The sequence below is a fragment of the Pecten maximus genome, chromosome 16 (genome assembly GCF_902652985.1).
Source record: "Pecten maximus chromosome 16, xPecMax1.1, whole genome shotgun sequence".
Lineage (NCBI taxonomy): Eukaryota > Metazoa > Mollusca > Bivalvia > Pectinida > Pectinidae > Pecten > Pecten maximus.
Genome location: NC_047030.1, coordinates 14,823,889 through 14,895,977, shown reverse-complemented (window position 1 = coordinate 14,895,977; position 72,089 = coordinate 14,823,889). Strand labels below are relative to the sequence as shown.

The window sequence follows — 72,089 nt, the reverse complement described above, 5'->3', positions numbered from 1 at the left end:
GATGCGACTAGGGCCCGTAAAAAATACACCGAAGCCGAAATAGTGAGAGTGATCGATAACATCTTTTATTGTTTGTTGAGTTTGGTGACCAGATCTCCCAACAGACTATTGGCATACCCATGTCGGCCAACTTGTATTGGTGTGCTTATCAGAACTGATATACCTCTGCAATGATGTGTCATCTTTAACAAAATCTTAATTGTATGGTGGCTGATTTCTGCCATATCGTTGTTTCGTTCTGGCGCCCCACCAGAACTTTTCGCTCCCGATAAATAACGCAAACGTGAGGTCGCTAATCAGCGGGGCGAGTTAATTCGCCTCGCTAATCATCGTCTTTTCGCCCCGCCAAAACGATGAGCGCCCCGCTAAACAGCGTCTATCGTTATGGCGCCCCGCTAATCATCGTCTTTTCGCCCCGCCAAAACGATGAGCGCCCCGCTAAACAGCGTCTATCGTTATGGCGCCCCGCTAATCATCGTCTTTTCGCCCCGCCATAACGATGAGCGCCCCGCTAAACAGCGTCTATCGTTATGGCGCCCCGCTAATTATCGTCTTTTCGCCCCGCCATAACCATGAGCGCACCGCTAAACAGCGCCCTTTCTTCCCGCCTTAACGCTATTTATCGTTATGGCGCCCCGCTAATTATCGTCTTTTCGCCCCGCCATAACGATGAGCGCCCCGCTAAACAGCGTCTATCGTTATGGCGCCCCGCTAATTATCGTCTTTTCGTCCTGCCATAGCGATGAGCGCACCGCTAAACAGCGTCTATCGTTATGGCGCCCCGCTAATTATCGTCGTTTCGTCCCGCCATAACGCCGTTTATCGTTACGGTATCGACTACTGACGGGACAGTTAACAACACAAGGTTAAGACAGATGCAGGCTGGTGATGAAGACCATTGGAAATTAGTTGTGTGGTCGACGCCATATCAAATTTGGAAATATATATATCTCCATGTTCGATTTGAAGTCTGTCGTGTTTGCTGTTTTTTTAAAATGCCTATTCAGTACTGGTTCCTAGATTTGTAAGACGCTTACTCGTCCGAGCACGTGGTCTAATCTCCTGCTTCTTTTGCAGATCTAGATTTTTTTGTTATCTGTTTTGAGTTAGAATTATGGTTTCGTTTTGATGGCGGTATTCCCTGTTGTTCAGTTTGGGCCCTTATACAATTCACTTTCACGTAACATATGGATTATGATATTTGTAAAAACGTTCAAATGACGTATTTCTGGTTCACGAAATCATAGTATTCGAGTAACATGTTCCTGGGATGACGCCAGAGATATATTTAATTTCGGCTAGTCTAGATTATTTTAGCAAGGGGTCAAATTGTTTAACACATTCCGAAATGAATTCTTTAATTCCGATGGACCCAAAAGATTATGATACTTGATTTGCACGTCATGGGGCGAAGGTCATTAATAATTACGAAAAGAAAATCTCTCCTTCTCAATCGTATGTCACCAAAAGCAGCAATAACACGTTATCGATGCCACAGGCACAGGGGCTCGGTTTCGGGATTCTGAGTAATTTAACATATGACATCAGTTAACAATCACAACACTACAAATTAAGTGTTGATATACATCCTAAAACCTTATGTCACCCCGATTTTTATAAGGTTTTAGAATGTATATGAACACTCAATTTATAGTGCTGTGGTTGTTAACTGATGTCATATGTTACTCAGAATCCCGAACCCTGTGATCGATGCAGGCCCATCGTACCTCTTGTATTCGCCTTACCGGGCTGCTTTCTTCTATTGCTGTTAACTAGAAACTGAGTATAATACCAACAGCGCAGTATAACTTCCATTTGGTTATATACAACATTATGAATTATGGGAAGTGCATATCATTATCACTGAAACGGTCGGATTATAAACCGATCCTGTCCGACTCTGCCCAATCCTGTAAATCGTCTTATTCGTACTATCAATGCTATAAGCGACGGAGCAGGTAAGCTGATCGTAAGTTTAAGTTGTGTTACATGTGTACATGTACCTATTTAGGCCTAGGCTCAAGTAGACGTCGTTTTCAATCTAGTGGCGTTGTCTACATTACATATTGCGTTGTTTGAAGTACTAGATTTTCTTTCTTCATTATGTATTTTAATGAACTCCGTTGGAAATCACTGAGAAATGGGAGAGATCTACTTTCTCTTTGTTAGTTAAGCTACTTCAGCTAGCTAAAGGTCTCTGGCTATTTTATGGTTCTGAAGTTTCTCGTCGTTTAATCCTCTAACATTGTTGGAGTAGCTAACCAACTAGCCAGAGTTTCCTCTGGTCCTGACACCACGCGTGGTCTCGGGGCCAGAGGAAACTCGGGCTACTAACCTGTACATATAGCAACTGTAGTTCTAATATCTGGTCGGCTGTGTGATCAAACCGGAGTGGGCGGTTCTCCCATAGCTTGTCTAGACTGTTTTTGAACTGGTTTGTTGATCTGGCAGAGATGGGAAGCTCAGGCTCACAGCTAGACCACACAGTAATGCAGTTCCCTTTTAGCCTGAGTTTCCTCTGGCCCCGACACCATGTCTGATGTAGGCTACACCAGACTGACACATGGTGTCAGGGCCTGAGGAAACTCGGGCTAAGTTCCCTTCATGATTCAATTGGTCGGTACCTGTGTAACAGGAGAGGGGAAAATGCAGCGACCAGACTGGACTCGAACCCGGGACCTCCAAACTCAAGATTGACACTCTAACCATTTGAGCTTCCTGGCCGCCGGCGTTCAGCCCAGTCTCCTTCAACTCCGCCTGTATATATCTACAGTGGAATGCAGTGTACATAATGTGCTGTGTATGTTACTTTACTGCAATCTGTAATTCAGACTCGGAGAATTCCATTTAGCCCTGGTAGGGAGTGAGAGGTCAATATCTAATTGAGCCCAAGCAAGGACAAGAAGATAGTTTTCATAACCCCACCAATTGCATGTTGATTTTCCCATGGGATTTCCTCCAACATGTGTCCTAAGCTCTACAGAGCTTATGATGATTGTTGACCTTGTAAACAATGGTATAAATAAAGGTTATTTTAATATTTCTTTTTTTTTTTACTGTCAGGTAGACTATATTTACATTAACATGTCAATCTGTCCCAATGAAATGGTCAGGTGCAGCTTAGTTGGAACAAAAGATCATGATGTATGTAGATAATTGTAAAATTATATAGATCCATTGTCCGACAACACAAGCATAATGATTATTTTCAGCACTTAAAACTTCTAAACTGTTGTGTCCATGATCGTCTTTTGGTAAATGTAAGCCAATCTTTTTTTGAAAAATTTATATATCAATAAAACAAACAAATATCCAAAGGAGAACACTTAAAGCCTCTCTATAATTTTATGCAAAAATTGTAAATAAAAAATCGTTATCAAGCTAGACTTCCTAATTCCTGATGGGTTGATCTTCATTTGATTTCCTTCAGTTCTGTTGAGTAAAAGCAACAATTCATAAATATAGTACTCTGTCTGTATGCAATAAACATCTAAAAAAAGAACATGAGCAAGCCCTGGCACGCCAATTTACATTATGATTTGATCAACAGAAAATCATGTGTTTGTTTATCAAAACAGAGAAGTTTCCCTATTATTCATGGTGACTTTTCACGTTTAACTCATCTTAAATTTTGTCTTACAGACTCACATTGACTCTGTAAGTTGTAGATGATGTGATTTTGCGAACTCTTTTTCTCTGCCTTCACGGCTACAGCCAGTAATTTTGATTGCAAGTCAATCATTCTTCAAAACAAATCAGTTTGCACATGCGTGCACAACATATTTTCTGTAGAGAGTGGAGCACCACATTAGAGATTCCTGGTGATCAATTGGTAGTTTCCCGTTTTTAATTGCAATTATGAAAAACTACGGTATTAATTCTCACATTGTATCATTATTAGGGTATATATTCTATAATTCAGCATTTTTCTGTAATTTTGTCATAATTTATATGTTACCAGAGAGGCTTTAAAGCTTCACTTACAATTATGTACATTGACATAATGTTCTGATACATAGGGATATGGGACATAGTTCAAACCCCATCACTGTATGTTTATTTATAGTGCTATGTAAAGTGCTGGTAGCCTGTCAACTGGTACATGAATACTGTCAGCAGGTGCCAGCTGACTTATCCTTTTTGTTAATGAACATTGCGACATTGAAGTTGAAGTTTTGTATAAATTTATAGTTAGTTTTATCATCAAAGTATAAAATCAGTGTAAATGTTATCTTGATCAGGTCATTAATGTCTCGGTCACATTTGTACTACAGCTAGGATAAGGCAGCTGTAGATGGATCCCTGTAATCTACAGTTGGTGGTCGCATTCGATTTGCGTTGGGTTCAAGGTCACCTTACAGCTTGTACCCCTAGGGGTCGCTGTAGAATGATAGTGCACTATGATCACTATGTTCACTACAGCATTAGACACGCTGTAGTAATGCCATGGAGCAGATCCACAGCAAATGTGCATTGGCTTTATAGCGATAGAGTCACTAGTCTTGCCACAAAGTTGCCATATTCCGTAAGTCTGATGTTTGATTGGAAATCTTTTTCTCAGGAGGTAACATTGTATGAGTGTTTTATATTGCATTAAAATGTCAAACTGATTTTGAATCCCAAAGTATCATAATGATATTGTGATAATGACAGTATGCTCTCTACTGTTTCATGTCTACAGAATCATGAGTACTGCCAGACCATTCAGGATTTGGAGTTATGACAGGAGTGTGAAGAAGGGAATCATTGCTTCCTCCTTGAATGACCTTGTTCAGAAAGGTAAACTATATAAAAGTTTTGTGTTTCCTGAAGCTTCCTTAACCCTTTGGAAAACAGTGCATTCTTGGACAGCATTTGGAATTAATGGAATTAGTTTTGTATACTTTTATATAAACTGTGGTGTAAAATGTTTTGAAGTCCTTTAAATGATACTATTGAGTGATTAAATTTATTACCTGAGCAGGTAGGGCGAAGGTGGGTATCTCACCTGAGGAGTCTGTGCGGGTAGTACTAGAGGAAGATGGTACAGAGATTGATGATGATGATTACTTCCTGTTCCTCCCACATAACACAACACTGATGCTCCTTACCAGGGATCAACGCTGGGCAGTGGAAGGCAAAGGTAAAGGGTTTCTAGTCATTAGGGGCCAGACATGGTTGATGAGCATGCAAAGATTAATACAGTCATGCTACTTGATGAACTCAGATCCTGTTAAGACCTAAATAATCAGGTATCAAATCCTCTACACATTATACTGAGCCAGCCCAGCCTATAGGACTCTCACAACTAAATCGGCCAATCAGCTAAATCAGCCAATCAGCTGGTGTTTCAGCTGAACCAAGTCCCTGAGGAAAATGTGTTTCTTAGGTTTGTAGCTGTTTTCCTGAGTAAATAACATATGAAATGGGTACTTTCTATATACAAGAATAAAGAGTAGGGTCTTGAGATTTGGAAAATCAAAAATATACACTCCTACTGAAAACAGAATGACATAGGATTTGAGGTGTTAAAAAATTTGGGAATTCCCCAGCTTCGAACAGTTTAAAGTAACGTCATTAAGCTTTATACACATGCCAATTAAGGGGACTGTGCACTATTGCTCCAATGTGCTGACTTGGCATTTATAATGGCTTCCATTCTCTCTGTCATAATAAACATCCCAGTAAATAATCTCAATACCACCCCCATGACCAGGTTCCCTTTGTTGGGGATCTGAATACTCCAACAATGTTAGAGGTTTTACATGGCGAGATACTTTTGACAGGCGCCGTGTAACAGTCGGCAAAATAATATCCGATAGAAAAAGAGCCGACCAGCGGCCTCTTATGTTATAGGAGTATGGATCTGAACAACTGTCCTTGTATTATTTTTTTTTTTATGACAGAGGGTCGATCAGGACAAGATGAGCCAGATTTTATGTCCAGTAATGAGGGACAACAAATATCTGAAAGGACAAGGGAGCTGATCACTGGTCTTCAAAGGGACATAACTCGTCTTATAGCCTTCTCCAATGATGACTTACAGGTGTGTATAGTCTTGTTCTTGAATTCCAATCTTACAAATAGTGATGGGACAATTATTTTTACTTTTTGTCATTAATTGCCAGAATAGTTAAAAACAATTTACATCATTATTTTGTATACTCTTTAGACTGAAGTTGAATCTCAAACACAGGAAAGAATTGATATACTGATGATTGCTTGTGAGAAATTACAATGGATTTTATACAATCAGTTAATGGCTTATATCTGTTCAGTGTCTCATAACTTCCTTATATTTAATATGTTTTCTAGGTTGTGATTGACCTCAATATCCCATCATCATCCTCAAGTCAAACCTGTCCTTAAGGCTTCCTCTATAACCAAACCCTCTCTATTAATGCCACCTGCCTATAAAGGCCAGTTTTCTCTTCTCACTCGGTGGCCTTTATAAGCAGGTTTGATTGCATTTAATGAAACAAATTATATTTTTTGTCACATAATCAACCTGTTGTCTAGTGAATTCAACCCTGTATTATTTTGCCAATGTCACTATTGCAGTATATTAGAGGGTTTTTCATTGGCTGTGCTGGTCAGAAATCATTTGTGATGTCGTAATAATTATGGACAATGACGTTAAGTCATGAATTGAAATTTGCACAGCACATTGTTGCCTCCATTTGATTTTGTCCTCCACATTTTAACTGTAAAACTTCAAAATGTCAGTTTTTGAGTTATACGATAAAAATTACATATAAAACTTCTTAAAACTTATTTCATAAAAATCAATAAAAATTAAAACTCATTTAAGATTTGGTATACAATGTATATTGATTATTCTCATTGGCCTTGATGGGGACCAGTAGGTGTAAACACTAGAGGAAACCACAGTATCCGGCCGAGAAATATATTTGGGCAGGGGACTCTCACATCTTTTAGTGTCCCATTGGGGTTTCGAACCCTGACTGAATAGTTGAAAGGCCAGTTCAATATTCAATATGTCATTGCACACTCCAGCTACTAGTGTAAGAATAGACACAAGTTTTACATCTACGATTTGTAATGTATTTACTAGGGTGTCATTGACCTCAGCGTCCCAGCTTTAGCCAGTCTTCTCCATGACACAGAAAGTTTCGCGGAGGCAGTACAGGAGGCGTGCCAGCGCCACCTAGATGAGAGAATGCAGACATCTGAGGCAATGGACCTGCTGCGGTTATATCACACGTCCAGACAAAACAGTAATCTCATTATCGGGGAGGAATCCTCGTCAAAGCGACAAAAATCTGCAAACACTTGATCAGATGATCAGAGCTAGAATTATATAGTGCCTTCTTAATTTAAAAGTGCAATTTCTTTGTGTTTTTGTTTGTGTGTTTAGAACTGTAATACAATGTATTCCATTTTAACTGTGGAACAGTTGTCATATTCGTATGATTCACAATAAGTATCTATTATGTATTATAACAAGCATTCTTAGGCAGCATTCATGATCACCCTATATGTAGTCACTATTGTGATTGTAAGAATGTCAGGGGGATATTATATACGCTTACTTATGACCGGTGTGGTAACACTCTTGGTCAACTGTAGTTTGTGTGTTTATTTGCTGGGTTTATTGCTCCGTGAACAGCAGGGGTCATTTTAAGGCGTGGTCTCTTTGTAGTAGTTGGTGACAACCTCACTGAACAACATGCAGCCCAGAGAAAGAAGAGTAAAGTGTCTTGCCAGTGGACACAACCACTACAGCACAAAGTGGCCTGTATCTCTTCTTACCGAGTAACACAAACTGACATGGGTAGGGACCGTCAAACCATGCACCTTGAATCTTCACTCGAGATAATGTGGCTCGCGCTCTAACTGACTGAGCTATCGTGTGATGGAGGAGCACTCATGTTCAACTTTGTGGCAGCACTCGTTATCACCTGTGACAGCACTCGTTATCACCTGTGACAACACTTGCTATCACCTGTGACAACACTTGTGATCACCTGTGACAACACTTGCTATCACCTGTGACAACACTTGCTATCACCTGTGACAACACTCGCGATCACCTGTGACAACACTTGTGATCACCTGTGACAACACTCGCGATCACCTGTGACAACACTTGTGATCACCTGTGACAACACTCGTTATCACCTGTGACAACACTCGTGATCACCTGTGACAACACTCGTTATCACCTGTGACAACACTCGTTATCACCTGTGACAACACTCGTTATCACCTGTGACAACACTCGCGATCACCTGTGACAACACTCGCGATCACCTGTGACAACACTCGTTATCACCTGTGACAACACTTGTTATCACCTGTGACAACACTCGTTATCACCTGTGACAACATTTGTGATCACCTGACAACACTCGCGATCACCTGTGACAACACTCGCGATCACCTGTGACAACACTCGTTATCACCTGTGACAACACTTGTTATCACCTGTGACAACACTCATGATCACCTGTGACAACACTTGTTATCACCTGTGACAACACTCATGATCACCTGTGACAACATTTGTGATCACCTGTGACGGCACTCGTTATCACCTGTGACAACACTCGCGATCACCTGTGACAACACTCGTGATCACCTGTGACGGCACTCGCGATCACCTGTGACAACACTCATGATCACCTGTGACAACACTCGTTATCACCTGTGACAACACTCGTTATCACCTGTGACGACACTCGTGATCACCTGTGACAACACTCGTTATCACCTGTGACAACACTCGTTATCACCTGTGACAACACTCGTTATCACCTGTGACAGCACTCGTTATCACCTGTGACAACACTCACGATCACCTGTGACAGCACTCGTTATCACCTGTGACAGCACTTGTTATCACCTGTGACAGCACTCCTGATCACCTGTGACATCACTCTCGATCACCTGTGACAGCACTCGAGATCACCTGTGACAACACTCACGATCACCTGTGACAACACTCGTTATCACCTGTGACAACACTCGTTATCACCTGTGACAACACTCGTTATCACCTGTGACAACACTCGTTATCACTTGTGACAACACGTTATCACCTGTGACAACACTCGCGATCCTCTGTGACAACACTTATCACCTGTGACAACACTCGTGATCACCTGTGACAACACTCACGATCACCTGTGACAACACTCGTTATCACCTGTGACAACACTCGCGATCACCTGTGACAGCACTCACGATCACCTGTGACAGCACTCGTTATCACCTGTGACAGCACTCGTTATCACCTGTGACAACACTCGTGATCACCTGTGACAGCACTCGTTATCACCTGTGTCAACACTCGCGATCACCTGTGACAACACTCGTTATCACCTGTGACAGCACTCGTGATCACCTGTGACAGCACTCGTGATCACCTGTGACAACACTCGCGATCACCTGTGACAGCACTCGTGATCACCTGTGACAACACTCGCAATCACCTGTGACAGCACTCGTGATCACCTGTGACAGCACTCATTATCACCTGTGACAACACTCGTGATCACCTGTGACAGCACTCACGATCACCTGTGACAACACTCGTTATCACCTGTGACAACACTCATTATCACCTGTGACAGCACTCGTGATCACCTGTGACAACACTCGTGATCACCTGTGACAGCACTCACGATCACCTTTGACAACACTCATTATCAACTGTGACAACACTCGCGATCACCTGTGACAGCACTCGTGATCACCTGTGACAACACTCGCGATCACCTGTGACAGCACTCGTGATCATCTGTGACAACACTCGCAATCACCTGTGACAGCACTCGTGATCACCTGTGACAGCACTCATTATCACCTGTGACAACACTCGTGATCACCTGTGACAGCACTCACGATCACCTGTGACAACACTCGTTATCACCTGTGACAACACTCATTATCACCTGTGACAGCACTCGTGATCACCTGTGACAACACTCGTGATCACCTGTGACAGCACTCACGATCACCTTTGACAACACTCATTATCAACTGTGACAGCACTCGTGATCACCTGTGACAACACTCGCGATCACCTGTGACAGCACTCGTTATCACCTGTGACAACACTCGTGATCACCTGTGACAGCAATCCTTTCACACTGCTGTGATATGAAGAAATACATTCCTGATGATGGTTTCATAATATTTCTGTTTGTTATGTATCAGTTTTTTTTTTTGTGAAAACTATTTTCTAGGTTTTCTCAAGAGTTTTAGAATAAGTGAAATGAACAATGACTGAATGAATGTAACTGATGGTACAGACTTTTGGATATAACAGATTTTACTTCAAATAAGATCACTTTAGAAGATATATCAAAGATATCTGAAAAACAATACAGAAAATATCTTTTGTACAGGAATCTCATATCAGCTGTTTGTGGAACTAAGAAATATACAATAAGGAATTATCTGCTGTGGGCTTAACAGAAAAATGCATTTACAGTAGGACTCCATGTTTATCATACAGGGACCAGCAATACAATAAAACACATTTCTCTTGTGCCTAACATCAGCACTCATGCATGATGTCACAAACTTCTTTATTTCTGGATGCCTCCCATGGGATATGTATTTTAATGGGGTAGCCCTAAGAGTTATTTTTAGAATTATAATTACATTCCATTGAGTACATGCTAACCCGATAGTTTTTCTGTACAGACAATTTTGACAGTTTGTTTTCTGTACAGACAATTTTGACAGTTTGTTTTCTGTACAGACAATTTTGACAGTTTGTGTGTATCACAGTCGTTCTGATGTACCTGTGTTGTGCCATATTCATTTGTAACCTACATGTATAACATTGCATATTTTTAAAATGTCGTGTCATATCTACATATCAATTTCAAAGATGATTAGATATATTTATGCAAATAAATTGTTGATTTACTAGTAGCAGAAATGAAATTCAAGAAATCTATTGTGATGTTAGCTTGAATGTAGTTATTACAGAAATATCAACATGGAAGCCTCCTGTTCGGTCGATGTATTTTTTTGGAATAGCATACTAAAAACTTAATGTGACTGTAAGACCTATTCAGGGATAAACTGTTTTATGCTAACTCCGTCTGTCCTTTTGTATGTCCGTCACTGCAATATATAGTCTTTAAGGGACCGTGGAACCAAATGATTTCCTATAGAAGATAGTGTTAACGTTTACCACTGTCCTGCTTTAATGGAGTTTTCAACTCTGGTCCACTAATTAATAATTTTGAAGAATGACATCTCACACCTGTAAATTAAATATTTAAAAATTCTACTAATTTGAACTTTTTCTATATGGGGGCCACCATCTTGTATTGAAATCAGCACCAAAAGTTTACCTATTTTATATGGGGGCCACCATCTTGTATTGAAATCAGCACCAAAGGTTCACCTAAATTTACAACAAATTACACACTTAATGAACTCCCCCAGACAAAAACAGACTGGAACAAAATTTTATTTTATTTTATATATTTTACATCTACATATATTGCCCAGCCCACACATAAAATTTTGGAAATTTATCTCACCTGGATACCCAATCAGTAGGCCCCGACACATTCACCTTCCTATTAAATCTTCTGCCCAAACGGGGAAAACCCACAATCTATTTTTTATTTGGTTCTGTGGTCCCTTAAGGACATTTTTTTAGGTCAGATGCAACTTTCATCAGTTTTGAGAATTCTTTGGTAATTTGTTGTCTTTGTTTTTAGTGTATCTGTCCTTCCTATTCTAGGCTTTTATATTTTATAATAAATCACCAGACAAAAGAGTTGTGTATTTTGTTATCATTACCTTGAGGAAAAGTCAACAAGACAATGAAGGCTGTACTCGAAGGCACCACATCACAGGAGGAATATGTCGCCTCTGGAGTGCCTCAAGAGACAGTACTAAGGCCACTTCTCTTCCTCTGCCATATAAATCACTTACAAGACTCTTGTTAAATCACAAGTACAACTTTTTGCTGATGACTGCCTTTTGTATCGCCAAGTCAAAACATTCAATGATCACATCCTCCAAAAAGACCTCCAGAATCTTGAAAGGTGGGAAGATGCATGGGAAATGAAATTTAATGCTAAAAAATAATACAACGCACCATTAGAGAAAAAAAGTCTTCAAAATTTTACAGCTTAAATAACCATATTTTGGATGAGGTACAAAACAACCCATAGCCAGGACTCTTGATATCAAATAACCTTAAAAAGAGTGTTCACATTAGTGACATCACACAGATATATCACTTGTTTGATCAATTATATACTATGGGACCCCTATCTAATATCGGACACAGAACAAGAGGCCCAGGGGCCTTAATGGTCACCTGAGTTATATGTGTACACTGATAAATGATGTTTCGGTATTAAACAAACATTAAACACATCTCAGCCCTGTGACCTTAAAAGTATAGGTCAAGGTCATTCATTTGAAAAAACACTTTGTAGCCCTTTAGCCCAATATCATGACTCTGGGCTTCTTGATTACTGAGAAGAAGTTGTTTAAAGATTTTAACACATTTGACCCCTTTGACCTTGAAAGCAGGTCAAGGTAATTCATTTGAACAACTTGGCAGACTTAATCCCAGCATGCTACTGGCCCAATATCATGACTCTTGGTCTCTTGTTTATTGATGAGATGTCAAAATTTAGATTGTTTATGAAAACATGACAATGGACAAAAGGCGATTGCAATATGTCACTTGAGACTTTAGTTTTAATGTATAAAATATTTTGTTGATTAATACCAGCTCTACTGTCACATCAGATAATCCAACACATGGGGAGAACAGGGACCAACATCAAGTGTTACGAGAACTATGACACATCAACAACCTTAAACAGAATCATTGTCAACAACTCAAAGCTACTAACTATCCCAAAATACAAACAAGAATCATACAAGAACTCATACTTCGTCAAAACATTGCTTGAGTAGAACCAACTGTATGACAGGGTTGTATGCACAGAAAGCAAAGAACCCTTCTAAAAACGCAACATCCAAGATTTTCCTCCTGTCATATGGCATTATTGGTACCTATGACGTAACCAATGTAAATGAATGTAAACCTGACTTGTCTGACACATTATTTGTCCCACATCTGACTTGTCCGACACCTGACTTGTCTGACACCCGACTTGTCCGACACCTGACTTATCAGATACCCGACTTGTCCGACACCCGACTTGTTCGACACCTGACTTGTCTGACACCCGACTTGTCCGACACCTGACTTGTTCGACACCTGACTTGTCTGACACCCGACTTGTCCGACACCTGACTTGTCTGACACATGACTTGCCCGACACATGACTTATCAGATACCTGACTTGTCTGACACCTGACTTGTCCGACACCCGACTTGTCCGACACCTGACTTGTCTGACACCTGACTTGCCCGACACCTGACTTATCAGATACCTGACTTGTCTGACACCTGACTTGTCTGACACATGACTTGTCCGACACCTGACTTATCAGACACCTGACTTGTCTGACACATGACTTGCCCGACACCTGACTTATCAGATACCTGACTTGTCAGATACCGGGCCTGTAAACCTGTGATCTCATGACTGGTAATTAAATTAAATGACATAATTTCATACGATTTTTACGTTGGAAAAAACAGGTTTCAATGTGGTACAGTTTGCTATTCTGAAGAATCTGCGATCAAAAACTGTCCTGTGGTGTTGTGTTTGTGTCCTTGATCATGACATGTTACCCCAGTTGTCCTGGGCAAGACAAGATCATTCTTCCATTTCCTATCATAACTGTAAAGTCATACAAATGTAATCAAAATGTCAGATAAGAGGTGGAATGGAAAAAACGCCCATCCCTTGGACTGCCGGCCAAATTACAGTGTTATCAGCGTGAATATGCATGTTGACAATTTGACAGCTGACTTTACATTCTTGTCCCATCGCCAAGTTGTGAACTGTCATCAAGACTCGGTCATTTGTGCTCTTTACTTGACAAAGGAAATGAGACGGTTTGATAGCAATCATCTTTTCAAGGTATAAGTACCCAAAGTATTAAGTAATCAACACATTTCAGTTTTACATCATTTATTATGATGTACACAAAGCAAAATAACTTATAGAAATACATGGTATTTCATTATAATGGAACTGGGTGAGATATACACATTTACAACATTTAACAAGACGTTTTCCTACAAAACACATCTGTACAAACCAATTGTTTTTAATCTTGGGGACAAATCAACTGATACAGATCTTTTGAACAATATGTGAATGCCATACCTTAAATTGATATAAATTAACACATAAATGGTATACATAAACTACTGTCAGATGGTGTCATCGATGGATTTGTTAGTCTGGAGACTTTTTGAGGAAAGTATAAACATCAAGAGAGACAAGATGCTTAGGAACGATACTAATCTCCTTGACGATTTATCTGACAAAAATATTTAAAACAAGCAGTCTTATAAGGAAGAAGTCACTAAAACTTGAATCATTGTCCAGTGACAAGTGACAATGACCTTTTGACCATCCCTTCAAAAAATCTCAGACCAGCACTTTTGATTAGGAACCCATGTGTGAAGTTCTCATGACATTGACCTGAAAATGTTAAGCTTGATCTGTCCACTTGAACATTTTTTTTGTTTATAGTGACATCGACCCTGATATTTGACCTTTTGACCCAAAAAGAAATCCCAGGTAAGCACTTTTTTCTGGGGGAAGCTGAGTGTGAATATGGTCACTCCATTTAAACTGGAGTTATTGTCCGGAAATGGTGATGAGGCCAGATTTAATAATGGATGATGGCAGTACAATATATATATCCGCTTCTGATATTCCTTCTGACGGGGATACTGATACCATGGTTAATTCAGCCAGATGTGTATTGTAGGAAACTGTTTATAATGTACAGCAACATAACTCTTTTATACAAGTAACATATGATACCAGATTATTGCACGGTCCATACTAGGCCTCTGTTTCACAGTCATAGGTTTTTCAAAGCTTAATAAGAATAATTTAAACACATTTCAACGTATTTTCAGAATTGTTTCAATAAAAAAAGAAAGAGATATAACCATCAAGATTAAGACCTATAAAAAAGAAAATTAAAGAAAATATTATTGTTCAGAATGTGAAATGTTTTGAGAACAAACATTGTGAGTTCATACTTAATCTCTTACAATGGGAGGCGATCGCTCGGTAGAGAATCAGGCTGATGGCCGATGAAGATCTGAGGTGTGTTGCTCTTTACCAACCCATGGTAGTTTGTCAGGAAGCCAAGATCACAGACTGCCATGTGTTATTGTGGTTATATATATATATATATAATATGTCCTTAGGAAAGATACTTTGCCCTAAATGCTCTGCACAGCATGTTATGGGCCTCCTGTATAATGATCAGTGAGGTAGCCACAAGCTTAATGGTTAATGTAGCAAAAAACAAACAGTTAACATTAATTGTAACTGTAGTTTGGTACCCATATTTGTCATTATTCTCATCAACCAATGAGTCCTTCACAGAATATTTCGAGCCATGATGACTACGGAAGATAGTAAAATTTAAATATTTCTATAACAGTAACAGCCAGGCTTGATATTGACATATTATCAGATATATAATCAAACAAATATAATTTTCATACAAATACAAATCAAATTCTGAAAAGAAATATTTCAATACCACCAATGAGTTGATATATATCTAGAGCAGAGAAAGGCATGGTTTTCAAGCTTTAAAGCAGATCACGATTCATCTACTTCAGAAGCAGATTTCAAAATTGAATAAACCCATACTTATCCTGAAATAAGCCTAAGGGGCCATCACATAATCTTTGACTATACATAGGGGGTTAAGATTATTGCAGAAGAATGAAATAGCATAATTACTCAACTGCAAGGGTAGGCTTATTACCAGTCATGGGCTTATTTCTGGATAATTAGGTATGGTACAATACTTAAATAATGATATTAATTTAGAGTTTTATATTCCACTTTATCACAGCAACAAGCTAATGTCTTACTCAACTCCCTTAGGAGCATACAGCCGGGGCTGCCATTTTGGCACCAACAGCTTACACATGACATTTCTAGAACTCATTTACAGCTGAGTTTGCTAGAACACAACAGAGCAAAGAAATTGTGGTCAAGAATACAGCACAATGCCCTTGGCAGGACTCAGAACTAATGAACCCTCGGTCATGTAGCCCCTCGGTCATGTGGCCCCTCGGTCATGTAGCCCCTCGGTCATGTAGCCCCTCTGTCATGTAGCCCCTCGGTAATGTAGCCCCTCGGTCATGTAGCCCCTCGGTCATGTAGCCCCTCAGTAATGTAGCCCCTCGGTCATGTAGCCCCCCCAAGTCATGTAGCCCCCCCAGTCATGTAGCCCCTCTGTCATGTAGCCCCTCGGTAATGTAGCCCCTCGGTCATGTAGCCCCTCGGTAATGTAGCCCCTCGGTCATGTAGCCCCTCGGTAATGTAGCCCCCCCCCAGTCATGTAGCCCCTCGGTCATGTAGCCCCCCCCAGTCATGTAGCCCCTCAGTCATGTAGCCCTGAGTCCTACCACTAGACCACCAAGCCTCCTACCAGTATACAGTATTTTCATTAATTGTTGCAATATTGATAAATACCACAGACTGCGTTATGCATTTTTAGATAATGGTGTGCAGCAAATGTTAACACTTATACATATACAATATAATGTCTTTGTTAAGACAGAAATTTTATCTCAAACATACTTAAATATATTACAAGCAGGTGGACGTTGGCCTTTCATATTTATATTGATAATATACACAGAAATACTACTGTACACTTTATCCAGCACATCAAAATGATTTGTTTAACTTTAAAATGTATTGATTAAACAATTTTTTAAATTTACAGACATATATTGAAATAAAATCACCCAAAACATTCATGAAATTGTAACGCATAAACATTTTGTTAATTGAAAATAATCTTGTAAATTTTGCAGATGTTTTCTTTAATTACATGTATTATATATCCGTAACCAATACTGATAATTGGGAAAAAATGTTACAAAAAAATTCTTATTTTTGCATTAACTGTTTGGACATCACATTTTCTGGAATAACATTGATCGATTCTATGTATTTCCTGAAGGAACATGAATAAATCCTCTGTTTCTGTTAAAAGCAGAACCAGACATTGAAACCGAGGAAAAAATATTCAGAAAAATTTTATAAGCATGAAATATTTGGACATCACACTATCTGGAATATTTATGATTGTTCATTTCCTAAGGAGTAAACTCCGACCAGTAGAGTTTTTGTTTCAGCTGGCCCCTAAGGACTTGACCACAGATTTTAACCGCCTATATTCCCCGTTAATGTCCAGTAAATGTTTCGGGAACACTATTGCTCTCTCCTTGTAAGCTGCTTCAATCTTACTCATTATCACTTCCAACACAAACTGGGCATTCTTTAGGATAAATTTGTGCTGCAAAATAAAAATTAAGACAACGCTGGTAAAATTCCAATGCTAATATTCCATATACTGAAATACTCAATAACATCTAATAATAGATTAGAAGCACTAAGACAAAGATATATCTGTAATATTCAAACCTGGACAAGAAATAAAACTGAGCATCATTGGTCAATTTGACAACTTCAAGTTCAAAAGAACAATCTCAAAATTGAAATACAGTGGCTCAATTTACAATGTAAATGAATTGGAAGCATCTTAAAATATTCAAAAGAAAAGGTGAAGATTTCAAGAAAATTTACACTTCCATATAGAGGAAGTAGTCATCAATATTTACTTGTCCACAGACCAAATCTACTGGCCTTGGGTCCTGGTTTTTTAAAAATTATTTTGTTGTTGTTTTTTTGGGTTTTTTTCCCCGTAAAAGATACTTTCTTAAAACTGTACCTCTCTGTAGAAGATTTTATTTCGGATGGAGTCCTCTATGTGAGTAATCTCGGCACGGAAGATTTCGGAGATGGAATCAGTGATGAGATAATCTATCTCCGGAGTGTGGACCAACAAAACAGCATTGGCAAAGGACAGACACGACTTGGAGAAATTGGCCGTGTTCATTGTCAAATTGATGAAACAGGCATCTACAATATTACAACATCCACAAAATCAGTAATACAAAATTATTACAAAAGTTTATTTTATAGGTCAATAAGAGATCCAAGAGGCCTGTGCTGTTCACTTTCTAATAAAGAATGAAGTGTAGTAAGGGACGATAACTCGTTATCGTTCCTTACGGAACGTAATGATAGTATGAGCTAATTCGCGATTTTTGCCGGCTATTGTAGCGATTTGGGGGTGGAAAAAATGACACATACAATTTTGATAGGGTTTTGAACCATTGTAAAACTCGGCTCGATCTAGGTCTGGATGTATCTGGTATCCCTGTGGAAATTCGTATTTATGAGATATTTTGGGTCAAACATGCCAAAATCGTCACTTTGACCGGTAGCTTCTGTTTAACCGGTCCTTAAAAATCAGCGATTCAATCCAAAAATTTGAAACTCCAAATATAACAAGAAAAGATAGTTCTGAAGAAAAGCGTATCTTTAGTTTTTCTATATCTTTCATAGAACGGCCACAATAGGGTTTTGAAAAAGGGTCGTATTTTATTGAGAGGTGGCGGATGTTACGTCACGAGTGTTACGTCACAAGAATGTGTGGAATGTAGTGTATTGAAGGACGGAACGTAAAGTACATGCGGCTAATTCAGACCACTTTCTGGAGCTAACTGAAAAGCGACTCTATACATTTTGATAAAACTTTCCACACTTATAAGACTCGGTGTGATCTACATGTATGTCCAGGCATATCCCGTATATCTAGGAATAATCTAGTTATGGAGATATTTTGAGTACAAACACGCCAAAATCGACACTTTGACTGCTGGTTTCTGCACAACTTGGCCTAGAGAATTAACGCATAAAGCCATCTTATTGAAACTCCACACATCACAAGTACATGTAATTCCGAAGAAAACAGTATCTTTAGTTTTTCTATATCTATCAGAGAACGGTCACAATAGGGTTTTAAACATAGGTACTATGTACCGCGAGGTCACACATTTCGGAGAGTCTATTACATGTACGGACGTACGTCACGAGTGACGTTATTACGTCTGTTCTGCTTGTCTGATTGAACTTGTAGCGCTTGGTGAGCTGGTTGTATTTTGCTGTCACTGCCTATATTTCTTACAATTTTACAATATCAGAGAAAATACAAACGACACAATTCTCGGCACATTTTTTTTTTTTTTTTTTTTTACATATTTTTCACAAATATCTCCATCCCAAAGACAGGATTAATCTTGTTTTGACATATATGGTACATTAAGTTCATCATGTCCGTGATGCAACAGTTTCCGCTAAGGGCACACGGGTACGTATAATCGAAAGACAGTTAGCCAGACATTTACACTGCACTGGGGAAGAATTCCCGCCATTTTACACCCAGAATCCAACGCACTAACACATTTTCGGAAAATCTGAAAATTTGAAATCCGGAACCAGCTTAAGTGCAGTAAGGGACGATAGCGGAAATTGTATTTAACACTGGCGTTGACCAGTATTCATTTAACACTGGCGTTGACCAGTGTTCATTTAACACTGGCGTTGACCAGTGTTCATTTAACACTGGCGTTGACCGGTGTCCATTTAACACTGGCGTTGACCGGTGTCCATTTGACACTGGTATGTCTACATCAGTGTAAAATGCACACTGGTTAACGCCAGTACTAAATGGACACTGGTCAACGCCAATGTTAAATGGACACCGGTCAACGCCAGTATTAAATGGAAAGTTATAGAAATATTTGTAATGCTGCCTAGCATAATGCTAGAAGGTCCCAAGCCCTTGTAAAAGCAGAGGGGAAATATTTCGAAATGCCGTATTAAGAAATTCAACAAAATCAGTCTGAAATCAAGTAGTGCTATACACATTCCTATAGTGAAGGGGTTTCACACTTGCTACTGTGTTGCAGGAGACCCAGGTTCGACTCCTGGTGGGAATCAAAGCACGAAAGGTTTTATAGTGTTTTCTATGTTAAAGGCTATTTGATTTAATTGTCAGTCAAATTTATTCAATTTTATGGTTTAATTCTGTCATTGAGTTTCATTAATGAACTTAAATACATATTTTATTCGTTTCTTACTATATTTTATATTCAAGAAATGTAGAATAAACAAAGCAATGAAATAGACAATAAAAATCTATTTAAAAAACATCCGTCGACGGGAGTCGAACCCCTACTGCGGGTGGGGACACCCTGTTTCACTGTGACGTCACACAACATGGAAATGCACACTGTAATAACTATAGTATTTAATGGACACCGGTCAACGCCAATGTTAAATGGACACTGGTCAACGCCAGTGTTAAACGGACATTGGTCAACGCCAGTATTAAATGGACACTGGTCAATGCCAGTGTTAAACGGACACTGGTCAACGCCAGTATTATGATAATGGACACCGGTCAACGCCAGTATTAAATGGACACCGGTCAACGCCAGTATTAAATGGACACCGGCCAACACCAGTGTTAAATGCACACCAGTCAACCCCAGTGTTAAATCCAGATTTCTTTGAATTGATTTTTTTTTTATTTATTTATTTTAAATGTATTTATAAATTTTAAATTCACACCAGTCAACGCCAGTGTTAAATGTACATTAGTCAACGCCAGCGTTAAACACAGATTTATTTGAATTTATTTTAAAATTTTAAAATTTATTTTAAATTTATTTTTGAATTTATTCAAACTTGTAAAGAATGAAGTGTAGTAAGGGACGATAACTCGTTATCGTTCCTTACGGAACGTAATGATAGTATGAGCTAATTCGCGATTTTTGCCGGCTATTGTAGCGATTTGGGGGTGGAAAAAATGACACATACAATTTTGATAGGGTTTTGAACCATTGTAAAACTCGGCTCGATCTAGGTCTGGATGTATCTGGTATCCCTGTGGAAATTCGTATTTATGAGATATTTTGGGTCAAACATGCCAAAATCGTCACTTTGACCGGTAGCTTCTGTTTAACCGGTCCTTAAAAATCAGCGATTCAATCCAAAAATTTGAAACTCCAAATATAACAAGAAGAGATAGTTCTGAAGAAAAGCGTATCTTTAGTTTTTCTATATCTTTCATAGAACGGCCACAATAGGGTTTTGAAAAAGGGTCGTATTTTATTGAGAGGTGGCGGATGTTACGTCACGAGTGTTACGTCACAAGAATGTGTGGAATGTAGTGTATTGAAGGACGGAACGTAAAGTACATGCGGCTAATTCAGACCACTTTCTGGAGCTAACTGAAAAGCGACTCTATACATTTTGATAAAACTTTCCACACTTATAAGACTCGGTGTGATCTACATGTATGTCCAGGCATATCCCGTATATCTAGGAATAATCTAGTTATGGAGATATTTTGAGTACAAACACGCCAAAATCGACACTTTGACTGCTGGTTTCTGCACAACTCGGCCTAGAGAATTAACGCATAAAGCCATCTTATTGAAACTCCACACATCACAAGTACATGTAATTCCGAAGAAAACAGTATCTTTAGTTTTTCTATATCTATCAGAGAACGGTCACAATAGGGTTTTAAACATAGGTACTATGTACCGCGAGGTCACACATTTCGGAGAGTCTATTACATGTACGGATGTACGTCACGAGTGACGTTATTACGTCTGTTCTGCTTGTCTGATTGAACTTGTAGCGCTTGGTGAGCTGGTTGTATTTTGCTGTCACTGCCTATATTTCTTACAATTTTACAATATCAGAGAAAATACAAACGACACAATTCTCGGCACATTTTTTTTTTTTTTTTTTTTTTTACATATTTTTCACAAATATCTCCATCCCAAAGACAGGATTAATCTTGTTTTGACATATATGGTACATTAAGTTCATCATGTCCGTGATGCAACAGTTTCCGCTAAGGGCACACGGGTACGTATAATCGAAAGACAGTTAGCCAGACATTTACACTGCACTGGGGAAGAATTCCCGCCATTTTACACCCAGAATCCAACGCACTAACACATTTTCGGAAAATCTGAAAATTTGAAATCCGGAACCAGCTTAAGTGCAGTAAGGGACGATAGCGGAAATTGTATTTAACACTGGTGTTGACCAGTATTCATTTAACACTGGCGTTGACCAGTGGGGGTGGAAAAAATGACACATACAATTTTGATAGGGTTTTGAACCATTGTAAAACTCGGCTCGATCTAGGTCTGGATGTATCTGGTATCCCTGTGGAAATTCGTATTTATGAGATATTTTGGGTCAAACATGCCAAAATCGTCACTTTGACCGGTAGCTTCTGTTTAACCGGTCCTTAAAAATCAGCGATTCAATCCAAAAATTTGAAACTCCAAATATAACAAGAAGAGATAGTTCTGAAGAAAAGCGTATCTTTAGTTTTTCTATATCTTTCATAGAACGGCCACAATAGGGTTTTGAAAAAGGGTCGTATTTTATCGAGAGGTGGCGGATGTTACGTCACGAGTCACCTAAATATCCAATCAGTAGGCCCGGATGCATTCACCTTCCTATTAAATCTTCTGCCCAAACGGGAAAAACCCACAATCTATTTTTGATTTTGTTCTGTGGTCCCTAGAAGCCCTGATTTTGACATCATAATGATATGCATGACATTTGTTTTTATCTTTGATCGTATATGTAATTATTTATCGATTAGAATACCGCGAGTACATCTGTTACTAAGATGAACTTAGGGTTGATTGTTTGGTTGTTTTATCACCACGTGTATATATTGCAATCAGGATCGTTTTGAGGCTGGGTCTCCTTATAGTAGTGGGTGACTACAACAACACACGAGAGACCCTAACGTATGCTTGCATAGATGCCAATTGCTGTCTCATAATCAATTAATGTGTCATATTCCAGAAAACTGAAGAATTATGAAAATTATTACAGTGGTAACCCCCAAACCTTCAATTTCCTCTCGCCAGTATCAATATTTAAACGTATTTGAGAGTTTTAAATGTCGCGCGAATAAATTAAGTGCAGGTGAGAAAATTAAGTGAAAGTGAGGAAATTAAGAGCAAGTGAAGGTATTATGCTAAATGAAAGGAAATAAAGGTTTTTAGTGTTACCAGTGTTATAAGATAACCAATAATCTATTTAGTGTCCCACTTAAAAAAAAATGACACAAATGTTCTTCAAGGTCATGGGGTTTGCAACTGATCTTTTATTTTCCGATCGGTCAGCCAAGATGGCCGCCGCAGACTTATTTGCCTCTGCCTGGTGAAAATTTAGATATTCTTTGATTTCGATTACCATTGGTTTATGGTATATATTGGTATTAGGGGACTGCAAATTCCATTGCATCGGTATCATTGCCAAGGCTTCCGATTGGTCGAAGTTTAGACAATGGATTTGGATGCAAAATGGTACATTTTTGTAAATAGGGGAATTCGCATTCAACCACATGGGATTCATTGCCATATAACCACGCTGATGCTTCTTATTGGTCGAAATATTGACATTGAACGATTTTGATATAAACCAGGACTCGTGCATGGAACCTCTGAACTCAAGACGGACATTTCTGTATCACCCTCAGCATTTATTTTTTTCTGTCTTTCGTGCTCATCCAGAGTTATCTTCCCTAACTACACTCCATTCTTTCTGTGACACTCCTTTAGGTGTCACCCCACTAGTAAGCAGCTATAGGCAATTATAAAGGGCTTTATCATTCATTGACAAATATCATAGAACCAAAGACTTTAAATGTAGATGTTAATTTTTCATCCTTTAATGGAACAGTAAATCATTTATGTTTGGAGACTTATCATAGGTAGAGTTTTTGAGGATTAGACGTATTTAGAAAACTTACCATAGATGTAATTTTTCAGGTCCAGACCCGCAGTAGAAATTTCCTCGACAAACTTGAGACAGTCGGTATGACTGAGGTGGTTCATCGGACGCCATTTGTCATCCTACACAGAAAGACACATATTTTATAATTGGCTGCTCTGTATTTCAGTCTGGTACACCTGTACAAGGATTTATGAGAGATAGAATACTTGTTTAAAACTGGAGTTCACTCAGTTTAAACTTCAGTCCTACACTCTCTCATACTATATCCAAGCTCTGTATTCCCTCACTATAGACCTGGCTCCCGTTTCATCAATGTTCCTTAAAGGAAGAAAACTCCTTTATTGTCGGATACCAAGAGTTGATTTCACTATGCTACACTTATCATCCTTGGGTCAACTCAGTGAAAAATATATGTTTCAATGATGTCACTCTATAAATAGAAACCAATCAACATGATGATTTCACAATAAGAACTCTGCAGTTTAGAGAGGAAAATTTTAGGCCGTAACAATATGGCTTCACCCATGAAGGTGTGCAGATTCTGTGATAACATGTAGTGGACAAAAAGTAGGGCCCGGCTTCAGTGTTTTAAACAAGTATAAACAAGTGTGGCAATATATTTGGGATGTTTGGTACAGACCAAGTGTGCGTAGCATTTAATTTGTTCATCATTAAGCTAAACTGTATATCAAAATTGAACAATGACATGGCGGTGTTCACATACTCTGAAATGTCTGATAACTTGCTTTTCCACCACCTAGGCCTGTTTTAAAAGAAAGACATCTCTGTCAGACAAAAGAATATCAATGTCATAAATCTACTGATATGTACTTTCTGAGACACCTTTTCGAGATTACTCTCCGCCACTGTTGTTGATATCCCTTTCAATTTGATTCGCTGAAATTCCGATAGGAAACTGCAATGGAGCCAATCAAACAGCCTCTAATACAATGAAGCTTGAAGATGATCCACAGGTTATAAGTGTAGTATGGTGAAGTTAAGGAAATTTCCTTAAATTCTGTAACAGTTATGGTCGCCTATAGAAAATTTCAAACTGAAGAGTTTTGTCGAGTTAAGGAATGTTGATGAGTCCACAATCCAGTCTGGTGATAAATCTGGGGCCAGGATATACTGCTACCTCACAATCCTGACTGGCCTTTACCTGAACTCTGAATTTGATTACCACACAATATGCTACAGCCCTGATTATCTCAATAGTAAAGATTATACTTCAGCTCTTCCCTCTGCCCCTTGCTATTTTACCTAAGCTCCATACTTTACTTCCTCACTGTTTTACCTGAGCCCCATACTTGACTTCCTCACTATTTACCTGAGCCCCATACTTGACTTTCTCACTATTTTACCTGGGCCTCATACTTGACTTCCTCACTATTTTACCTGAGCCCAATACTTGACTTCCTCACTATTTTACCTGAGTACCATACTTGACTTCCTCACTATTTTACCTGAGCCCCATACTTGACATCCTTACTATTTTACCTGAGCCAATACTTGACTTCCTCACTATTTTACCTGAGCCCCATACTTGACTTCCTCACTATTTTACCTGATGGCCATATATGACTTCCTCCACAATTTTACCTGAGCCCCATACTTGACTTCCTCACTATTTTACCTGAGCCCCATACTTGACTTCCTCACTATTTTACCTGAGCCCCATACTTGACTTCCTTCACTATCTTACCTGAGTCCCATACTTGATTTCCTCACTATTTTACTTGAGCCCCATACTTGACATCCTTACTATTTTACCTGAGCCCATACTTGACATCCTTACTATTTTACCTGGGCCTCATACTTGACTTCCTCACTATTTTATGGGCCTCATACTTGACTTCCTCACTATTTTACCTGAGTACCATACTTGACTTCCTCACTATTTTACCTGAGCCCCATACTTGACATCCTTACTATTTTACCTGAGCCCATACTTGACATCCTTACTATTTTACCTGGGCCTCATACTTGACTTCCTCACTATTTTACTTGAGCCCATACTTGACTTCCTCACTATTTTACCTGAGTACCATACTTGACTTCCTCACTATTTTACCTGAGCCCCATACTTGACATCCTTACTATTTTACCTGAGCCAATACTTGACTTCCTCACTATTTTACCTGAGCCCCATACTTGACTTCCTCACTATTTTACCTGATGGCCATATATGACTTCCTCCACAATTTTACCTGAGCCCCATACTTGACTTCCTCACTATTTTACCTGAGCCCCATACTTGACTTCCTCACTATTTTACCTGAGCCCCATACTTGACTTCCTTCACTATCTTACCTGAGTCCCATACTTGATTTCCTCACTATTTTACTTGAGCCCCATACTTGATTTCCTCACTATTTTACCTGAGTCCCATACTTTGCTTCCTCACTATTTTACCTGAGCCCAATACTTGACTTCCTCACTATTTTACCTGGGCCTCATACTTGACTTCCTCACTATTTTACCTGACCCCCATACTTGACATCCTCACTATTCTACCTGATGGCCATATATGACTTCCTCCACTATTTTACCTGAGCCCAATACTTGACTTCCCTCACTATTTTACCTGAGCCCCATACTTGACTTCCCTCACTATTATACCTGAGCGCCATATATGACTTCCTTATTTATTTACCTGAGCCCCATACTTGACTTCCACACCATTTTACCTGAGCCAAATACTTGACTTCCTCACTATTTTACCTGATCCCCATACTTGACTTCCACACCATTTTACCTGAGCCAAATACTTGACTTCCACACCATTTTACCTGAGCCAAATACTTGACTTCCTCACTATTTTACCTGATCCCCATACTTGACTTCCACACCATTTTACCGGAGCCCCATACTTGACTTCCACACCATTTTACCTGAGCCAAATACTTGATTTCCTTACTTATTTACCTGAGCCCCATACTTGACTTCCACACCATTTTACCTGAGCCAAATACTTGACTTCCACACTATTTTACCTGAGCCCTATATTTGACTCCCTCGATGATCTGGTCCTTGTTTTCCCTGATGACCCTCTCCAGATCTGTGGCGATCAAGGACTCAAAGATGAAGTTCACATCCAAACCAATCTGACTTAACTGAAATAAAGTAACATCAGTTGACTATTTCATGCTGTTCATCAAAGCATTAAACAATAAAAAAAACTTAACTCAGAAATGTCAAACTCTCAAAATGGTATGGCTTTCAAAATACACATGTACCATCGTGTTTCATACCATAAATTTACAACAAGTTAAATCAAACAAGAGGTGCAATGAGCCTGTCTTGTTCACCTAGCATTAATCGAATAGGTAGCTTCCAAGCTAATATCCAAATTTCATCACTCTAAGCCTCTTGGTTATTTAGAAGTTGTTGAAAAGATTTTAACATACATATTTGATCTCTGTGCAATTGAAAAGGGAAGTGTTACATGTTAGCCCTTTGTTCCAGAATATTACTGGCCAAAATATCAACATCCTAGACTTCATGCATACTACCTCCTCACACTGTCACCCTACCTCCTCACACAGTCACCCTACCTCCTCACACAGTCACCCTACCTCCTCACACTGTCACCCTACCTCCTCACACTGTCACCCTACCTCCTCACACAGTCACCCTACCTCCTCACACAGTCACCCTACCTCCTCACACTGTCACCCTACCTCCTCACACAGTTACCCTACCTCCTCACACTGTCACCCTACCTCCTCGCACTGTTACCCTACCTCCTCACACTGTCAACCTACCTCCTCACACTGTCAACCTACCTCCTCACACAGTCACCCTACCTCCTCACACTGTCAACCTACCTCCTCACAGTCACCCTACCTCCTCACAGTCACCCTACCTCCTCACACTGTTACCCTACCTCCTCACACTGTCACCCTACCTCCTCACACTGTCACCCTACCTCCCCACACTGTCACCCTACCTCCCCACACTGTTACCCTACCTCCTCACACAGTCACCCTACCTCCTCACACTGTCAACCTACCTCCTCACACTGTCACCCTACCTCCTCACACTGTCACCCTACCTCCTCACACTGTAATCATACCTCCTCACACAGTCACCCTACCTCCTCACACTGTCAACCTACCTCCTCACACAGTCACCCTACCTCCTCACACTGTAATCATACCTCCTCACACTGTCAAACTACCTCCTCACACTGTCAACCTACCTCCTCACACTGTCAACCTACCTCCTCACACTGTCAACCTACCTCCTTACACTGTCACCCTACCTCCCCACACTGTCACCCTACCTCCTCACACTGTCAACCTACCTCCTCACACTGTCACCCTACCTCCTCACACTGTCAACCTACCTCCTCAAACAGTCATCCTACCTCCACACACTGTCACCCTACCTCCTCACACTGTCACCCTACCTCCTCACACTGTCAACCTACCTCCTTATACAGTCACCCTACCTCCTCACACTGTCACCCTACCTCCTCACACAGTCACCCTACCTCCCCACACTGTCACCCTACCTCCTCACACTGTCACCCTACCTCCTCACACAGTCACCCTACCTCCTCACACTGTCAACCTACCTCCTTATACAGTCACCCTACCTCCTCACACTGTCACCCTACCTCCTCACACAGTCACCCTACCTCCCCACACTGTCACCCTACCTCCTCACACTGTCAACCTACCTCCTCACACTGTCAACCTACCTCCCCACACTGTCACCCTACCTCCTCACACAGTCACCCTACCTCCTCACACTGTCACCCTACCTCCTCACACTGTCACCCTACCTCCTCACACTGTCACCCTACCTCCTCACACTGTCACTCTACCTCCTAACACAGTCACCCTACCTCCTCACACAGTCACCCTACCTCCTAACACAGTCACCCTACCTCCTCACACAGTCACCCTACCTCCTAACACAGTCACCCTACCTCCTCACACAGTCACCCTACCTCCTCACACTGTCACCCTACCTCCTCACACAGTCACCCTACCTCCTCACACTGTCACCCTACCTCCTCACACAGTCACCCTACCTCCTCACACAGTCACCCTACCTCCTCACACAGTCACCCTACCTCCTCACACTGTCACCCTACCTCCTCACACAGTCACCCTACCTCCTCACACTGTCACCCTACCTCCTCACACAGTCACCCTACCTCCTCACACAGTCACCCTACCTCCTCACAGTCACCCTACCTCCTCACACTGTTACCCTACCTCCTCACACTGTCACCCTACCTCCTCACACTGTCACCCTACCTCCTCACACTGTCACCCTACCTCCTCACACAGTCACCCTACCTCCTCACACAGTCACCCTACCTCCTTACACAGTCACCCTACCTCCTCACACTGTCACCCTACCTCCTCACACAGTCACCCTACCTCCTTACACTGTCACCCTACCTCCTTACACTGTCACCCTACCTCCTTACACTGTCACCCTACCTCCTTACACTGTCACCCTACCTCCTCACACTGTTACCCTACCTCCTCACACTGTCACCCTACCTCCTCACACTGTCACCCTACCTCCTCACACTGTCACCCTACCTCCTCACACAGTCACCCTACCTCCTCACACAGTCACCCTACCTCCTCACACAGTCACCCTACCTCCTTACACTGTCACCCTACCTCCTCACACTATTACCCTACCTCCTCACACTGTCACCCTACCTCCTCACAGTCACCCTACCTCCTCACACTGTCACCCTACCTCCTCATACTGTCACCCTACCTCCTCATACTGTCACCCTACCTCCTCACACAGTCACCCTACCTTCTCATACTGTCACCCTACCTCCTCATACTGTCACCCTACCTCCTCATACTGTCACCCTACCTCCTCACACAGTCACCCTACCTCCTCACACAGTCACCCTACCTCCTCACACTGTTAACCTACCTCCTCATACTGTCACCCTACCCCCTCACACTGTTACCCTACCTCCTCACACAGTCACCCTACCTCCTCACACTGTCACCCTACCTCCTCACACTGTCACCCTACCTCCTAACAGTTACCCTACCTCCTCACACAGTCACCCTACCTCCTCACACTGTTACCCTACCTCCTCACACAGGTCAACCCTACCTCCTCCACACAGTCACCCTACCCTCCTCACACTGTTCACCCTACCTCCTCATTTTACTGTCACCCTACCTCCTCACACTCCACTATTACCCTACCTCCTCACACTGTCACCCTACCTCCTCACACTGTCACCCTACCTCCTCATACTGTCACCCCTACCTCCTCACACAGTCACTCTACCTCCTCATACTGTCACCCTACCTCCTCATACTGTCACCCTACCTCCTCATACTGTTACCCTACCTCCTCACACTGTCACCCTACCTCCTCACACTGTCACCCTACCTCCTCACACTGTCACCCTACCTCCTCACACAGTCACCCTACCTCCTCACACAGTCACCCTACCTCCTCACACAGTCACCCTACCTCCTCACACTGTCAACCTACCTCCTCACACTGTCACCCTACCTCCTCACACTGTCACCCTACCTCCTCACACTGTCACCCTACCTCCTCACACAGTCACCCTACCTCCTCACACTGTCACCCTACCTCCTCACACTGTCAACCTACCTCCTAACACAGTCACCCTACCTCCTCACACAGTCACCCTACCTCCTCACACTGTCACCCTACGTCCTAACACAGTTACCCTACCTCCTCACACTGTCACCCTACCTCCTCACACAGTTACCCTACCTCCTTACACTGTCACCCTACCTCCTCACACAGTTACCCTACCTCCTCACACTGTCACCCTACCTCCTCACACTGAAACCCTACCTCCTCACACAGTTACCCTACCTCCTCACACTGTCACCCTACCTCCTCACCTCACCCTAACCCTCACCGTACCCTACCTCCTCCACCTTCCACCCCCTCCCTCCTACCCTTACTCCTACCTCCTACACCGTCAACCTAAACCTCTCACACGTACCCTACCTCCTCCACAAGTCATCCCCTAACTCCCCAAAAAGCTCCTAACCCCTCCACGTCCTCCACACTGTCACCCCTACCCCCTACAAAACTGTCACCCTACCTCCTCACACGTCAAAACCTACCTCTCCACATGTCACCCTACCTCCCACCCAGTCACCCTACCTCCCTACACTGTAACCTACTCCTCACCCTTACCCTACCTCTCCCCACCTTGTCCCCACCCCCTCACACGTCACCCCACCTCCTCACAGTCAAACCCCACCTCCTCACACGTCACCCTACCTCCTCACCCCTGTCACCCTACCTCCTCACACAGTACCCTACCTCCTCAACACGAAAACCCCACCTCCTCAAAGTACCTACCTCCTCACACTGTCACCCTACCTCCTCACACTGTCACCCTACCTCCTCATACAGTCACCCTACCTCCTCATACTGTCACCCTACCTCCTCACACTGTCACCCTACCTCCTCACACTGTCACCCTACCTCCTCACACTGAAACCCTACCTCCTCACACTGAAACCCTACCTCCTCACACTGAAACCCTACCTCCTCACACTGTCACCCTACCTCCTCACACTGTCACCCTACCTCCTCACACTGTCACCCTACCTCCTAACACTGTCACCCTACCTCCTCACACTGAAACCCTATCTCTTCACACTGTCACCCTACCTCCTCACACTGTCACCCTACCTCCTCACACAGTTACCCTACCTCCTCACACTGTCACCCTACCTCCTCACACTGAAACCCTACCTCCTCACACAGTTACCCTACCTCCTCACACTGTCACCCTACCTCCTCACACTGAAACCCTATCTCTTCACACTGTTTCCTTACCTCTTCACACTGTTTGCGTGCATTGTGAAGACATTCTGTAATGACAGAGAGCGATGACTTGCCACCAAACACCTGTCGATTGACAGTTGATACAAACATCTGTAGTTCCTTCTTGGCCCAAACAACAAATGCTGAAACATAAATATTATAAACATACAAGAAATACTACATTTACTTCTTAATCAATATTTCTCTTTTTTCAACTTTTACTGTAGACATACATGTATTTATTTCGGCAGACTCTAATTTAAATGTACAATTTGTATAACTTAATTTGAACAGCTTTGTAAGATGATGAATTAGTGCTCCAGGAATGCTTGTCAATGTACAGGAACTACAATTTGTGCAATCAGAATGCTTTAAGTCCAAAAATACACTAAAATCAAGATTTCCGCTAGATAAATAAATAAGTTTACAGTATACAGTTTTGGATTGGTCAACAAATACATATTATCTTTCATTGGTCAAAGAAAATATGTTTGCTTAATGCTTATACATCTCTGACAATGAGTAATTATGCTCATTTGAAAACCAGGATAGGCTGTTGTAATTTTTCATAAAATGCCAAAGTTACATACTTTACACTATGACCACCCTCCAAAAGTTACATACTTTACACTATGACCACCCTCCAAAAGTTACATACTTTACACTATGACCACCCTCCAAAGTTACATACTTTACACTATGACCACCCTCCAAAGTTACATACTTTACACTATGACCACCCTCCAAAAGTTACATACTTTACACTATGACCACCCTCCAATAGGTACATACTTTAAACTATTACCACCCTCCAAAAGTTAATTCTTTACACTATGACCACCCTCCAAAAGTTACATACTTTACACTATGACCACCCTCCAAAAGTTACATACTTTACACTATGACCACCCTCCAAAAGTTACATACTTTACACTATGACCACCCTCCAAAAGTTACATACTTTACACTATGACCACCCTCCAAAAGTTACATTCTTTACTCTATGACAACCCTCCAAAAGTTACATACTTTAAACACTATTACAACCTTCCAAAGTTTGAGCTTTTCTTTTCATCAATTTTAAAGTGAATAAATAATTAACTGCATCCTGAAGAAAGTCTATCACACTCCATCTCTATACTGTATAGTGTTACTGCTGGTCGTATCAGCAATCATTCTTAGAACACTGTTATGTTAGGGTTTTATTGTAATTTGTTGGTGTCAATGATTATATTTCTATGTCGTGGCCTTCATGATATGCACTTTAATGACAAGCAGTGTATAATTAGCTGTGATGAAGCATCTTTAAACAGTGTGGTCGTGGATAGAACTCTCACCTGACATACAGCCGTAGTGTTCCTGGAATGCCTTCATGAACTCCTTGCCGGTCTCTGAGAGACAAGGTATAAAGACATCACACAGGCGTCGGATATACAGTGTGGTAGCCCCCTCAAACTTCAGCTGACGGATATTGTATTTGATTATGGAGCTTCTATTCTTCAGGAACAAGTCACAGGCCTGTACCAACGAAGGAACATTACAATAAAGTCGATATGATCAATTTAACATCAACATTACAATAAAGTCGGTATGATCAATTTAACATCAACAGTACAATAAAGTCGGTATGATCAATTTAACATCAACATTACAATAAAGTCGGTATGATCAATTTAACATCAACAGTACAATAAAGTCGATTTGATCAATTTAACATCAACATTACAATAAAGTTGATATGATCAATTTAACATTACAAGATCATACTTGTTTTAGTGATGACATTGAATCAAACCTAAGATATCAACAAATCACCCCTGTACAACACCACAACTGTACTAAATCTTACGGCTGATTCCCTGAACGCCTACATTTTGAAATAACACCCTACTGGCTATGTTTGTACAGTAATTATAGTCTGTTCTGGTGAAGTCACTTTTGTTACCTGTGGTTTACCTGTGTATGTTACCTGTAATTTTCATTGAATTTCCCATCAAAATCAAATGTCAATATTCAATGAATATACTGCACAAAAATACAATATATTGGAATTAACTATGCACATGATAATTGTCAATACTTATTTAAACAATTTAATAATGATCAAATTATTAAATATCAATGATTATCAAATTAGTATTTATAAATGATTCGTTGAAATTGATATTAATTGATAATTCATTGAAATTAATATTTATTAATAATTCAATGAAATTGATATCATAAAATACCTTTTGATAATTCTATCAATTTCATCAAACTAAAAATTATATCAAATACTTTGCTTTTTTCCTTAATACAAGTTATAATCAAAATGTTCTTTTTTCTCATTTGAACGCCTCTCTGATACCTGATATATGATAACTGAAGATAATGATGTTGTTAAGTAAAAACCGCTCACTTTACTGAGACCAGTAAAAGTGATGAGCTGTGTTAATGTAACCCACGCTACGGATGGCGTGACACTTGGATATTAAAACCGAAGCTACATGTACATTTATGTATCTATATAAACTTCAAAATTATCATCAGGACTTATCATTCCACTGTTTGCACTCATACCGTTATTACCATCTTTGGCTAATACTCAGTTAGACTTTAACTTTATTAGGAATAGGTTATGAGACAGATGTACACCATCAACATCGGGACAGACTCTTCACCATCTTCCCGGGGACCAACATCAAGGGATGCTTTTCCATTTCACCCAATGCAACGACACCTATAGGAGACTGGTTCGCCGCGCAGCTGTATTGCCACTTGTACCACTACACCAAGTAGAAGACGTAAGAGAACATCCAGGAAGCTGACCTACACATTGACGTTACGCCATTCACAGACTACGTTGTTGACCAGTGGATAGAGGGAGACAGTTGGGAACCACTACGACAACGACGGACCTGAAGGACGACCAACCACTTAGAAGCCTGGCACGGGAAACTCAAAAAGATTGTACACCATACACATCCTAACATCTTCACAATTATACGGACATTCAAGGACATACAGCCAGGCTACTAATGAGATAACTAGACTTCAACGTCGCGCTGGACCCCGACCCAGGAAATACAGAAACATTGACACTCGCCTTGTCCTTCAGAAACAGAGACTGGAGAACCATATAATATCCTACACCGACGCAGCCTCCGAATTTCTTCACTTAGGTTATACTGATGTAACATGGACAAGGTTGTACTGATGTAACATTGACAAGGTTGTAATGATGTAACATGGACAAGGTTGTACTGATGTAACATGGACAAGGTTGTACTGATGTAACATGGACAAGGTTGTACTGATGTAACATGGACAAGGTTGTACTGATGTGACATGGACAAGGTTGTACTGATGTAACATTGACAAGGTTGTAATGATGTAACATGGACAAGGTTGTACTGATGTAACATGGACAAGGTTGTACTGATGTAACATGGACAAGGTTGTAATGATGTAACATGGACAAGGTTGTACTGATGTGACATGGACAAGGTTGTACTGATGTGACATGGACAAGGTTGTACTGATGTAACATGGACAAGGTTGTACTGATGTAACACGGACAAGGTTGTACTGATGTAACACGGACAAGGTTGTACTGATGTAACACGGACAAGGTTGTACTGATGTAACATGTACAAGGTTGTACTGATGTAACATGGACAAGGTTGTACTGATGTAACATGTACAAGGTTGTACTGATGTAACATGTACAAGGTTGTACTGATGTAACATGTACAAGGTTGTACTGATGTAACACGGACAAGGTTGTACTGATGTGACATGGACAAGGTTGTACTGATGTAACATGGACAGTGCTTTATCCTATTTTTATTGTACTACACTGTGATAATAAATTTGTAGATTTGTTCCAACTGTGTACATGTATACATGTATTTGCATGCCTGTTACAGTTTTCTGTGTATATTCATTGATTTCAATTTTGTCCGTTGTATAACATTATATTATTTAAACATAATGTAAGATTCTAATAGTCCTACCAAAATATGTGATATTATACGTACACGTACAGAACCATGCCTATACTAAACCCCAACTGTATCAAATCATACATAAACAGAACAGTGCCTACACTAAACCACAACTGTACTAAATCCTACATACACAGAGCCGTGCCTACACTAAACCACAACTGTACTAAATCTTACATACACAGAGCCGTGCCTACACTAAACCACAACTGTACTAAATCTTACATACACAGAGCCGTGCCTACACTAAACCCCAACTGTACCAAATCATACATACACAGAACAGTGCCTACACTAAACCATATCTGTACTAAATCTTACATACACAGAGCCGTGCCTACACTAAACCACAACTGTACTAAATCTTACATACACAGAGCCGTGCCTACACTAAACCCCAACTGTACCAAATCATACATACACAGAACAGTGCCTACACTAAACCACATATGCACCACTACTGCATTAAACTTAATTGCAACACTCGAACTAAAAATCACCTTTACTGAACTCAATTTGCCCTGAATCACACCAGTGTCACCACAACTGTACTAAGCCACAACTGTAATAAATTTTACCTGTTACAAGCCACAACTGCGCTAAATTTACTCTGTACCAATTGTAAGCCACATCTGTACCTGTACCAATTCCAAGCCACACCAATACTAAATCATACCTGTCACCACACCTGTACTAAATCATACCTGTGTCACCACACCCGTACTAAATCATACCTGTGTCACCACACCAATACTAAATCATACCTGTGTCACCACACCCGTACTAAATCATACCTGTGTCACCACACCTGTACTTAATCATACCTGTGTCACCACACCCGTACTAAATCATACCTGTGTCACCACACCCGTACTAAATCATACCTGTGTCACCACACCCATACTAAATCATACCTGTGTCACTACACCTGTACTAAATCATACCTGTGTCACCACACCCGTACTAAATCATACCTGTGTAACCACACCAGTACTAAATCATACCTGTGTCACTACACCTGTCACCACACCTGACTAATTCATACCTGTCACCACACCTGTACTAAATCATACCTGTGTCACCACACCTGTCACCACACCCGTACTAAATCATACCTGTCATCACACCTGTCACCACACCTGTCACCACACCTGTACTAAATCATACCTGTGTCACCACACCTGTCACCACACCCGTACTAAGTCATACCTGTGTCACCACACCTGTACTAAATCATACCTGTCACCACATCCGTACTAAATCATACCTGTGTCACCACACCTGTCACCACACCCGTACTAAGTCATACCTGTGTCACCACACCTGTACTAAATCATACCTGTCACCACATCCGTACTAAATCATACCTGTGTCACCACACCTGTCACCACACCCGTACTAAGTCATACCTGTGTCACCACACCTGTACTAAATCATACCTGTGTCACCACACCTGTCACCACACCCGTACTAAGTCATACCTGTGTCACTACACCTGTACTAAGTCATACCTGTGTCACCACACCTGTCACCACACCCGTACCAAATCATACCTGTCACCACACCCGTACTAAATCATACCTGTGTCACTACACCTGTACTAAATCATACCTGTGTCACTACACCTGTACTAAATCATACCTGTGTCACCTCACCCGTACTTAATCATACCTGTGTCACCTCACCCGTACTAAATCATACCTGTGTCACCACACCTGTACTTAATCATACCTGTGTCACCACACCCGTACTAAATCATACCTGTGTCACCACACCCGTACTAAATCATACCTGTGTCACCACACCCATACTAAATCATACCTGTGTCACCACACCTGTACTTAATCATACCTGTGTCACCACACCCGTACTAAATCATACCTGTGTCACCACACCCGTACTAAATCATACCTGTGTCACCACACCCGTACTAAATCATACCTGTGTCACCACACCCGTACTAAGTCATACCTGTGTCACCACACCTGTACTAAATCATACCTGTCACCACATCCGTACTAAATCATACCTGTGTCACCACACCTGTCACCACACCCGTACTAAGTCATACCTGTGTCACCACACCTGTACTAAATCATACCTGTCACCACATCCGTACTAAATCATACCTGTGTCACCACACCTGTCACCACACCCGTACTAAGTCATACCTGTGTCACCACACCTGTACTAAATCATACCTGTGTCACCACACCTGTCACCACACCCGTACTAAGTCATACCTGTGTCACCACACCTGTCACCACACCCGTACCAAATCATACCTGTCACCACACCCGTACTAAATCATACCTGTGTCACTACACCTGTACTAAATCATACCTGTGTCACTACACCTGTACTAAATCATACCTGTGTCACCTCACCCATACTTAATCATACCTGTGTCACCTCACCCATACTAAATCATACCTGTGTCACCACACCCATACTAAATCATACCTGTGTCACCACACCCGTACTAAATCATACCTGTGTCACCACACCTGTACTAAATCATACCTGTGCAGACTTGCCAAGTCTGATAAGCTGCATCACAGCACGCCTGGCTGCACGAGGTCCTCCTCGGAGTGATCGCTCCGGGGACACCTGTAACTCCCCCATAAGTCCCTCTGTCAGCTGTTTTACACGGTGATCGATCCTAGCCCTGAAGGAGAAATACCGACCCTAGCATTATTACAACAAGGAGGGAAATTATTCTCATATCAGGAATAAGAAATAAATAAGCAAGTCTTTAGCATAAACTGATGTATTTAACAATAAATTTACAATAAACTAAACTATTATAATGCTACAGCCTTTGTTATAATTATTAGCGATGAAAATTAATAAAAGTTTCTTTGGATTGAAAATTTTGAAAATGTAATGTTGATTATAATTTTAGGTTTTACGCTATATGATAGGAATCAAAGGACTCGAAAAAAATCCTGTTTTCAAAATGTCTCAGAATTACCAAATAAATATACAAAGGACACATTGTTTTTTTTGTTTTTTTGCTTTTGTAAAATGTCTTAATCTAAAGGATATTTATTTAGCTCAACACTACCTTGTCAGAATTCTTTAACAAACAGGTAAACTTGTCAAGACACACATGTATAAATATACAGGAATAACCATCTACAAGGGAGATAATTCATGGTACAAATTTTCACATCGGGTATTTACTTTTTATTTCATCAGTATGTTTAATGACTGCAAATACAGTGATCATAGCTCTAAAGTAGTCAAGTAACTGTCTGGACAACTTACCTGAATTCTTTAACGGCAGGAACTTTTGGACAATCTTTCAAATATTCATTAACTGAAATGAAGGTTTGATCAAAATATAGATTTCGATAGATACAAAGGAGAGGTGGAAAGATGGAGTTTGATAATGGAGTTTTTGGTCATGATTTTAAAGTATAAACATGACAACATAAACATAGACATTAACAAGAACAGTGCGGATCGTTTTCTTTTTTCTGACTTTTGTTTCCAGTAAGGTTTATAATGCAAAAACTAAACTATTTCACTCCAAATTATACAAACTCTGCCCCCCCCCCCCCCCCCCCCCATCCACACTGTCCCTAATTTTACCCCCCCCCCCCCCTCTCAAAATACACATATATATATATATACATATATGATGCTCTGTAAAAAGAATTTAATGTGAACAGATCATACCTCTCTCAACTAAATCAACAGCTCCTTCAAAATCTCTTTGAGCAATACACATATCCAAATCTTCTGGAAGTTCTTGTAGCCAATCAGAATTCAGGAAATCAGTTTCTATGGCAGCAAGAGCCTCACTGTCATCCTCTTCTCCAAAGGCTGATGAAAAACACATCATCATTATCATTTTCAGAAAAAAAACATGATTATTTCCAATAACAATAAATATATAAAGCTATTAAATGTAAATGAAAGAACAAAAGTTGTATCAGAACGCAATATGAAGGAATTACACCAAATAAATATAATGAAATATTTCATCCTGACACTCACGGTTGCTATCCTCTGTAGGTGTTGCCGAGGCAACGGCCTGTTGCTCTGCTAAGAAAATGGCAGCCTCTTTCTTCTGTTTGTCCCTGCTGGCCTTTCTCTTTTTTGTTTCTTCCAAAATGTCAAGCCACTGTCTCTGTTAAAAGGATAAAAATTTGTTTGTGTTAAAAAATAATGAGCCACTGTCTTCAAAAAGACAAATCTGTGTTACAAAATATTGAGTCTCTATCAAAAATTCTGAATGTGTTACATGGCCAAGCCTTTATAAAACTATGTTTATCAATAGATATATAAGGTGGAACATCAACATCCAGATTCTGTGTTTATTACAGGTTACATGCTTCACCTAAGCTAGGCTAGCTTTCATCAAAACCTTGATATACAATTTTTCAGAGCTAAGGTAGATCATCACATGACAATTACAATAGACATATTAGAGATTAGACAGAGCAAAGTATTTCCTAAAATATACACAATAAAACATAGGGTAACAAATTATATGCCTCGACTCACTACCGGCACTAAGATCCAGCAGACCTCCAGATACAACAATGGTACACAGCTCACCTTAGCCTTGGCACTATCTGCCTGGTACATCTTGGAGTCAGGGAACATGAGGATTTTGAAGGCATTCTTGACTGGTCCAGCATCCCGAACATTGACCACAGCCAGACTGTCCAGTTCATACAAGCCCTGGAACCTGTACCTCACTGGTCCCCGCCTATAAAACATACAGCTTTCACCAATAACCATGGCAATACATAGTTACTGTATTTATCCACAAATAAATCCTACCAATAATATTTAGCCCCTTCTTCATTTTGCAAAAACAATTTTGCAAAAACAATCACTTTTAAAATAAGTTAAAAGTGGTTAAAAAATAAGCTCTCCTCTCTGATACTGGACTTTTACACTAGGGAAGGGGACTCATTTGAGGAGGAATGTGGGTGTAAAACATTTCTGGACTTCTTTCATCAAAGATATTTTGAAAGCAATATTTTCACATATCACATCAAGTTGTATATCAAGAATACTTTTGATGCATAAACCTTAATTCCTAAACACCATATATGAAAATATGAATGAGGAAAGTCTAATCATAAGATAGCCGATTGGTGTCGAGTAAATAGTACTTGTTACATTAGGTTGCCACATAAACATGTACATCCTTTTTCTATTTCTGTATTGAGAAAACATTTTTTGGCCAATTTTTTTTGTTACATTTGACAAAATATTAATTATTAAATAACTTTTTCCTCACGATATTATATTTCTACATATCACCTGGACATTACAAGGTACTGCAAATAATTGCTATCAATACTTGGGTATTAAAAGATCCTATTCACACCTGTTGGGAAGCCATGTCGCAATCATTAAGCTGTCATTGAGAAGGAAGGAATGGACTCGTTGAATCTGCATGAAGGACTCAGCATCCAGCTCTGCCAGGTCACTGTTGTGTACCAGATGTCGCCCTGGGACCTCAGTCACACTCTGTAACACACGTTATATACAAAATACGCAATGACTGTAAAGTCTACTATATAAAGATGTGATGGATATAGACAAAAGTCTACCCGGTGATGTATAATTTTGGCAAATTTGTTGATGTCCTGAATACAAATTCTACATCTGAGAGTAGAATTTTAATAGCCCACATCTCTATAATGAATGATTTTTTTTCACAAGATAAAACATATATATTTGCCAAAACTGTGACAAAAGGATTGGGCACACATTATAAAAACATAATCAACACCCATTCCTTTTGTATCTCTCTCATCTGAGAGTATTAAAGGTAAGAATAAGGAACATTACAGAAACAACAATAGATGATTTTATAGATAATTACAAAATAACCACCACGACATTTTGAGAGAAGGTAATTATTACGGAAAAGATTCACACCAGATCTTATTGGTTAAATATGTTTGTGACAATTGATCTGTGAATGAACGTGAAGTAGCTTGTGTAAAGTCTACCTGCTAACATTAACTTACAGAACAGCCCTCCACCTTCTCCAGGAGGAAAGCCAGATTTTTTCTTGTTTCCTCTTCAGGGTTTTCCTGTTCTTGTTCTTTCGGTTCTTCAACTATTGCTGTAAAGGCATTGCAGTGAATGTGATTACCTCCCTTTGTTTAAACCCTGCTGTTGCTCGAGCCCCACTTGATTTGCACTCTTCTCAGAAGAGAAGCCTTCTAAGAAGATCGCATTCTGTTATATGTAAATCGAGTAAACCAGTAGAATATAACCCAAAATAAATAAGTTTTTAAGTTTCCTCAAACACTATGACACAAACACGTGCATGTATGTGTCATAAACCCTTCTCTAGTGAAACTCATCACTCGCACACTTAAAACATGGTCACCGCCATCTTGGAAGATACATCTTCCAGCTTCGAGATGGAAGAGGTAGAGGATCTTCCAGAAGCAGAAGAGCTACAAATCGAGTGACCGGAAGATATATTCTAGGCAGAGAAGAGTGCAAATCGAGTGGGGCTCTGCAGTTCAGGATGAAACTATCTCCATTTAACTAAACAAACTGTTACTACTAATATAGGTCTATTAGTATACATTGCAGGATGGAATTATCTAATTAAACAATCTGTTGCTATTGCAGTGCAGGGATTTAAGATCTCCCTTTTACTAAACAAAATGTTTCTGTAAATGTGTAGGTCTATTGCAATTCAGGGTAAGTAATTACCTCCCTTTGTTTTTTTTATCAGTTATATCTATCTCCCGTTGTCTATATGGCATGTTTGTGTTATAATTCTCCATGTGATAGGCCAGAACTTAAGCCGATTTATAGTGCTACCTCACTGTAACATACTGCTGAAGACACCCAGCAGGACACCCCACCTGGTCACATTATACTGACAACGGGCAAACCAGTCGTCCCACTCCCAAAGACTGACCTTTATCACTGACCAATGACATTTCCATCATGGAGGACATGAGACTCTTCTGTTCTGTGAGGGTGTGGCTGAGTTGGTACATCTCTCCCTCCAAGACTGAGTGTAGTGTTAAGGATGGCTACACATATATGTAATTATAAAACCTGTAAAACGTTTTACTTAAAAGAAATGTAAACTTTATTTATTTTACAACAATTGCAAAACAAGCTTTATCAACTTATATTAATCACACTTCTTGGCCCGGATGGAAGCACGCGATGGGTCTTTAATACTGTGGGAGCTAACCAGAGTACCCGGAGAAAACCCACATGGTCGGGCAGGTGACCCCATACCTTTTCACATCCGATCGGGGAATCAAATCCTGGCCGCCTAGATGAAAGGCAAGTGTGTTACCACTGTGCCACCCGACCACCGCAAAATGTTTGACTTAAAGCAACTATAAAAGAGTGGAAAACAGATTTACAAATTACACCTCAGATTGCCTTTTGAAAACAAATAATCAACACTGCAGATTACAAAATGCTATATGTTAAGGCAATAAGAGGTTGAAAACCTAAGTATGTGAAAATCTACCTTATACCAATTGCTGTGCATTTCAATCGAAAAATCATGTTTTTTTTTAATATAACAGCAGCTAAATATATGTGTAAATTTAACAATATTTATCATTGATTTCTTTTCAAAGACAAGAAATATACGACTTGTTTATATTTGGAAGTAACACTGAAAACTCATTATACTATTATAATTGCAATATATTTGTATAAAAGGATACTGGATATTTCTTTTGCTGTCTCAATAAATTGAAAATAATTTTTGTAGACATTTTTCTTGAGAGAGTGTGCTGTTTCATCCGACAAGATCTGAACTTTCTGTTTCATAACCAATAAATCACTTTCTCCTCCAGGTCCCTCAGCCAATTTGCTGACAACTGTAAATAGAGTAACATATATCTATATCTCTTCATTGTCTTCAAACTTTATTTTACTGAAAGTATGCCTAATTTTTAAAATATATATATCAGCCCTGTGACTCATAAATATATAATTAATAAAACAACCAGAAAGCTGATGAATTTAACATTTGAATATTCTATATAGTCAGTTTATACACCAGACGTCTCGATCCTATATATCATTATGTTGAGGTATCTAGCTTAATACATCAAATACTTGAAATAGGGCAGCTTCAAAATATTGCAAAAATGGTCCCCGCCCACCTTGATCACTTGTTTACATTAACAACCTGCCGCTAAAGATACATTCTACCCAAACTGAACAGTCAAAAGTAAAAGATAATATATCAAAGTATCTGTATGCAAAATAACAAAGAATACGACGAAATATTTCTCACAATTTTCAGGATTAAAATCCTGCTTCGACAACACTCTCGCCAGCCCTCCATGGTCAGCCATTTCCGTGAATGACTAATATTAAAACCAAATTGATGATGTTGAATTTCCGGATCTCAAACAGGAATTCTGCTAAGTCTTCCTATTAAAAGAAATTTTGGTTATAAATTAAGCACTTATATATCAATTGAATATCTTATGTCTCTGTTAAGCAGAAAATGGATCACGATATTTATATTTGCTATTTTTTTTTATTTTGTATTTATTTTCGGAATTTTCGGATCAGGTTTTATATTCGCCTGGCAATGGCGGCGATTAGGAAAGGTAGAGTGAGTTTACAGACCTTCAGTGTGGGTGCGTGTATTACACTGCTACCCTGTATCGGCGTGTTGGGCAGAAACTTCCAAAACATATGGGATGACTTCTGGATCCTGCTTCTCCTGGCCTACATCGTGTGTTACAATGGAGTCCTGTTTGTCATGTACAACGTCCAGTGGAACCAGAAAGACTTCTACAAGGTTGTCGGATCTGACACGTTGTTAACTTGTTTATTTCATCAAAAAGAGAGAAAATGATGAATACAATGTTTATTTATCAAAGAGAGAGAAAATTATGAATGCAATATAAAGATATATGATAGAGCATTTCAAAAGGAAATCAATTGCATTTAAATGCTTTTTAAACAAGTTTCATAAAATACTAGAAAATTAAATAGAAATTTTATGTAAAGTTGATAATATATACTGTATGCTGTTAAATTCACTGAAATATTTTATTTTCCCTCATTTTTATGACAATAATATACCAAAATCCTCCAATTTTTTTCTTAAACCACTTGCTGTTTTCACATTGAAAATGGGCCTATAAGGTAATTAAAAAACAAAAACTTTGTGATTTTTCAAATTTCCCCTTTTCAGTACTGGTTTTCTCCTTTTGTCCAAGAAGTGCAGTTTCCCCTAAATTCTAGATTAGTCTATTCTGATGATGATGATGATGATGATGTACATGTATGTTCATGTTTGTCTCATTGAAAATTGTAACAGCATGGAACAGATGCAGACTTCATTAGTGCTGCCTAACTGATATGAAGACATCCAGCAGGGCACTCCACTCTGTCACATCATACTGGCAAAGGGCAAACTTGTTGTCTCAGTCCCCTAAATGTTGAGCACTAATTAAATCACTTTATCAGAAACTATTATTTTAATAGCCTCTGGTATGTCTTAGCAAGGGAAAGATCCAAAATCCTGTTTCACGGTGGTGTGAGGCGGTGTCAAAAGAGATATTAGGAAGAGATGAGAAAAGATGCATGAAAAGATGAGATCCCATAATGAAATTAAATTACCTTTTATATAATTATGAATCATGCAATGGGGGCAGCAAGTAGTTCTTATATCAGGGAGACCCCTGTTTTCTTACTCATAATTGAAAGTCAGTACAATAAAACTTCGTTATGGCATAACCGAAATGCCAGAAGTTTTTAGATTATGAGTTAAAATATTAACTTGGTCTTAATTTCCCAACAGGTGGCAGTGCGAGCAGCGTTTTTGGGAACAGTGTTTGGACTTGGGATACTCATAAGTGTGTCTGGAACAACATGGAAATATTTTGGCTGGTACATAGTTGCACTGAGCTTTTTCCATTTTTCTGAGTATTACACAACAGCTGTAACCAATCCACGCTCACTGACGTTAGACTCATTCCTCCTGGATCATAGTCGAGAATACAAACTAGCCGCGATGGCCAGCTGGTTAGAATTTACTATTGAGTGGTACATAGCTCCAGGTAAGATTTTGTAATCACTTATAAATATAATTTCCTATTGTCGCCTACAAGTGTCAATTCATGTTATTGCCTTATTAAAAAAAGAATTAAAGAATTAAATCATGATGAAGATATTTATAGATATATAGACTATAGCTACCAGTCTATCTACTTTAATCTTGTGGAATTGCAGAATTAACATTGTAGCCAATAGATCATTTGAGCAACACTGAGAGAAAATTAAAACTTGATGCACTGTATATCACTGTATAACTATAACACTTTATTGAGTTTATTTATATCAATATTAATTTTATTAAAATGAAAACTTAATTTATTTATTCTTAAATCTTATTGTTATAATATATTGCGTGATTTTGTGGTAATGTTCTCTTACACTTTACCTGATTTCAGGTCTGAAACAGTTCCATATGATCAGTTACGTGGGCTTGTTAATAGTACTTCTAGGGGAGATAATCCGTAAGGCCAGTATGTTCACAGCTAAGACAAACTTTAACCACTACGTCCAATACATCAAACAAGATGGCCACACACTGGTGACATCAGGCATCTACTCCTACTGTCGTCATCCATCATACGTGGGCTGGTTCTACTGGAGCATCGGCACACAGGTATGTCACAAAAAAATGTCCATAAAAATATAAATGTTTGTTTAGGGTCACATGAGGCAAAAACCACCATACCTGAGGTATCATCACTTACCGGTATGTTCTGAAACAAGTTTGGTGAGATTCAGTATATCAAACATGATGTATGATACATTTGAGTGATTTAGATTACTAGATTACTAGTGACTAAATTGGTCGAAAATACACATTCACAATCATGTATTTTTTATGTACAGAATATTTATAAGAGTTGCCTCCCCTATGCAAGTTGAAAATAGTTGACCTCCCACTTGACATGGGTACTATTTGGAAACATCTCGAAGACTCGGCTTGTTGACAAATATATATATTATAGATTCTGTTCCTGACATATACATGGTAAAACTGCCTAATTTCTATACAACAATTCATTATTGCACTAGTCTGGTAACAAATCAAGTGTACTAATTACTATGAAGAAAATATATTGTAAAATTTTAACTTCAAAACTCATTTAAAAAAAATTGTTTGATTCACAGCTGATCCTGTTCAATCCGGTATGTCTGGTGGGTTATACAATTGTTTCATGGAAATTCTTCAAGGAAAGGATTTATGAAGAAGAAATTTATTTGCTCAACTTTTTCGGAGAACATTATTTGGACTATCAGAAGAAAGTTGGCACTGGTTTGCCGTTTATTTCAGGGTACCGGGGAGAAATGTAGGCTCTGTGATAATTATGCATATAGTCTAGAAACCAAATTTATGCCTTTAGCAGCTGAATTCCATTTATTATGACATTCATAGATATTTACGATGGTTTTGGATAACTATTCAACAGGACCTTGTTGTTATCTTCTGAGCATGCTATGCATGTTTTCATTTATGCTATATCTATTGGGCTATTTATCCGCAAATAAGCACCTGCCATCAAATAAGCCCCATTCTTCGTTTTTGCAGAATCAATTTTAAAATAATAAACTGGAAGTGCTTCACAAACAAGTCCATGCACTCCACCAAACTTTAATAGTATTTTTTTACACCATGGGAAGGGGCTTATTTGAGGATAAATACTGTATTAAATTGATTTCAATATGAGTCGGACGTTTCGGGTCCAATAACTATGATAACTTACTATAACTCACTTTATGTTTAGTATACATATCATTATCTCCATTGTCCTTTAAGTGACTATGTACCGTTACATGTTCTGTTTTAAAAATATTTGTGATATCACTGAATTCTTCACATTAATTACATGTAATTTTATAAGTGTATAAGTTATAAGGTATAAGTGATGTTCTTTACATCTTTCTAGACGTTGTCAGTTTCGAAATAAATGTCCCTGTGATAATGCAAAATTTACAATCTACTCATGATCATTAATACTGCATAAAATATATCTTCCAAATTCCCTGTCTAAAATGAGGAAAAAAAACAGATTCCAGCTCTGTAATTTTTAATAACTTTACGTGATAATGTTAGAACTATATAATATATTACTAGCATGTTGGTAGCACTACATGATAATATATGGTAACAATAGAAATGATACAAATGCTATCACATGAATTTTATGTCATTAGTATGTGAGTAGAATGTATCCAGTAAGTTGTCTAGAGCGCTCTACCTCATACTGCTAAAGGGATGATACAATGATCCCATTGTTTGAAAGAGGCATGTCAATATTTATATCAGTTTTACAAGATAAAGGCATAGAGTTAAGGAATTATTGTCTGTTTTTTAGAGCAAATAATATCATGTTTTTGAGAGCAAATGGTGTGTTTACATCAGTTGGGAGCAAATAATATCATGTTTTTGAGAGCAAATAATGTTTTTATTAAACAAGAACATCAAGTGATATAATGAAATGTTTTGGTAAGTATTTTGTTCGCTAAACCAAGTAAAAATATTTTTTAGGGAAAATTCAATTATGTTTTTAAGTAAGAATGATACTGGTTTACATTGTTGAAAGGCCAAATTTAATAGTATATTACAATAAGTTTGAATAATGTCTTGGAGGAAGAAGATCGTGACTTCGTTGGCCAATAGATTTGACTGACATGAAGGAAAAACATTTGATGATAGTATAATTAGATCAGAATTTTGTCAAATGAAAGAAGTTATGGCTAAATATCGAACTGGACTTAAAAACTTTCATGAAATATATTCTACATAACATACATCAGAGACAAGAACAAGATAAAAACCTCCAACTAGATTGATGTATTGAGTACGTATATACAGTGTATTTAAGATAACAAACACCTATATTTGGTCATTTAAGAAATATTTCTGTTGGAAAAATAATGATAAGATTATATCCTGTATAAGCATCTAAATGGAGAATTATTTGTATGGATGATTCCATGAGTTTTTATATCAGGTGTCCAGTTTTAACAATATTCTTCATTACTGAACACACAACATGTAATATATATTATGCACTATGATTTTTATGTGGAACACATTCCAGTAGTGTTTTATTTTTGTCAAGTTTTATTACTTCACTGTGTGTTTTTTTTTTAAGATTTCTGATTATTTATCATGTTTTATGAAAGGTTTCAAACTGGTTGTTTCTTCTGGGCAATTACTGTACATGCTGAATTCATGATGAAAAGAACTTAAATGTATATATGTACCTTATCAAAAACATCAAAATTTCAGATGTTGGTATATCTTCTTGAAAACTGCACGTTTTTTGCTTATAATAAACAACTTTTTTTTAACGGTTTTCATTTTTGGCGAATTTCTCAGTTTTTACACCTTGCAAAAAACATTGATTTCAGACAATACAAAATCGTTGAAAAATGACAAAAACCAAAAACTGCCCAAACAAAAGGTGTTTATGATATGCAAAAGTGCACTCAACCGTAAACAAATAAGTCTTGCAAAATTGAGACTCTCGACCTTCCGAGGGATTTCCTAACCTGCTAAATTCTGAGTGTATCTTCTTCACATTATGACGTCTATAACATGAAAATGTAGAATCTCTGTGTTGATATATTTGATACCAGAAATTAATACTTAAGTTCAAGAATTTTGTATGTTCTTTCTCATTTATGTCACCACATGAGAATTGTTATTGGAGATAACAAACTAAAAAATATAAATTTTCATCATTTAGATATTTCTTGGCAGTTACATATATGTATCAATGAATACCAAAATACGAATACGTTAAAAGATATTTAGGAGTTTTGGTCATGTCTTCATCACTGGTGTTCATTTAGGGGAAAACATCATAATACAATTAATTTTTCTATATGCATTTATAAAATAATTTTAGGCTTAAATGCTTTTAGTTAGCATTGAGTTGTTGTAGGTATTCCTGTATGATTTTAATATCATTATTAGTTTATTTTAGGACACACCACCTTGTGTTTTCACCTCTGTGAACCACTGCTGTACTAAAACTGCTGTTTTGTTCTAGAAACACACATCCAGGATATACCTTTAATCAGATTTCATCTCCACAGAGTGGCTACATATATGGTATCAATTGTGATTAATTTTCAGACCACTTTAGGGGAAAATTTCATTGAAATGTGAGAGAAATTGTAAGGGCTATTCCAGGAAATCATCTATCCCACCCCAGGACTCCAGGTTTTGTTAAGGGGTACCACCCATAGAATTTAATTAAATTACATAGAACTTATAGGAAGGAAATCCAACCATGGATAGAAGTGATTTATTTTGAAGTCCTGGGGTCAGGTTTATGGTTTATTTGGTTTATATTGTTTAACGTTCGTAACAGCCAGGGTCATTTAAGGTCTTGTCGGGTTTTAGGGGTGGAGAAAAGCCTGGAAACTGCAACTGACCTGGACCAGGTAGATATTTTAATGGAATAGCCCTAAGTAGACTTGTCAGAGCTGTTAAAAGATCAAGACCCTTTCACTGCAACAGATATTGTGTAATCAGATATTTCTATGGTGCATCACTGTGATGCTGTAGTACTAACATCTCGGGTCTAGCTGAACTATAATGTCCAAAGAAATGGCTAGCAATCCTCAATACTCGAGGGTTATGATCACAACGCTCTCTAGTGTTAAAGCTTTGTGATTTTACTGAGGGGGTACGATCACAACTCTCTCTAGTGTTAAAGCTTTGTGATTTTACTGAGGGGGTACGATCACAACACTCTCTAGTGTTAAAGCTTTGTGATTTTAGTCTAGGGGTACGATCACAACTCTCTCTAGTGTTAAAGCTTTGTGATTTTACTGAGGGGGTACGATCACAACACTCTCTAGTGTTAAAGCTTTGTGATTTTACTGAGGGGGTACGATCACAAAGTTCTCTAGTGTTAAAGCTTTGTGATTTTACTGAGGGGGTACGATCACAACACTCTCTAGTGTTAAAGCTTTGTGATTTTACTGAGGGGGTACAATCACAACACTCGCTAGTGTTAAAGCTTTGTGATTTTAGTCTAGGGGTACGATCACAACTCTCTAGTGTTAAAGCTTTGTGATTTTACTGAGGGGGTACGATCACAACACTCTAGTGTTAAAGGCTTTGTGATTTTTACTAGGGGGTACAATCACAAACACTCTCTAGTGTTAAAGCTTTGTGATTTTACTGAGGGGGTACGATCACAACTCTCTACTGTTTAAAGCTTTGTGATTTTACTGAGGGGGTACGATCCAACTCCTCTTAACTAGTGATTTAATGAGGGGGACGATAACACTCTCTGGCTTGTGATTTATGAACACTGTGAAACTTTGGGGGGGTACGATCACAAACCACTCTAGTGTTAAAGCTTTGTGTGATTTTAGTTAAGTGGGTAGGGGGTTAGATACACCTTCTATGTGTTAAAAGCTTTGTGATTTTACTCAAGGAGTACGATCACAACACTCTGTAGTGGTGAACTTTGTGATTTTACTGAGGGGTACGATCACAACGCTCTCTAGTGTTAAAGCTTTGTGATTTTACTGAGGGGTACGATCACAACACTATCTAGTGTTAAAGCTTTGTGATTTTACTGAGGGGTACGATCACAACGCTTTCTAGTGTTAAAGCTTTGTGATTTTACTCAAGGAGTATGATCATAACACTCTGTAGTGTTGAACTTTGTGATTTTACTCAAGGTGTACGATCACAACGCTATCTAGTGTTAAAGCTTTGATTTTACTCAGGGGGGTACAATCACAAGGCTTAAAGAGCTGTGTGATTTTAACCACTGGAGTATCGAGGATGATGGCTGTCAGGCAGCAACAGTTTTTGTTTTTGGAAGAATCTTGGTTGGATATTGAAATATGAATATAAATTATTACTAAGACACAGTATTCAGTATCATAACTATATTGGCTCATAATTCTTTTTCCTTGATACAATATAAACAGTACATATATGTACAATGTATTTAAAATTACAATAGAAATGTAAAGTAATGGAACTTTGATTAGAAATTAGTGTATAGTGGTGTGTGTGTGTGATTAATACTAAATCTAATGAAATATGGGCATCGTTTGATTTTGGAAATTATTAAAAATATCATGTTATTTGATGTGTTGATTGTGTTTTGAATACAAAGTGATGGTTAAATCACAAAGAGAAATATTAGTTTCATACAGATGGTTGGAGGCATAAATTATTCCCATCTTTCATTCATCTGAACAAATTTGATAAGTAATTTTACAGACGGTCATTCTCTGGTAGTAACAGTGAAACTATGCTGATATATTTTAATGTTCATTGTGTCTATTTGATCCTCTCACATGTTTTTTTCAAATTGGAAATCTTTTAACTGTCGAACATATCACCAAAGTCATCATCACACCAAAGTCATCATCACACCAAAGTCATCATTACAGTAAGGTAATCATCAAACCAAAGTCATTATCACACCAAGGTCATCATCACATCAAAGTCATCATTACAGTAAGGTAATCATCAAACCAAAGTCATTATCACACCAAGGTCATCATCACATCAAAGTCATCATCACACCAAGTTCATCATTACAGTAAGGTAATCATCAAACCAAAGTCATCATCACACCAAGGTCATCATCACACCAAGGTCATCATCACACCAAAGTCATCATTACACCAAGGTTATCATCACACCAAGGTTATCATCACATCAAAGTCATCATCACACCAAGGTTATCATTACAGCAAGGTAATCATCACACCAAGGTTATCATTACAGCAAGGTAATCATCAAACCAAAGTCATCATCACACCAAGGTCATCATCACACCAAAGTCATCATTACAGTAAGGTAATCATCAAACCAAAGTCATCATCACACCAAGGTCATCATCACACCAAGGTCGTCATCATTACACCAAGGTTATCATCACACCAAGGTTATCATCACATCAAAGTCATCATCACACCAAGGTTATCATTACAGCAAGGTAATCATCACAACAAGGTTATCATTACAGCAAGGTAATCATCAAACCAAAGTCATTATCACACCAAAGTCATTACAGCAAAGTCATCATTACAGCAAGGTCATCATCACACCAAGGTTATCATTACAGCAAGGTCAGTGTCACACCAAAGTCAATGTCACACCAAGGTCAGTGTCAAACCAAGGTCAGTGTCACACTAAGGTCATTATCACATCAAAGTCATCATTACAGCAAGATCAATGTCACACCAAGGTTATCATTATAGTAAGGTCAATGTCACACCAAGGTTATCATTATAGTAAGGTCAATGTCACACCAAAGTCATCATTACACCAAGGTCATCATTACACCAAGATCATTACAGTAAGGTCAATGTCACACCAAGGTGTCACAAGGTTATCAGTACAGTAAGTTCAATGTCACACAAAGGTGTCACAAGGTTATTAGCATTACAGTAAGGTCAATGTCACACCAAGGTTATCATTATAGTAAGGTCAATGTCACACAAAGGTTATCATTACAGTAAGGTCAATGTCACACTAAGATGTCACAAGGTTATCATTACAGTAAGGTCAATGTCACACCAAGGTTATCATTACAGTTAGGTCAATGTCACACCAAGGTTATCATTACAGTTAGGTCAATGTCACACCAAGGTTATCATTACAGCAAGGTTAATGTCATAACGAGGTGTCACAGGGTTATAATTACAGCAAGTCCAAAACTTTAGACATATACATATACAAACTTTAGCAGCCTGTATTTATAGATCCATGACCTAGTTATGGAAATAATGGAATAGAATTCGATCTAAACATTCATGAGTTGTTGTTTTTTTAAATAAGATATGACCCGTGTTACCATGGAAGTAATCATAAAGGTTTTTCATTTCATAGGAAACCTTATAGCACTCCTTTGCAAGTAGGAAATATCATTTCCATACATTTTTACTTTTCTTAAGTCATGTTCGTTTGACAAAAATTCTGAGAGAGACATCATAGAAGCTTTCACTGGATTTGTCTGTCTGTAAGGCATTCAACAGATGGTAAACCACAAAATACCAAACTGTAAGCTCCAAGGTATCTTGCGCCAGCTGGGTGACCTGAATACATGTACATGTCGCAGAATCTCACAATAATCACAACACTTAATTACTCTTTCAATAGAATCTTTAATTGGTGAGGAAATCCAGCCTCTACAATAAAATGTATTAACAGTATAAATTTGCATAATTTGCGATCCAGATCACAAACGGTCATAAAAATATATTTAGTAGTTTTACATGTACATATATATATATATATTAATAGTGGCTACTTGTATATATTAAAAAGGAAAAATCACTACTAGCTCCAACTTACAACACAATTCCAGTCAAACCAGAAAAGAAAGTGTTCAGTTCTGATAGTAAATATATAATGTTTGAGAAATAACAAATAATGATCTCTCTTAAAATGTCTTCCATGTGTACAATTTGTCTCTTGGTAACTTATGTAAGTAAGAACAATGTACGATGAATCAAGTAATTTAATGATTTGTTTCTAATTTTCTGTCAGAAAAATAAATAAATAATCTGATAGAGAATCTTTCTCCAACTTATACCAACAAAAGCCTGCTTTGTTGATAAGTGTTGTATAATTGGAAAGGTGATTAAAAAATATCCTGCCAGTGCTGGGGTTCAAACCAGGAGTTATCAAATAATTAGCATATTTTACGAGTAGACCTTGACTTCATATTCACCAGAGTAGTAAAATTCATTCCTTCCCCAGGGGGAATATAAAGCCTAGGATATTTTAGTTCACCTTATGACCCTTTCCTCATGACTGAAGGTTGCAATAGGTCAAATCTCAAGTGACAATCCAACATTACAACAGGTCTTTCAAAGAGGTTTTCAATTTCACAGTAGAAGCACACAAAATATCACAATGTGGACGGAATGAGACATATGTGTAAAATACACATGTGGACGGTATGAGAAATGTGTGTAAAATACACATTTGAACAGTATGAGAAATGTGAGTAAAATACACATGTGGACGGTATGAGAAATGTGAGTAAAATACACATGTGAACAGAATCAGAGATATATACACTGTACAATGCCCATCAGGACAGGTTAAACCACTAACAACCCTTCACATATATGTATATGTAAGGAATAAACTGGTAATTTGTTTTGTTGTTTTTGTTTGCTGGGAGTATCACCCCATGAACAGCCAGAGGTTGGGCCTTGCAGTAGTTGGGGACTACCTCACTGAACAACACGAGAGGCCACGTAGGGAGCATCGAACCACACACCTAAAATCTTCACCTGAGGTTAAGTGGCCGGCACTCTAACCAACTCGGTTATCGCAGCCCCCCTAAGCCTTTCTAAGCCTTAAGTTTCTCCTCGCCGACTATTGTCAGTTTTCAGTCGGCATTCAATAGTCAACTTGACCACATCTATGTTAAGATAATCCCCAAAGAAAAGATGTCTAATGCAGGCGCCAATCAAAATTCATATATGGCTGCTAGTTTACAGTCAGCAGACCTGGCAGTTAGCAGTGAATCTAAGGCTGAGGAACACCGGCCTAACAAAGGGTGTTAAGGTATAAAAAACAAACGTAACAAACATATGAATTTAAAAAGGAATGACATTAGGGTATTAAGTATGAAATCATAAACATGATCTATTCAGGATTTCCAATTACAAAGGTGTGGAGATTAAAATGTATGATAAAAGTGTTTAATATACACAAACAGGTGGGAGATGGAAAAGGTCCATGTACTTGTCAATAAAGATCACTAACAGTAACACATCATGATTTTAACATGAAACAGATTTGTTCAAAATCTCCATTAAAATATTAATGTTTGGAATGTAATAAGAGTAATCAAACATTCAATGATTGCTATCATTAACAGAATTATTCTTTCGAAACATCAAATAAAGTTTTGATCGTACTTTAATAGGCCATTTTTCATAGTTTTGATAACTTGACCTTAATTCTTCAACAGTTTCATATTTCACATTTCTAATCTGAGTTGCTGGAGTTGCTTGCCCCTGGTTTTTCGTCGGATCCCAAGGATGTCTTAGATCCAAATCTCTGTTTGTTGCCCATCTTGTTGAGCTTCTCAAGTGTACTCAACATTGGCAAAGTCGACAGGTTGTCCTCATCAGATTCCATGGCTTGTATACCTTTTAATTCACAACCAAATCAATTTCTGAATATTGATGACAAAGCATTTTCATTATACATTTGTAACAATAATTGTCATTGTATGACAACATGTAATTTTATCATTTATAATAAAGCATATCTAACCTAAAAAGTTTCAAAACTGTTAAGAGATGTTTGGACAAGAATAATTTTTTTCTGATTAACTAACTGTAACTTCATCCCATGATGGAAACAAATCTTTCATGTGCCATAGAGATTTTTCAAAAGAAAGTCTGAAGGTCTCAGGCAAGGATTAAAACAAAATTAAAGGGAAATAACTGTCAAAAATTATCAAAAGGCAATTCCACCCAAAATATTTCTAAAATTTTGATAAGTGTATAAAATAACTGGAAAGAATTGTTTCATTCTTAATGAAACATGGTTGAAATGAGCATAAATTACACAGCTACAAAGGTTACAAGGCCTGTATTTGAATTTACCTTGGTCAGCCATGTCCCAGGCTTCACGGTCTAGTGAGTTGTCACGGATATATTCCAAGACTCTTTGTAGCTGTTGATCCCTTGCTTTCAGTCTGTGTAAAAATGGGATGATATATTTCATGCAAAAACGATATCTTGTGTGTCAAAAACCTCTTCATATCTTGTGTGTCAAAAACCTATTCGTATCTTGTGTGTCAAAAACCTATTCGTATCTTGTGTGTCAAAAACCTATTCCTATCTTGTGTGTTAAAAACCTATTCATATCTTGTGTGTCAAAAACCTATTCATATCTTGTGTGTCAAAAACCTATTCAAATCTTTTGTGTCCAAAACCTATTCATATCTTGAAGTTCACAAAATTATTGATGAATTGGATGTCACTCATTCCGACATTCGCTTGGTTGATCACCCAATGTAGAGCCATTTTTAGGTGGTGTCTCCTTGAATGTTGCAAGGATATTGATGTCTTGTGTGTCACAAATGTACCAATATCTTCTATGATTGTAATCAATTCATTTAGTAATGAAATGTATCAATGACTAATGACAAGATCGGGTACCAGCAATAAACAAATCTATGCTAGCCAAGGATTATAAATCTCCCTACTCAGGAGTAGACAGATAGTAACTCCTGGCTAAAGAATATCTAATAAACACTGTCCATTAATGCTGTCTCTATATTCTACCATGTCCCATTTCAGGAAGACAACATTTAATCATAACCATAATAATATATCATCTTTAGGACAAACACCTAAATCATCAAGTTATGCATTGAAAAAAATATGACTTAAACAAATGCTCACTTCATTTCTTTCGTGTCCAGCATGCAGAAGATGACCTTGGTGACGACCTTCTGTAGGATAGTGTCGCGTGAGCGCGCAAACATCCCGAGTGTGTCCCTGATACCAGGATGATTCACAAGCATCTCGCATGTCTACAAAATTGAGAGTAAACGGAAGTGATGGGTATTACTTTGGACGCACTTCATCAAAAGATATTGTTAAAAAGAAATAACGAGACAGGAATGAGAGCAGTTCCCAGTTTCAGTGATCCTCAACTTACAGACATTTCCATAGAAAAGCATTCATGTGTTAACTCTTTTTTAATCTTTGGAAAATTCTAAATTAAGGAATTTCTTTGAGTTAAGGAATGTCGATGAAAATGAGGCTAGAAATTGAAAACTTAATCCCAAGCACAAAAGAACTTAATTACTTTATGTACCAAATGTTTAGGAGAATAAAAAAGTATTTCTTTAGAAGAACTTCCATCTAAACATAGAAGGTTACCCACTGATACCTGTACTGTTAAAAAAAAATAATTTCACATAGATAAATATAAATATTTTGGAGCGGGATCTGGAAACTATTTTTGATGGTGATCTAGAAACTTGTAAGTAGACAAATAGAAATATTTTGGATGATATAACTGCATTTTATATGTATGCTAATATACATGTTGGGCTTACCATCTTGTTTTCTGCATAATAAAGGAGGATTTTGCCAGCCAACAGGTATAACTTCTCATCCAGGGTTTTATTGGGGAGGTCTAGCAAAACTTCCATCAGATCCTCCTGGACACATAAAAATAATCATCTGTAGAACATTTTTTGTGAAGATAGAGTCTGAAATATTCAGTATATCAGAATTTTTTTTAGCACATATTGCAAGTAGTCTGACACAGAAATAATAAGAATACCTGTGCACATATCATCTCTGAGCTCTCGATGGCAAGAAGTTCGAAAGTCTGTAGGGAGTAACGCTGTGTCTCTGGGTCGGTACTGCTGCATAAGTGTACCAAGGCCTGGGCTAGAAACAAAAGGTGGGATAACTTATATTATAAAGTATACCAAGGTCTGGGCTAGAAACAAAAGGTGGGATAACTTATATTATAAAGTATACCAAGGTCTGGGCTAGAAACAAAAGGTGGGATAACTTATATTATAAAGTGTACCAAGGTCTGGGCTAGAAACAAAAGGTGGGATAACTTATATTATAAAGTATACCAAGGTCTGGGCTAGAAACAAAAGGTGGGATAACTTATATTATAAAGTATACCAAGGTCTGGGCTAGAAACAAAAGGTGGGATAACTTATATTATATAAGTATACCAACGTCTAGAAACAAAATGTGGGATAACTTATATCATATCTTCCATACTCATTACAAGCAAAAGTCAAATTTCATCATATGTGTATATATCTTGATATGTGTTCCAAAAAGAGAAAATGTCTGTTCCCTCTTAATTCCAGCTTACAGAAGAAAGTCTGCTTTATATCATTTTATATCGTTGAGGTAAAATATCTTTATGTTGTATATAGATGGTAAAAAAGCAGCAACATATTTATTTTCTTTCTATATCCTTTTATATTTAGTATTAAATATGTTTATCACAGTTTTGTGTATTGTTTTCTACTGCCAAAGTTGAAAGTTCTAATCTTTCAAAATTTTATAAAATACCTAAACTTTTGGTGTGCCAAATAAAACATGTTTAGACAAATTAATTAATTGATATCTGTATTAGCTAGAAGACACACTCAGATTGAGGGTGAGGAGTTTCACGTTCTATACATACGTACCTGGTATATTCCTAGCTGCCATTTGTGCTCGGATCTCAGAATTGAAGGCAAGCTCCAAGTAGATACTGGCCACCGTCCTCTGGCAATAGATAGTGCCCTGGTAGGCAGCATGGGCAAGGTCGTCCAATCTACCAAGGTCAATGTCACATATTGTAAAAATACTTTCCACAATCTGACTAAAATTATCTGTTAGCGGCTCCATATACTAGACTGCTGTAAAGATGACTTTCAAAGCACAAAGTACTGTATTAAAGGCTTTTGTTTGTTTTCTGGGTTCATCGCCCTTTAAGCACTAGAACAGGTACATTCTAGAGGTTGTTTGCTAGGTTTATCGCCCTGCGAATATCTTGGGTCATATTGAGGTGGGGGTTTGTTTTTGTTTAACGTCCTATTAACAGCCAGGATCTCCTGGTAGTAGTTGGTGACTTCTTTACTTAACAACATACAGGAGGCCCGTCACATGCCATTCAGAGTAATAAGGGTAAAGTGTCTCTCTGCCTTCCAAAAAAAAACACAAACCGAAATGGGTAGGGAGCATCCATGCACCTCGGATCCTCAACTGAGATCACATGGCCTGCACTCTCACCGACATAACAGATGATTTTGATCAGATCCGTATATGCTGCATGTCTTAAGAACTAGAAAAGGTATATTCTACCTTCTATATTACAGTAGAACATTTGGTGTGTTAATATACTTTAAAATTTTATGGAGGAAAAAACTTATTAAAACTGTCTACTTCATACATATACTATGTTTATTACTAGTAAGTTCCCAGCTTCAGTTTGCAGAATCATCCATATCAAAACAGTAAGATTAAAGTGGCTCACATATAAACCTTCCTAAACTTTAATACATAATTTATACACTAGGGGAGGGGCTTATTTGTAGATAAATATGGTATTCCATTTTTTCTCCAAAAATATTTCTGAATTTCCACTAACCAATACTTCCTTTATATTTTAATTCACATAACTACATGTAATTACCCATGATCTGCAACGACAGCACTCTTGTTTTCCTCTGATTCAGAGACAATGGTGTACAGACTGACAGCAGCCTCCTGCATGATACGAGAATTCTCCGAATGGAGTAATGATGTCAGTGTCTGAACACCATTCATGTCCACAAAGTTATCCTGTAAGTAAAAAAATCCAGAGAATTAGAAAGTATAATATACATACCAACTATATACAGACCCAGTTTTATCAGAATTCCTTAACTTTACAATTTTCTATTTGGCACTACAGAATGTAAGGAAATTTTCTTAACTCAGATGTTTTCGTTAATTCCAATAATGTTTCCAATGGAAAATTGTATGTTCAGGAATTTCCTTAAGTTAAATAATACTGATGAAACCAGGCCCCAGAGTTCAATGAGGAAACATACTGGACAATTAGTCTTATTTGTGGTGGAATTATTTTCGCTATATTTCCAGTCATTGAATATTACACAAAAACAGATAACCAGCAAATATCTATAAACATACACAAATGTTTAGTTTACAGCATAATGTTGGTGTTTTGCATAAAATGTGAACTCGAGAACTAGTTCCTACAAAATATTTGTCCCACAAAATTTGACAACTATACAGTATACCAAACATATCCATGTATTGGACATTACCTGTATGGACTGTATAGTAAGGAGTTCTGCAATGGCCTCTACAGCATGCTCCTGAGTTGCATCATCGTCACAGTGGGCCATAGCCATCAGCACATCCAAACTGAAAATGAAATTATCAATTGGTAAACAATAAATAATATTAGTCAACAAGAAACAATCAAACATCAATTATTTCTTCTGTTGATAATTTCCTCAAGATATTGTAATAGCTGTCATACAATGGACAACACCAAAGACATCAAAAAGTAGTGAAACATTGTAAAGTTGATGATGCAAACACTTAGCCTCCCTCTAATATTGTAAAGCTTTTGAATTAAAATACTCACCCTTCCTCTGCTATTGTAATGCTGTTAAGTCAAACACTTACCCTCCCTCTGCTATTGTAATGCTGTTAAGTCAAACACTTACCCTCCCTCTGCTATTGTAATGCTGTTGATTCAAACACTTACCCTCCCTCTGCTATTGTACTGCTGTTAAGTCGAACACTTACCCTCCCTCTGATCTGCTATTGTAATGCTGTTGAGTAAAACACTTACCCTCCCTCGGCTACTATACGAAACTTGTTGTCATCCCCAGATGCTGCCATACAAGCCAGTTCATGGGCAGCCGTCCTCTTCTCCTTTATTCTGGTGAAATAGTTGTCACATGATCAAACAACTACAATTTGCTTGTACAATATACTTATTACTGAATTATTGTAAAAGTGGACAGCACATGTCACCATACCTGCTCAGGTTAATATGAATATCCATTTAGCCAAGTGAGCAAGAGTTCGCTAGTTTTAGCCCACTACAGACAGTTTATTTTTCATTACACCTTCGTATTGAAAAAATGTTACTTCACAGTATATTGACTGGACAAAAAAGTAGTTATACTTCTATCTGATCCTTTCATCATTTTTTTTTATATTGAGTCACCCAATACTTGTAAGCTACCTACTTAGAACTGCGGGCAGACTTCATCACAAGTTCGATGTCTCTCTCCTGTACCAGAAATTTTTCTATGTAATCTCCTTTCTGTAACAAAACCAATTTACACGTTAAAATCATTGAAATCTTATCTATTTCTTTTTCTTGAAATGATGATCTAATTGATTAAAATGAAAATTTAAACCTATAAACATTGAACAGATAAATTTAGAGTTATTGCTCACCTAGATATCTCAGTAATAATGACAAAATGCTTTCATATCTATACATTGTATTACAAATAGTTTTCTACTCTCTGAGCTGCCTCTCTGAGTGCCTCTCTGAGCTGCCACTCTGAGCTGCCTCTCTGAGCTACCTCTCTGAGCTGCCTCTGGCAACAATGATTCAAACCAAATGTGGACCAAATCCTGTCATTCTTAAGGAAAAAGGATTTTAAAGTTTTTTGCTCCATTTCCCCTTTTGGCCCCCCTATCTCCAGCCTCAGTGGAGCCACACTCCTCATTTACAAGGTATACAACATTGAATCTCCTTTGCCCAATAATTCTCCAGACCAAACTCCATCAAAATCCATTCAGATGTTGAGGACTCATAAATGATTTTAAATGATTTACCTGTATTTCCTCTATCGGGCCTCACCCCTCCAGCCCCAACATAGTCACACCATTCCTTTATACAACATTAGATCTCCTTTGCCCAATAATTCTCCAGACCAAACTCCATCAAAACCCATTCAGTCATTCAAGATTAATAGCAGTTTAAAGGATTTACTGCAATCATCGCAGAGGTAGACGATTGGTGTTTGGACATCAACAACAATCACAAGGAAGCAAAATTTACACAATACATTTACTATGACCTGCCTCAAACACTCGTTTCCTTCCATCTCCATATTTACTGAGTGAACAGAAATGTAAATACTGATAAACAACTGATATGTTAGCTTTGATTTGTTTTATTTAAACCATATAAAGGGTCACTATAGGGCTCCTGAAGGGATCTAACCATTTCTGATAAGAACGTCTTTTTTACTGGTTAATGTTAGCCAAATGCCTTACACATTACTATTTATCTTATTTAGGATAAGACATTTGTAAATTACCTCAAGTCTGAAGTTAAAGAAGAGCAGAGCAATAAGGATGGCCGAGGCTAGAAGGATGACGGAATGGACAGAATAAAATACGGCGGTGAACACACTCTTGTGTGAACAGTCATCCACAAACACCCAGTCTTTACAGCCGTGGGCCTGTAAAACGATACAATAAATTATACATGTATGGCATTTACTGTTTTCACGGCTCCACAAAAATCATTACTGGGTAGAACAAATTTATTTTAAATGTTGGATAACTAAAAATTTGATACCACAAAAATATGTAAATAGCTTGAAAACACAAAATTACCCACAAACATTCAAGTTATACAGTAGCTTCCATTTATATGGTGCTGTAAACCCAATAGTTAAACAATGTCATATATGTTATAAAAGTAGAATTATGTACATATAGTGATACATAAAACATACAATATGATAGCGAAATGAACTTAACAGAAACAAGAGGCCCATGGGGCCTGTATCGCTCACCTGGTTGGATTTGACCAAAAGTCAAAATAATGTTCATGTTCAATTCCTTTTGTTTGTTAACCTCAAACAATGCTATTTATGGTTATAGCGTGGGGATCCCAACTGCTTTAAAGAAATAATGAAGTCCAGACTCTCTGAGTTTACAACATGCATTTATAACTTTATGACTAGTAGTGATTTAAAGGAATTACCTCTATTTCCCATATGGGGCCCCGCCCCTTTTGCCCCTCGGGGGTCAGTCACCATTTATGCAAAATCTGTTCCCCTTCCCCCAAGAATGTTTCTTACCAAATTGGGTTCAAATCCATTCATAACTTTATGACAAGTAGTGATTTTAAGGAATTACCTCTATTTCCCCATTAGGCCCCGCCCCTTTGGCCCCTTGGGGGTCAGAGTCACCATTTATGCAAAATCTGTTCCCCTTCCCCCTATGATGTTTTTGACCAAATTCGGTTCAAATCCTTTCATAACTTTATGACTAGTAGCGATTTAAAGATATTACCTCTGTTCCCATAACTTTATGACTAGTAGCGATTTAAAGATATTACCTCTGTTTCCCCATTAGGCCCCGCCCCTTTGGTCCTTTGGGGGTCAGAGTAACCATTTATGCAAAATCTGTTCCCCTTCACATAAAAATGTTTCTGACTAAATTGGGTTCAAATCCATTCATACCTTTATGACTAGTAGCGATTTGAAGTTATTACCTCTATTTCCCCATTAGGCCCCGCTCCTTTGGCCCCTTAGGGGTCAGAGTCACCATTTATGCAAAATCTGTTCCCCTTCCCCAAAGGATGTTTCTTACTAAATTGGGTTCAAATCCATTCATAACTTTATGACTAGTAGCGATTTAAAGGAATTACTTCTATTTCCCATATGGGGCCCCGCCCCTTTGGCCCCTTGGGGGTCAAAGTCACCATTTATGCAAAATCTGTTCCCCTTCCCCAAAGAATGTTTCTGACTAAATTGGGTTCAAATCCATTGATAAATTTATGACTAGTAGCGATTTGAAGGAATTACCTCTATTTCCCCATTAGGCCCCGCCTCTTTGGCCCCTTGGGGGTCAGAGTCACCATTTATGCAAAATCTATTCCCCATCCCCAAAGGATGTTTCTGACCAAATTGGGTTCAAATCCATTCATAACTTTATGACTTGTAGCGATTTAAAGGAATTGCCTCAATTTCCCCTATTGGGCCCCGCCCCTCAGGCCCCTTGGGGGTCAGAGTCACCATTTATGCAAAATCTGTTCCCCTTCCCCTAAGAATGTTTCTTACCAAATTGGGATTAAATCCATTCATAACTTTATGACTAGTAGCGATTTGAAGGAATTACCTCTATTTCCCCATTAGGCCCCGCCCCTTTGGCCCCTTGGGGGTCAGAGTAACCATTTATGCAAAATCTGTTCCCCTTTCCTGAAGGATGTTTCTGACCAAATTGGGTTCAAATCCATTCATAACTTTATGACTAGTAGCGATTTGAAGGAATTACCTCTATTTCCCCTAATGGGCCCGCCCCTTTGGCCCCTTGGGGGTCAGAGTAACCATTTATGCAAAATCTGTTCCCCTTTCCTGAAGGATGTTTCTGACCAAATTGGGTTCAAATCCATTCATAACTTTATGACTAGTAGCGATTTGAAGGAATTACCTCTATTTCCCCTAATGGGCCCGCCCCTTTGGCCCCTTGGGGGTCAGAGTAACCATTTATGCAAAATCTGTTCCCCTTCCCCAGAGGATGTTTCTGACTAAATTGGGTTCAAATCCATTCATAACTTAATGACTAGTAGCGATTTGAAGGAATTACCTCTATTTCCCATATGGGGCCCCGCCCCTTTGGCCCCTTGGGGGTCAGAGTCACTATTTATGCAAAATCTGTTCCCCTTCCCCAAAGGATGTTTCTGACCAAATTGGGTTCAAATCCATTCATAACTTTATGACTAGTAGCGATTTGAATGAATAACCTCTATTTCCCCATTAGGCCCCGCCCCTTTGGCCCCTTGGGGGTCAGAGTCACCATTTATGCAAAATCTGTTTCCCTTCTCCAAAGGATGTTTCTGACCAAATTGGGTTCAAATCCATTCATAACTTTATGACTAGTAGCGATTTAAAGGAATTACCTCAATTTCCCCTATTGGGCCCCGCCCCTCAGGCCCCTTGGGGGTCAGAGTCACCATTTAAGCAAAATCTGATCCCCTTCTGCCAAGGATGTTTCTGACCAAATTTGGTCAAAATCCAATAAGAACTTTTTGACTAGTAGCGATTTGAAGCAAATGTTGACGGACGGACGACGGACGACGGACGACGGACGCCGGACGCTGCACAATGGCATAAGCTCACCGGACCTTCGGTCCAGGTGAGCTAAAAAAGGTATTGTAATATGAATGCAAAATTTACTGCTTTCTGATTGGTCGGGCCCAGTATCACGCTGAAGAAATCAAGACAAAACACATAACACATATTCACTGTTATTTCTTAATTAGACATATAATAAAATAATTCTTGACTTTGGATGTCAGTTAATGCCAAGATTTATCAACACCAGAATCTAATAATCACAGAAGTCAATCCTTGGCTGTTGACCTCAGTAATGATCAGATTTCTAGGGTTGACCTCCTCCAGTACATATACATTTTGTACTGTTAAAGTGTTGTTCTTACCGCCACTGACATCCAGGATATAGAAGTGTAGTAGAGGGAAGCTCCGAGTATACCGACAGCCCCCACCACATAGAATATACAGAACAGGAAACGCCTTCAAAACAAAATTGTCAGTTATCTAATCCATCGGTTTAGCTATATATATATATTGACTTCCTATTACATGGAAAATATCACATACGTGGTATAAGACACATATTCAATGGCTATAATAGTCGGTACAAAATAATTACATGATTTATCATTTTCACAAATGTTGGGAATATAGGAAGATAAAAAATTGATTATTTTTTTATGTCTGAACTCTGAACTTCATTTTACTCCATGATATTGATTATTTTTCAATGTCTGAACTCTGACCTCCATTTCACTCCATGATGTTAAATGACTTTTAGACCATACATATCTAACATACCACTGGGTGTAGTTTCCAGTAAAGCCCCCACATCTGTTGTAGTATGGACGGAAGAACACAGTCAAAGCAAAGAAGACTGCAGTCCAGAAAAAGGCGTACCAGTAGTGTGTCAACAATGTCAAACATGTCGCCAGGAACATCATATAGATCATGGCCTGAAATAAGGAATGTCATATAGATCATGGCCTGAAATAAGGAACATCATAGAGATAATGGCCCGAAATAAGGAACATCATATAGATCATGGCCTGAAATAAGGAATGTCATATAGATCATGGCCTGAAATAAGGAATGTCATAGAAATAATGGCCTGAAATAAGGAATGTCATATAGATCATGGCCTGAAATAAGGAACATCATATATATCATGGCCTGAAATAAGGAACATCATATAGATCATGGCCTGAAATAAGGAACATCATAGAGATAATGGCCTGAAATAAGGTACATTTCTTGTATGTCAAAGATCAAGGCCTAAAAATAAGGAACCTCAGAGATCATGGCCTGAAATAAGGAACATCATAGAGATCATGGCCTGAAATAAGGAATGTCAGAGATCATGGCCTGAAATAAGGAATGTCAGAGATCATGGCTTAAAATAACAAGATAATTCAACGAATTACAGTCCCCCACCGGGTTGTTATCTCGAGATCCAATAGCAATGAGTGTGAATCTCGAGATGCAATAAGGTCATGTATTTTCTTCAATGTATTGAAAGGTGAAGATGTAGTTTACAGAGACCCGCTTCTATACAGGAACCATCCCATTCTCACTAAATACATGTACACTGTAGGTATACTCTATAAATGATCTCTATATAAAGGACACAAGTCAAGTCTATGAAGGACACCTTTAGTTTTTCTATTGGGTATCCTTTATAGACAGGTTTTACTGCAATAGACATGAAATTGTAATAATAATAACAAGATGTTGTTTGTTATGCTTACATTGAATTCAACAGTACTGTATATTGATTAAATGGTGATCTGAGAAGAACACAGGTTTGTTTGTCACTGGGAATAATTTGGATGAGAAGACCAAGTCAAGAATTCCTCCAAGGCAATGGGTAGGCGTGGTCAGTAGTTGGTGAAGTTTACAAGATTTTTGAAGGCTGTCCATCTTTGCGAAGTCCATGTTGAAATCTCCAACAACAAGAATGTTTGTACACTTATGTAACTTTGATTGTGTTGTGCATAGCTTGAATAACTGTAATATAGCTGAATTTAAATGGTTATAAGATGTGTTAGGAGGTATATATATGCATCCAAGCAGCAAATTGCCAGTGATGATTCCAACTGCTTCTATTTGTGGTATGTTGATTTCCAATATGGTTTGGATGGGAATTGCAGAGTAGATGACACAGTTTTGGTACGCGACACACCGCCTTCCCACAGGGAACTATACTACCAAGTATAAAGTTCTTATCCTTAATAGTGTAGGAGATAGAACCTGGACAAATGTTTCTTTCTTTAATGTAGGTCAGAGGTCAAAATATAGGTCACAGTGACCCGGTTTTGGTACGCGACACACCGCCTTCCCACGGGGAACCATACTACCAAGTATTAAGTTCTAGTGCTTTATAGTGTAGGAGATAGAGCCCAGACAAGCTTTTTCTTTAATGTAGGTCAGAGGTCAAAATATAGGTCACAGTGACCCGGTTTTTGTACGCGACACACCGCCTTCCCACAAGGAACCATACTACCAAGTATTAAGTTCTAGTCCTTTATAGTGTAGGAGATAGAGCCCGGACAAACTTTTACTTTAATGTAGGTCAGAGGTCAAAATATAGCAAAATAAAGGTCACAGTGACCCGGTTTTGGTACGCGACACACCGCCTTCCCACAAGGAACCATACTACCAAGTATTAAGTTCTAGTCCTTTATAGTGTAGGAGATAGAGCCCGGACAAACTTTTACTTTAATGTAGGTCAGAGGTCAAAAAATAGCAAAATATAGGTCACATTGACCCGGTTTTTGTACGCGACACACTGCCTTCCCACAGAGAACAATACTACTAAGTATTAAGTTCTAGTGCTTTATAGTGTAGGAGATAGAGCCCGGACAAGCTTTTTCTTTAATGTAGGTCAGAGGTCAAAATATAGGTCACAGTGACCCGGTTTATGTATGCGACACACCGCCTTCCCACAGGGAACCCACACACTAAGTATGAAGTTCCAGTGTCTTATAGTATGGGAGATAGGGCCCGGACAAATAGTGTGCGGAAGGACGGACGGACGGACGGACGGACGGACAGACGGACGGACACAACGCAAACCTATAGTCCCCCCCGGATTCCGGTGGGGGACTAATAAGGAATGTCATAGAGATCATGGCCTGAAATAAGGAATGTCATAGATCATTACCTGAAATAAGGAATGTCAGAGATCATGGCCTAAAATTAGGAAATCAAAACATAATTCAGCAAATGCAAGCTTATGAAGAAAACACATTTTAGTAAATTGTGTTAAATTTAAGATGCTCTTGTAACTCCAGTGTTTCAAAAGCCTCTAGATATCATAGGAGTATACTTAGGTAATACAGTGTTTTACATTTCTATATATTAGGGTCCAAACACAATTGTGTATACTGATCATTTTCCTTACAAAGTCATCAGAATTAAAAAGAATAAATAAAAAAAATTGTGTGATGAACTGTATTGACCTGAAATCTATGTGTCTGATTTTTTATACTAATTTTCTTTTGACGAACATAAAAAATTCCCAATTTCTGCCATGTGGCAATTTCTCAAAACTACAAGAAAAAAAACCCTGCTTAACTCAGTGTGAGTCTGATCAACCTACATCAAAGGCCATGATCATCTTCTCTCGTCTAATGAACTCTTTGATTTCCTTAAACAGCTCCACCTTGACATCCTGTTGTCCCGATGTTGATATAGCATCCACACTGATCGTCATGGTACTGGCAATGGACCGGATGTCCAGCATCGTCTGTGGTAAAACAAACCAAGAGATGTATGTAGGCAACAAAACCAAAAATACATCTAAGCCGTAATTTAGTATAGAACCAGTTGTTAAGAGAATTACCTAAAACTTACATCAGGAAAAATTCAACAGATGCCCAGCCATCCTCCATCAGATTGACATAGGACACCTGGTAACAAGGATTATTACCATCTATAACTCTTTTACTGCGGTATAATTGTCCAAATTTCCAATATCTTATGTACAATTATGTATCTACACAGCAATTGTCATTAATTTTTCAATGCTTTTACTCGAGATCAAGACTGTATCCATAGGCTTACTAATCTAATGTTCTACCTGTTGAACGACACATAAAAAGTCTTCCTCAAGCAGCAAAACTCTTACCAGCATGACATAAATAATGACTATTTCATTTTGTATCTACAAATCTCGGTATTGCAGTCAGTTTCCTAAATAAACAAAAAGAAAACACGAAAGCACAAAATGAATATTTACATCATTCCTTTTCGCGACAGGCAGCATTTTGATGACAGCATTCTCTGGAATTTCATAGTCTTCAATGAAGAAGGCGTCTCGCAGGTACTGGCCCTTGTAGCGTAGTTTAAACTGGAGGTCCTCACGGCCTATGTCATATAGTATATGTAACAGATGTGCTCGGATTCGGGCAATCTTGTCTGATGGCTTGACTACAGCCAGAAACGTCTTACACTGAAAAATTGTTTGTACAATTTAGAAATAAATTCATTCCATTTTACTCAAGTTTTTAAAACATCACTAATACAGTTGAGTGTAAGCTAACCTTTACACCCTAGTGCACTCCTAGTGCACTACGTTTAAACTAGTAGTGCACTACATTTAAGTTACAGGTAAACTAGTAGTGCACTACGCCCAGTCAGGTGTGACCACAAATCCCCCTATACAGGTAATGGACAGTGCCACTGGACACCTGTGTTAGATACCTGTAGTTGTTACATATACAGCCCTGTGTAAATTGACTGCTTTATATCTGTCATCCTGACTTTACCAGGTATATTTAAATGTTGATAAAATTTTATCTAAAATTAACTGAAAATAAAATTGGCTGCGGTTCTTATGTGATATATTGCACAAGAGAAATTAAAACTCTATCAATTGGATTTGTAGTGGGTTTTTTATCATTATTTTTTTTTTAAAGATTTCATTAAAGTGTAAAATTAAGGTTTATGTTCTGTAAGAGACATATAATATCTACACACCAAGTTATGTACATGTACCTGTATGTATAATTGGTACTCTCAGGACATGCTTGTGTTACCTGAACTGATACATGTACCTGGAATCAGATCCAATATGTTAGATCTTTAAAGTATTAGATACCTGCACACAGGTACATACATGTACATAAATTTCAACTTTTTCAGCAAAGGAAGATGGAAGGTGTATTACAAGTAACATATACCTTTGATAAACTTAAAATTTTGAAATGTAGAACTGTTATGATCACTTAATTACCAGTACATTCAAAGAATCTCTTTCTTTACATATTAAATCAATGTTTAATCAATTTCTTTATGTGTTCAGGTTTCTGACTTTAAACATAGGATGTATACACATAGAATGTACAACATATATATTATGGGCTGAATAAGGTTTTAATAAGCATAATATCACATCAAAAATGAAATTATGAATATGCTTCTTAATTTAATCTGAAATTAAAACTACAATAAAAATTAAATGTATCAAATTGAAAATGTTCAAGTAACGATAATTGTTTTCAAATGTTTTATTATATATTTCATGTGATGAAAACAAAATTACTGGAATTATACATGTGAAGTATATAACTAATTAATCATTTCAAAATATAAAGAACCAAAAGATAAATGAAACTTGGCTTGAAAAATTTAACTTAGTTAAAGGATTTATAAAGTAAATTTGTCTTAACCTAGTTACAGTGTATAATTAACAAGAATAGAAAGGTTGAAATACAACATCAAACTAAACTTCCAAAACCTTTTTAATAACTCTTTGAATATAACTGCTAGATAGCCTTATATATACAGTACAGGTAAAAATCACAGGTAGCCTTGGGTACTGCCCATTACATGTATGGGGGATTTGCTGTTCATCGCATCTTAGGTGGTAGTGTACTACTAGTTTACCTGTAGTTTAAATGTAGTGCACTACTATTTTAAACGTAGTGCACTAGGTGTAAAGGTTAGCTTACACTCAACTGTATATGGTGTACTGTGCATATCTTATCAAATTGTAATGAAATCATATAAATATATGTACATTAGGACATTATAGTAAAATAAAAGATGTTTTATGTGTTTGCGTGGTGTTTATCACATCATCAGTCCAATAGAACCTATTTTACAGTGACATAAACAAATGCGGAAATGATCAACTTTCACTGTTTTGAAATCAGAGGATGGAATGTGGTTCAAACTGTGAAATAGCCTAGAAGCAGAACACAAAAGGGTGTATTTTTTACATGATAAAATAACGTAGAAATACATATATATGACTGTTCTTTATTTGTGGTTAATTTTGTTAACAGATATACATCTACAGGTCTCTTTGTGGAGTGCAGGTGCCCCAAATCAAGACGATATAACATTATTTGGGGGCGAGATGACCACTTTTCAAAGTCGACATTTATTTCTATTTAACAATATTTTAGAGTTCAAACAAACGATGACATGTCGATATTTCGTAACATGGAATCATGATAATTCTTGAAAGACTAGTTGACTTACTGGAAACGCTTTGCTTTCCACGTAGATAATCATTTTGATGTAGGACCTTTCCTTTCCTTTTGTTTACATAATTCCCTTGACAATGACGTCATTTCCGCCAAGCACATTGCCGGTTTTACTAATTTTGAAAGTTCTCAACAAACGGAACAGAAGACTTAAATTATTTTTATTGGTCGAATACAAGTTTGTTTTCACTAAGAAAAGTACTCGATGAGGATTAATATATCATTATCGCATTAATATGATCGAGCATAACTTGTCAAGAAAAACGAAAATATGAAAACGAAATAAAAATTAAAGGGAGAAGAGTAGACTTTTGTTAGATCTAAGCCATTATAAAGCGTAACACTTTT

General features: G+C 38.3%; 4 protein-coding genes across 5 annotated transcripts; 2 read left to right on the top strand and 2 right to left on the bottom strand.

Annotated features, from left to right (window-relative positions):
• Positions 1–1,936: 1,936 nt before the first annotated feature.
• On the top strand, positions 1,937–11,749 carry LOC117345073 (DNA fragmentation factor subunit alpha-like). 2 transcript variants are annotated; one of them, XM_033908016.1, is made up of 6 exons: positions 1,937–1,958; positions 4,682–4,779; positions 4,964–5,122; positions 5,886–6,025; positions 7,055–11,309; positions 11,363–11,749. In XM_033908016.1, exons 2-5 carry the CDS (start codon positions 4,686–4,688, stop codon positions 7,274–7,276), a joined length of 615 nt encoding a protein of 204 aa, XP_033763907.1. In that variant the 5' UTR covers positions 1,937–1,958; positions 4,682–4,685; the 3' UTR covers positions 7,277–11,309; positions 11,363–11,749. The 2 variants fall into 2 exon arrangements, with proteins under 2 accessions (XP_033763907.1, XP_033763906.1); XM_033908015.1 differs by having other exon boundaries at positions 1,946–1,969.
• Positions 11,750–16,606: 4,857 nt separating this feature from the next.
• On the bottom strand, positions 16,607–43,994 carry LOC117345405 (exocyst complex component 8-like). The gene is made up of 16 exons (XM_033908478.1): positions 43,902–43,994; positions 43,324–43,479; positions 42,549–42,644; positions 41,635–41,732; positions 40,986–41,128; positions 40,202–40,355; positions 39,638–39,770; positions 39,317–39,463; positions 38,903–38,954; positions 38,156–38,300; positions 32,981–33,161; positions 31,656–31,786; positions 26,813–26,932; positions 23,833–23,935; positions 17,857–18,047; positions 16,607–17,421 (listed from the first exon to the last, which is right to left on the bottom strand). Exons 1-16 carry the CDS (start codon positions 43,960–43,962, stop codon positions 17,257–17,259), a joined length of 2,076 nt encoding a protein of 691 aa, XP_033764369.1. The 5' UTR covers positions 43,963–43,994; the 3' UTR covers positions 16,607–17,256.
• A 210-nt stretch (positions 43,995–44,204) lies between these two features.
• On the top strand, positions 44,205–48,995 carry LOC117345408 (protein-S-isoprenylcysteine O-methyltransferase-like). The gene is made up of 4 exons (XM_033908480.1): positions 44,205–44,417; positions 45,426–45,684; positions 46,078–46,295; positions 46,811–48,995. Exons 1-4 carry the CDS (start codon positions 44,205–44,207, stop codon positions 46,991–46,993), a joined length of 873 nt encoding a protein of 290 aa, XP_033764371.1. The 3' UTR covers positions 46,994–48,995.
• Positions 48,996–53,783: 4,788 nt separating this feature from the next.
• On the bottom strand, positions 53,784–71,838 carry LOC117345407. Its single transcript, XM_033908479.1, has 16 exons — positions 71,737–71,838; positions 69,488–69,700; positions 68,849–68,995; positions 66,049–66,203; positions 65,634–65,727; positions 62,500–62,643; positions 61,411–61,487; positions 61,008–61,097; positions 60,472–60,571; positions 59,835–59,983; positions 58,846–58,973; positions 57,966–58,075; positions 57,736–57,840; positions 57,074–57,204; positions 56,270–56,361; positions 53,784–55,807 (listed from the first exon to the last, which is right to left on the bottom strand). The coding sequence occupies exons 1-16, from the start codon at positions 71,767–71,769 to the stop codon at positions 55,644–55,646; spliced, it is 1,932 nt and encodes a 643-aa protein (XP_033764370.1). The 5' UTR covers positions 71,770–71,838; the 3' UTR covers positions 53,784–55,643.
• Positions 71,839–72,089: the final 251 nt, after the last annotated feature.

Excerpts from the sequence above, each read along its gene's own strand:
- LOC117345408 (XM_033908480.1), top strand. The coding sequence starts at position 44,205 with ATGGCGGCGATTAGGAAAGGTAGAGTGAGTTTACAGACCTTCAGTGTG. Across the intron at positions 44,418-45,425 it reads ACCAGAAAGACTTCTACAAG|GTGGCAGTGCGAGCAGCGTT; the intron begins GTTGTCGGATCT and ends ATTTCCCAACAG. Across the intron at positions 45,685-46,077 it reads TGAGTGGTACATAGCTCCAG|GTCTGAAACAGTTCCATATG; the intron begins GTAAGATTTTGT and ends ACCTGATTTCAG.
- LOC117345073 (XM_033908016.1), top strand. The coding sequence starts at position 4,686 with ATGAGTACTGCCAGACCATTCAGGATTTGGAGTTATGACAGGAGTGTG. Across the intron at positions 4,780-4,963 it reads GAATGACCTTGTTCAGAAAG|GTAGGGCGAAGGTGGGTATC; the intron begins GTAAACTATATA and ends TTACCTGAGCAG. Across the intron at positions 5,123-5,885 it reads CTGGGCAGTGGAAGGCAAAG|AGGGTCGATCAGGACAAGAT; the intron begins GTAAAGGGTTTC and ends TTTTTATGACAG.
- LOC117345405 (XM_033908478.1), bottom strand. The coding sequence starts at position 43,962 with ATGGCTGACCATGGAGGGCTGGCGAGAGTGTTGTCGAAGCAGGATTTT. Across the intron at positions 39,464-39,637 it reads ACCTACAGAGGATAGCAACC|CCTTTGGAGAAGAGGATGAC; the intron begins GTGAGTGTCAGG and ends GTTTTTCATCAG. Across the intron at positions 23,936-26,812 it reads GAGTCAAATATAGGGCTCAG|GATGACAAATGGCGTCCGAT; the intron begins GTAAAATAGTGT and ends CTTTCTGTGTAG.
- LOC117345407 (XM_033908479.1), bottom strand. The coding sequence starts at position 71,769 with ATGATTATCTACGTGGAAAGCAAAGCGTTTCCA. Across the intron at positions 61,098-61,410 it reads AAGTCTGCCCGCAGTTCTAA|AATAAAGGAGAAGAGGACGG; the intron begins GTAGGTAGCTTA and ends CTATTTCACCAG. Across the intron at positions 56,362-57,073 it reads CTGGACACGAAAGAAATGAA|ACTGAAAGCAAGGGATCAAC; the intron begins GTGAGCATTTGT and ends ATTTTTACACAG.